This window comes from Tribolium castaneum, chromosome 6, assembly GCF_031307605.1.
Source record: "Tribolium castaneum strain GA2 chromosome 6, icTriCast1.1, whole genome shotgun sequence".
In the NCBI taxonomy this organism is placed as follows: Eukaryota; Metazoa; Arthropoda; class Insecta; order Coleoptera; family Tenebrionidae; genus Tribolium; species Tribolium castaneum.
This window is the reverse complement of record NC_087399.1, coordinates 12669081-12740231: the sequence shown is the minus strand read 5'-3', so window position 1 is coordinate 12740231 and position 71151 is coordinate 12669081. Positions and strand designations below refer to the sequence as shown.

At 34.0% G+C, this 71151-nt stretch overlaps 4 protein-coding genes, 2 long non-coding RNA genes and 2 other non-coding genes across 13 annotated transcripts in view; 1 reads left to right on the top strand and 7 right to left on the bottom strand.

The window, feature by feature from the left end:
- Positions 1-748, bottom strand: part of LOC135266503 (uncharacterized) — a 1799-nt gene extending 1051 nt beyond the window's left edge. The window contains exons 1-3 of the long non-coding RNA XR_010334600.1: positions 709-748; positions 558-657; positions 1-503 (exon numbers count right to left, since the gene is read on the bottom strand). The exon at positions 1-503 is cut by the window's left edge and continues 1051 nt beyond it. This is a non-coding gene — a long non-coding RNA (uncharacterized LOC135266503). The remainder of the gene's footprint in view (positions 504-557; positions 658-708) is intronic.
- Positions 749-11101: 10353 nt separating this feature from the next.
- Positions 11102-19559, bottom strand: LOC655554 (NPC intracellular cholesterol transporter 1 homolog 1b). 2 transcript variants are annotated; one of them, XM_008200975.3, is made up of 18 exons: positions 19402-19559; positions 19126-19344; positions 18632-19077; positions 18290-18584; positions 16837-17054; positions 16662-16787; positions 16427-16605; positions 15745-15921; positions 15334-15535; positions 15091-15284; positions 13757-14101; positions 13409-13711; positions 12444-12696; positions 12207-12388; positions 11925-12156; positions 11755-11868; positions 11535-11706; positions 11102-11271 (listed from the first exon to the last, which is right to left on the bottom strand). In XM_008200975.3, exons 1-18 carry the CDS (start codon positions 19406-19408, stop codon positions 11219-11221), a joined length of 3717 nt encoding a protein of 1238 aa, XP_008199197.1. In that variant the 5' UTR covers positions 19409-19559; the 3' UTR covers positions 11102-11218. The 2 variants fall into 2 exon arrangements, with proteins under 2 accessions (XP_008199197.1, XP_015837942.1); XM_015982456.2 differs by lacking the exons at positions 13409-13711; positions 13757-14101.
- A 415-nt stretch (positions 19560-19974) lies between these two features.
- Positions 19975-25899, bottom strand: LOC655632 (esterase FE4). Of its 2 annotated transcripts, none has more exons than XM_015982464.2 (10): positions 25762-25899; positions 25650-25704; positions 25329-25598; positions 25125-25275; positions 24886-25071; positions 23571-23776; positions 20992-21172; positions 20771-20943; positions 20456-20721; positions 19975-20402 (listed from the first exon to the last, which is right to left on the bottom strand). In XM_015982464.2, exons 1-10 carry the CDS (start codon positions 25770-25772, stop codon positions 20210-20212), a joined length of 1692 nt encoding a protein of 563 aa, XP_015837950.1. In that variant the 5' UTR covers positions 25773-25899; the 3' UTR covers positions 19975-20209. The 2 variants fall into 2 exon arrangements, with proteins under 2 accessions (XP_015837950.1, XP_015837949.1); XM_015982463.2 differs by having other exon boundaries at positions 20450-20721; positions 25762-25893.
- Positions 24742-24799, bottom strand: Mir11644 (microRNA mir-11644). Its single transcript, NR_161900.1, has one exon. It is a non-coding gene; the product is annotated as a microRNA mir-11644 (primary transcript).
- Positions 25900-35289: 9390 nt separating the features above from the next.
- On the top strand, positions 35290-37595 carry LOC103314577 (serine protease 7). Its single transcript, XM_008200980.3, has 6 exons — positions 35290-35428; positions 35481-35780; positions 35833-35926; positions 35984-36144; positions 36607-36722; positions 36776-37595. Exons 1-6 carry the CDS (start codon positions 35377-35379, stop codon positions 37052-37054), a joined length of 1002 nt encoding a protein of 333 aa, XP_008199202.1. The 5' UTR covers positions 35290-35376; the 3' UTR covers positions 37055-37595.
- On the bottom strand, positions 37542-42254 carry LOC103314575 (uncharacterized). 3 transcript variants are annotated; one of them, XR_010334506.1, is made up of 5 exons: positions 41954-42254; positions 41596-41902; positions 39041-39076; positions 38738-38977; positions 37542-38686 (listed from the first exon to the last, which is right to left on the bottom strand). XR_010334506.1 is itself a non-coding variant. In XM_008200978.3 (5 exons), exons 2-5 carry the CDS (start codon positions 41891-41893, stop codon positions 38098-38100), a joined length of 1167 nt encoding a protein of 388 aa, XP_008199200.1. In that variant the 5' UTR covers positions 41894-41902; positions 41954-42250; the 3' UTR covers positions 37542-38097. The 3 variants fall into 3 exon arrangements, 2 of the variants coding, with proteins under 2 accessions (XP_008199200.1, XP_008199201.1); XM_008200978.3 differs by having other exon boundaries at positions 37542-38690; positions 41954-42250; XM_008200979.3 differs by having other exon boundaries at positions 37542-38690; positions 41596-41797; positions 41954-42250.
- Positions 42255-43438: 1184 nt separating this feature from the next.
- Positions 43439-46743, bottom strand: LOC135266569 (uncharacterized). 2 transcript variants are annotated; one of them, XR_010334691.1, is made up of 3 exons: positions 46438-46743; positions 43841-46376; positions 43439-43789 (listed from the first exon to the last, which is right to left on the bottom strand). It is a non-coding gene; the product is annotated as an uncharacterized LOC135266569 (long non-coding RNA). The 2 variants fall into 2 exon arrangements; XR_010334690.1 differs by having other exon boundaries at positions 43439-45280; positions 45340-46376.
- Positions 46744-48868: 2125 nt separating this feature from the next.
- On the bottom strand, positions 48869-48961 carry Mir6018 (microRNA mir-6018). The gene has a single exon (NR_129355.1). It is a non-coding gene; the product is annotated as a microRNA mir-6018 (primary transcript).
- Positions 48962-71151: the final 22190 nt, after the last annotated feature.

The following is a 71151-nucleotide window of genomic DNA, read 5'->3' as shown; positions in this document are numbered from 1 at the left end:
TTGTAAAAGCTATACATTTCCGGTGACAAGGGGGCCCTTCCAGTTTTTAGGTGATAACTCAATTTTTCGGCCTATAAACAGGTATTTTTGATACCAAAAATCAAAAGCTCAATTATTTTTTAATAAAAAAGGAACTCTTGCTTCATATCGCCAAAATGTACCGTTCTCGAGTTATTTGGGATTAAACTAAACTCTACACCGCAGTGCAGAATAAAAAAGTATAAATTTTGAGCATGCCATTACCTTGGAAACTGTCGACTAAGAATGACACAGCTGTCATTGCTGTCACATTTGATGTCAATTTCATTTAATCTAAAGTAAAGTTTGATTATTTCTTGATGATAATAGTTAAAGACACGATTATGTGTTGGAAGAAATAATGCATGAGCTAGCGGTAGCCGTCCCGGCATCACAACTTGATCTGATGCCACACCACCAGAAAACGATTTTCCCTCCAAATCGCTGTTTTTATCAATATTTCAATACTTGCATTATAAAACTATCTATAACCTAAATAAAGGATTAAAACGATCAGACACCAAGAACATAACCTCAACTGTAACAAATCACAAAATAAAATCTTATCAACCATTTATAGTACCATTATTGCAATTTTTCTTTAATAAGAAGGTAATTTAATCCACAGGTTGTTGAAACCTGCAAAGAATAACGCACGGTTTAATGTTTATTTACATTTTTAAAAATTACAAGAACTTCAACAACAATAAGCATGAAAGCAACAAATGCCGCTAGCGCGCTAGCTGGCGCCTGTGCTATTTTTCGTAAGCGCGAAAAACAAATCATAAAGTCATAACAATAAAAAAATTCTTTTAGTATTTGGAAATGATGCCCTGATCACCTGATCATTCTTAGTCGACAGTTTCCAAGGTAATAGTACGCTCAAAATTTATACTTTTCTATTCTGCAGTGCAGTGTAGAGTTTAGTTTAATCCCAAATAACTAGAGAACGGTACAGTTTGACGACATGAAGCAAGAGTACCTTTTTTATTAAAAAATAATTGGGCTTTTGATTTTTGATATCAAAAATACGTGTTTATAGGCCGAAAAATTGAGTTATACCTAAAAACTGGAAGGGCTCCCTTGTCACCGGAAATGTATAGCTTTTACAAGATTTCCATTGACACCATATCAAAGGGCGTCTATGGTCTCTTGGCATGCAAAATTTCATAATAATCGCATGAACGTAACAAAAATATTTTCAAAAAACCATTTTTCCATACCAATTTTTGAAAAATTGTAATTTTCCTATTTTTTGAGGTGGGTCAGTAAATACTATCCCTACTATTTTCATTTTTAGAGGGGTATTCGTGGTTAAAATTATGCCACATATTTTTGAATCACTCGATATTATGTATCAAGTTTAATGAACGCCTTTTTATTGTTTTGAAACAGCTAATGATAGTGAATATAGGGAGGAAAAAATTTTACATCAACAATCCTCTTTACCACAGAACAAACTTTTTGCTACGCCACTGCTCACTCTCTTCTAATCTATCACCGATGATCAAAAAGAATGACACCCCTATCAACTGGGCCGGATAAAATATTTTAGGTCCATAAATTTAAACAGATTATTTTACAAAATACCCAGCTAGTTTATAAACTAGCCAAATCTATACATTACCTATAACCAGTGGCAACTCGTGCTATGGTGCGTGTGCACCACATAAAATTTGGTAAAACTTAATATTTTTTATTTTTATATATTACAACCAAGGACTGTTGTCAGTTTGCTTTGTTTTTTAAATAAATAATTAAATACGTTTTTATTGTTATTCTACTCATTATCATTAGTTAAAAAGTCGGGTCTGTCTTTCTTGCATCCTTCAAAGCATCTTTTGATGCACACTTTCTTATCAACAGAAATTATTTTCGACATTTTAAATTAATAAGTAGTAGAACTGACAACACAGCGAATTTTTGACAAGACAATGTCATAAAGACAGTACCTGACAGGACCTGAGGCCAACCTTAGAAAAATATTTCTACGCTTGCTGAGAATTTAAAACAATCGCTAGTTCTCGTACTAGCTGCACATGATAGTGATGAAATTTATTTTCCCTCAGAATACAACAAACTGAAATCTGGTTGATGTCTGTTGGTTCTGTGTTATGTTAGCTATTAGACAAACTTTATTTTACAAAGTCCAGGCAGTGTATCTTCTTCTTTCGCAAAGAGGACAATTTCTTCTAATTTCCCGCTCAGGACGTTTAAAAAGCATGCCACTAGGATGTTGTCTAATCATTAAACGTTGTGCAAACAAATTCATTGCAGCCACAGCAATGCAGGATGCAATGTGACAATAATGAGCAGTATGAGCAGTACCGATGTTAAAGCTTGTCAAGCACTGTCAGCAACATAAGATAACTTGGATTGCAAATGCAAATCGTAATTAAAATTTGATCAAGACGTAAATGAAATTTGTTTTTTGGGTTGCATCGACAGATCGTCAGGCTCTTTATCTTATCTGAATCATCCTGTATATACAGGATGCTCAAAAAATGGCGCACCAACTCAGTGGTACGTTGTTGAGAAGCATGTGTAGATCACGGGAAAAATCTTGAAAAAATTCCTAAAGTCATATTTAAAAAAATCTGGAGCTACAAACTTATTTTGTTAACTTCTTCAGTTTTCATTATTTTTTAATGTTTCTATGTTTCACACTAAGTAATCGTTCCCTAACACAACGATGAATAACTATTTTTAAATTTCCCATAAGACTTTAGCAGTTTTTTTAATTTAAAAAATTAAAATTCATCAAAAAAATCACAGTTTGTAGATGTGCCAACGCTGGGAGTTATTTCCTAGGAAACCGTTTCAAAAATAATTTATTTTTATTGTTGATCAAATTTTATTGCGATCACGACTGTTAGACAATGTTGCCACATATCATTTATTTAAAATTCGTTGTTTATCAATAACTTTAATGCAAAGAATTTTTTTACTATTTTTACCTTTATATGTAAGCAATTCTTTACCACACTCCATTGAGTTGGTGCGCCATTTTTTGAGCATCCTGTATACAATATTTTGTATTATTATATTATATTAAGAACACCGGCAAAACGTTTTTGTCATGTTAAGAGATTTGGTAAATCTAGATTTAACACTAATTTTCAATGCGTGTCTTGAAGCAAGGCTGTGGCGCACTTCACAAAATTGCACCAGAATTAATAAATAATTTAAAATAGCCGTGGTTAGCCGTCTGCACATTTGTGCGGACGGCTATAACTTTGTGTTAGCCATCCATACATTTGTGCGGGCGAGTTTAATTGCAAATCAGATTTTAATTGTAGATAAACTTGACATTTATTTTCTTAATGCATTTTAAATGGCAACTTTTTAATATCAGAATTAAATTTTAATTCCGCTTTCAGTAAATTCAGTAATCTGGCATTACTGGGAACATCACATCAAATATTGCTACTTTAGTCGATTCTACATACCTAAGTATAGAAACTCTATTATTGACCACTATGAGAAAGTGTCAAAAAAATCCGTATGTTTATAATTTATTAATAAATTGCACGCGCGTCTGCGGAAGGACATTCGGTGAAATTCAGGAGATGGCAAAATAATACCTAATACATTGTTCAACTTCGGTCCTGAGTGCACCACCTAATTATTAGCGCACTAGACGTCACTGTCACTGCCTATAACATTTGAAAGATTTAAGGCAGGAGTGTCATTCATTTTGTTCGTGATTGTACCTACGCATAGGCATCGCTTATTGTGGTCTTTCTTTGAGTTCAAGAGAAAAAACTGTAAATCCTGATTTCTGTGTATTTAGTAATTTTTAAGAGTTTTTGTGCCAGTGTCCCTGTATTACATATTGTAATGTAAAAACACAATGCAGTCGTTACAGTTATGCAACCCACAATAATTGTACGGTTTAGATGCAACACTAAGTACTTTTTTAGGTGAGTTTCTACATGAGACAGTTTAAAAATGAATTAAATATTCGTCCAGTGGATGCAGAGCAAAAGTCGATTACAGTTCTGTGTCACAAATTATTTATTATCCTTTTACTGTTGTCACCTCATACCAAGTTTGCAATTTTATCAGATAACTTCTTTTGACATTAATCTGGATCTAAAAACTTCAGCCGACGTTTCTGTTCAGACAAATAAATTAGTTAATACTTCACCCTTATACCAATTACGAGCGAACTATTCGCTGTAATTTATGTTTCTTGAAATCTTGGAATTTTAATTCAAACTCGTTTAGACCTAATAAGATTTCGCGTCGAAAAGAAACAATAAATTTAGACACTAACTGATAATTTATTGATAAAATATTCTGCAAGAAATGCCACAAACGATAGTAAAATTCCAATACCAAAGATGACAAATGCAATTTGTAAATGTTTTACACTGAGAACTTGTGCTGCCAGATTATGCTTTTTCCTATTTAGTGCTATTTGTGTATAGTAAGCCACTTTATTGTAATGATATTGTATAAAACCGCTAGACTTAATTCTAATCAGCAGCTCATCAATCTGTGGAAAAAGCGGATAACCTTTTACGAAAAACAAATGCATCTGCACAGGAAAAATCGGAGTTTTGCATAAATGCAAAAGGAGATTTCCTTCAGAATCCATGAACAAAGCTGTGTATTGATAACTTCTTGCGAAATCAACTGTCACAGTATCTTGTTCAAAAGCTGTTCTTCTCACACAACCAAAGTGGTCTCCACAATAAACATAATTTTTGACTACAAATTCTTCGTCAGGGTTTGTGTGATGATAATAAAACGTTGCAATGAAGTGGTCAATAGTTATCATTAAATTTGATCTAACAATTTCACTTAAGCTTTCAATTTGGTGTTCGTAGATATTTTCGGTCATCACATTCATTAATTTGCTTTTAAATACTGTTGAAACTACAAGGCAAAATCCAATCCATGTTATAATAAGTGTTTTAAATGTTGGCATTCGATTCAAGCTACATTCTAGTAAAATTTGGTAGAGCATAACTAAGGCAGACGAGAAGGATTGTTTATACAAAACATGGCAAACTATCATTGTCGTTATTATGGAAATTAGTAGCAAGAAATAAACTTCTAAACTGAAAATTAAATTCAGTCGTTTCCACAAAGGCAAAGGTCTTGCTTTCGGTACCAACCAATACGTGGCATCTTCCATGTGTGTAAAAGTCATATCAAAATCAATGTGTTCTTCCGATTTCAAGTGAAAAGCTCCAATCACCATTTCCCCTTTTCGCATCTCTAAATCGCCCAAAATTGAATCATAAGTTCCGTTGATTTTGTCACCCCAAACTACAAATTCACCATTTCTAGTAAAATTCGGGACGAATTGTAATTTTTCGACGATTATATCAAAAATATCAAATTCTATTCCTCGATCTTTCGTACAATTATGGCATATGGTGTATGGTGGTGAAACATTATTCAAAATATTAATTGTTGTGTTTTTCCAAAGACTTGGTGCGTCATGTGACCAGCTAATGGCATGGTTTAGAGTGCCATTTCGACAGGTCGCAACATTATAAAAACTAGTTAAAGGGTTATTAACATTTTGTTGCAAATAAGGTTTATAACCATAGAGTTTAATATCAGTTCCCGTATTCGTCTCAATAACGATTAAATTAGTAATGTAGAAAATTGAAGCTGCAACAAATAAAGCCCGATCCACATCACTAACTATAACAAGAAACACTCCACGAGGATTAATGTTGGGGTTCTTAAACAACTTAATAAGAGTCAAATGCAAATTGCCTTCAGTCAAATTAATGATACAAACATCGCTCTTTTCATACTGAAACCATAATGTGAATTGTTTGGTTGGATTAATATTAATGATGGGATGTTTTATCTGGTTTGTTAAATTAACGGCGTAAATAATTTTCTTTCTGTTCACTGTATTTAAAATATTGTCAACACAAGTGTAGAGAGATTTTACATTTTCAGGGTCTGACCGTGGCATTAAACCAATCACACATAAACTATTAACTAAGGTACACCACAAAATCGAACGCATTTTGTTGCAACAAGAAGAGAAGTGGTATTAAAGTAATTTTATGATTGCTTTTATACCAATTTTAATAACAATAGGTTGTTTTAAAAATCAAAATATAATATTAATCATTTTTTTATTTTTAATCGTAATTATAGTACAAACAGAATTTATGTAATAAATTAATAGTAACTATATAATAATTAATGATAAATAATATGCATGCTATACCAATTTGATTGATTACCAAAGATAGTCCAAGTAACTTACTAATGAGTAATGACCATTTTGGAGCATTATTATTACAAATGGATTTAAATGAGTAAATTAAATTTGTAATTGTAGTTATTTAATAGATTAATTTGTTAATGAAAGCCATTAATAATATATAGTCGATTTTTTTTATAATCAACTGTCTAAGAGCCGTCAGGTTGGCATTATCATGAATTGTAATTTTTTTGAATTATGGTTGGTGTAATTTTTCACCTGGAAAATTCAATTTCCAAATTTTTTAAGTTGTCTCTAGTTTAAAACACGTACAACAACACATCTAGTTAATTTATACCATCTTTAGACTAACGAATTAACGATTAACACTGTAACGTCCAATTTAAAAAATGCCAAATCTGGTGGTCAAAATGTCAAATATAGAATACGGCCAGTTTCAAAAGTAGTTGAACATGAACTTTTAGGACGATACAGTCTGGTCTTTAACAGAATTTTGACACTGACAGTTGATTATTTAAAAAATTGTACTATATATTGTTTAAAGTATTAACGAGCGATAGCAAATGCTCCTTTATTAGTTGAGATTATTAACCAATTATTTACAAACAAATTTTGAAATTACTACATAATTAAAACCAATTTTATTTTTTTCATCGCATTATTTTCAAATTTGTCAAATTTGTCTAATATAGCCCAAAAGACATTTCCATTTTACGATTTTCACTTCCTAATCACTTTATGAGAGATTTATTAGACAAGGTTGTAAAAATGTTGAGCAGCTGGCAAAATGGTAAGGGTTTCGCAGTCTGGACCGTTCTCAAAATTTTGTATTTACAAACAAAGCAGATTGTGAATAAAAGGATATACAAACCTCGATGGGAATAACATTACCCCTTGTTTTCTTTCATGACATTGCACACAAATTACACTAAGAAGTGGACGCAAAGGAAATGAAACTGCTGTAGATTTTGAAGTAATTTTTTTTTCTCAATCATACTTCTCATTTTCCCCATCTGGATATAGTCAGATTGAATTACACCTGAATTACACTTTTATTTTTTCAAATAAATAATTCTCTTTATTTGTGTTTATAAAAACGCATGTGGGCTTGAAGTTTTTTGAACTTTTCTTTAATTAAACCTTTTTTACAAATAATCTAAAATTCGAAAGCTATTTTGTTCACAAAATCTAAAATCTACAAATGTCCTAAATAAATTATTACTCATAGTATCAACTATCAGTGATTCTAAACCTTCTCGACAAAATTTGTTAAGTAAAAAATCCGGACACCTCTAAAATTTCTGTTGTGGTACATATTTTTTTTAAACTGTTATATGTATTATGTTTTACCAAGAAACGACATCTTCGCAGTGAAAAAACAAAATAAAACAACAAAAACTTACCAAAACAAGAAGACATTAACATTTAAAAAAAACGTAAAAATTTACTAATTTAAGATTATTAACAGGTGTTACAACCAAGTGCTCTTACAACGTCATTTAAACGATTTGGCATGCTTTGAATGAGTGTGGCAACGTATTCTTGAAGAATTTGAACATTCTTCCTTCAGTGCCGCTCTTAAGTTATTTAACGTCTCCAGTATGGGTTGGCGACGTTCCACTCTTTTGCCAAGAAATTCCCAAACCTGTTCTATCGGATTCAATTCAAAACTATTAGCTGAGTACGAAAGACGTCCTACATTAACTTGTTCCAATATGCGGCAACAATGTGATGGCGAGCGTTACCATCCACAAAAAGATTATTTACGACAATGAGTGGTAGATTGAAAACCATATGTCATTCTACTGAATCGAGGAAGTACATATGTGCTGTTATTATCCTGTTTTCAACAAACATCAAATCAGTAAAGGCTTCTAAGGATATACCAGCTCAGATCAGTAACTGCAACATTACTGTTTTTTTAAATCTCGCGCTGGGTGATAAGAAGCAGCATTGACTGAATCGCTCGTTTGGTCTTTGTCACACTTTTTCCCGACGGTCTGATGATGGACTAAATCTAGACTAAATCTGTAAAGAGTACAAACGTCTGCTAATCGTCCAGTAAGGATAATTGATGACAATCTACAATCTCACAAAACAGATCATCTCGAGTAGTTGTTAAGCTCCCACGACCAGATCCGGCCTTTTTCGTAAATCCCTATGTTTTATAAAACCGTAAATGTACGTCCTGCAGATTTCTTCGCAGTATTATGGTGTTATACACTATATCCAACACTTCGGCCATCATTGCTTAGAGCAACAATTTTTACAGAAATTTCTGGTAGCATCTTATACAAATAAATCAAATTATTATCTAATAAGCAGTTTTGAATAACAAAACATAATTTAGACCAAAAACAACGTGATAATTGAAATAATTGAAATGTATTTTATCCCAAAGTACAAGAAAACGACTTAAGGCTGTTGTAGCCTCAAAAAATACAATATAATTAGTAGTTTTTTCTTCTAAACCCTGTTAAGACACTAGTTAATTGATTGATTGAGTAAAATTCACACAAAAAATTAATTAAGTACTTCAAATTAAAAAAAAAGTGTACGGTTTTTTTTGAGCGGCAGTGTAGATTTTAATTTTTGTTTATTCAGTAAATTTTCACCCTCCACTATTTAATTATTTGTAGAAACTGTCTTAACCAAACACAAGAAACCCAGAGTTCAAAATTAGTTATTGACTTCCTTACGAAGCAAAGTGTTAATTTGGTAAATGTTTACTTTAGCTACTTCTGGAATTCTTGAAATTTTCTTTGCATTTTGCTTTAAAAAGACTCTAGATTGCAGATATAATATTGAAAGTTTGTGCAAATGCCTATTTTGAAATATATGACCTTGAATAACATTGACTTCATTTTTTATTGTATTTTGCTTTGCAAATATAAACAAAATACGTACACTTGCTGGCCAGTAAAGGAAAACATACCCCACGACCAATTAAACTCGAAAACGTAGAACTCGAAACGTAGCACAAGAAGATACTTTCTCCACCACTATCAAGTAAAATAGTGATGGTGAATTGCATGAAGGGAAATGCGGAAAGGCAACTACGCACCCCCACTTTCGTCAATCAGCGAATCAGAGCATAAATTCAAATTGCTAAATATAAAAAAATACACCTACGTTTTAAGTAAAAAGGTATAATATGTCATTTAAATTAATTCTGGGAATACCCGAAGGTGTTATAGTCATAACAAATACGCAGGTGCGATGCTTAGCTGTTGAAGTTAAACAAAAACATCCAATCAGAATCAAGCATACGCAACGCATGCAAACCTTGGTGGCGAACGTTGTAACCCTCAACGTCAACAAATATGGCGATTCAAGTTAAAAGTGAGTAAAAATAAAATAGTTTTTTTATCGTTATTTTCAATTTGCACATGAAAATTTATTGTGTACGGTCACTGGGGCACTCAGAGGAAAGGTTTTGCGTAAGTTTCAGCTTGAAAATCATTCAAGTTTTTTTTTTTCAAAAAAAAATCATAATCATAACATAAAGAGTATTAAAACGATTTTCATCTAGTTGCCTTCTTCTCAAGTAAAGTTAGAAATGCAGCTTTGTAGAAATTATGACAGACATTCAGACGTCGAAAATTACCCTTCTCCATTTATTAATAATTCTCCAATTCGGAAAGGTTAGAAGTTTCGATAATAAAATTGTTTTCTTCCCCAGTGTAACAATGGACCCATTGAATCAAGGAAAAAATAAGGTAACCGCATGCGCAGCGGGAGAAATAACACCACCCATGAGTTTTAAATTTGCTCCAAAATAAAATGACATGTACTGCCAACCAAAGTCACCAAATTCACTTTTGTACAACCAAAGATGAAACGTCAACCATAGGTTCACAATTGTCCAAAAGTGTCGGGAAAACACACTAATACAAAGAACGGAAAATGAAAAATAAAGTACTAAACTCTACAACCACGTGGAAACGCTAACATGAGCCAGTATGGTCAGGTGGATGTTGACGATTAACATTCAGACAACCAACTTATATACACAGATTATACTAACTTGGGTTTCACTGTTCACTTGTGATTGTATAATTTCTTTTTCGCGGTTACAAATTGGGTGAAGTTCTCGCATACAGATTTTTCGAAAAATTAGATGCAATGGATCCATTTAGTAGAGCGACACAAAGTTTTTTCATGTACAGCTGTTTCAAAACTGTCGAAATGCCAACATTGCGTTTTACCAATTTTTTAATAAGGTCGATAAAAATGTAAAATAGTTATTATTGATTAGATCTCATTAAAACTTTAAACTACATTAGCTATTTATTTTTTGAAGTGCATGAATATCTAATTTATAACAAAAGAGGAAATGCGACATTTCTATAGGTTTGAAACAAGTAATAAACCAATTTTAACTTTAACTAGAAAAAAATCGGTATATGAAAATGGTTCTAAATAAAAAAGAGTATATATTGAGATATTTGTTAGTTACATTATTGTTTGTAGACTTGTTTAATCTGAAGAAAAGGGAAATTATACCCTTGAAACGCCATTAAAGGATATTCCAATATAGACTCTTTTTTATTTAGAACCTGAAACGAGTGGTATAAAAAAAATTAAAAGCTGTTAATTGTTGTTGCTATAGCAATAACTGATAAAATTCCAAGATTTGAGATTTTAAATTGTGTTAAATTTTAACAATCCGTTAAAAAAGTTACAGAATCCACGCTTGTATCAGTTAAAAAATTTGTGGTGAATTTAACATGGAAGTGAGTAGGACCGTAAAATTTGTAAATTTGCTATACAAAACCAATACATTGGTGTCCAAATAAAATAAAAAACAAGTATAAAATACAAAAAATAAATTAACTAATTTAGTAAATAAATGTAAACTTATTAATAAAATGGCAATAATATAAAAATATACTTTATTAAATAAGAGAATAACTCTTTTGTCCTTTCATACAAAAGTACAAGCTTAAGTTTTCATAGATATTTACATATGGCTTCTCAAACTCCATACATTTGTCAGAGTTGACTACTATCTCCGTTTTGGATTTCTTGCTTACGTCCAAACCTCTCTACAAAAAAAACAAAATAAATAAATAACAATAAAAAAAGAAATCGATCAAAAATTCGATATACATACTCGTACTTTTTTGTTACTAAATTTATGATCAAACTTTGTGAATGTGAAATTCAGATAACGAAATCAAAAAAACAGAACAAGTACATCTCATATTTCCTACCTCTACATTACTATTACTATTACTATTGTGACAATAAATAAAATTAAAAGAAATAAGTATATATATATATATATATATATATATATAAGTATTACCAAAAAATCCAAGAAAACTCAGAAGAACAGGCAAAAAGATCAATCCATGCAATGCTCCAATTATGACGATTCCTAGATACATTCTGAAGAAAAATATTTGAAAAATCTGAGAGCGTGCAAAAGCTAACACTATAATCCCGGAAAATTTGGTCAATGTAATTCCTGATAAAACCTGCAACTCATCAATGAGTAATTTATATTTTTTTGAATGAGTACATACAGAGCTTCCCATTTCAGCAAAAGCATCAGAGGCCTTTTCAAGTGGGCTAAGTTTTGAGGAATGGATGTAATGGTGGACTATATGACCACAAAACTCCACAGCGATTCCAACACTCTAAAAAGATTAACCAATTACAAAACGTATCAAAAATCTAGTTATGGATTCAATACCATGACTAAATTAACTAATGAGATTGCGTTAAAGTTAATGTTCCAAAAATACATTAATCCCATCATATCAATGACAATCATCAGAACCACAATAAGGGTTGTACAAGCGGCAAAAAGATTTAGTCCAGATATTGCAAATGCTACTACAAAAACTACAAGAAGTGATAATCCCAAAGATTCTAAAGCATCTTCCCATATTGTTAAATATTGTTCAAAATATGTGTAGAAAATGCTGTAATCAATAAATCTTATCTAGTCGCCACCTGAATTAAACTAACACACCTGTACGGAAAAATTTCGACATCTGGTATATCTAAGGTTTTTGTTAAGTTATCACCGATATATCGAGCGTACTTTAATGCATTAATGTAATCGGTCGAACCTTTTAAAACCGTATGATAAGACATCATATTCGATGACTCAATTGTTGCCTTGCCTTCCTGGTTCAAAACAAAGTTAATTCCCTAAAACAAATCGATTTATAAGCAAAAAAACACATTCTAATATCAATTTATTTACACTGGCATAAGATGCATGACCCCCTTTTGCACACTTTGCGTCAGGATTATCCATCAAAAAGAAGGACACAAACTGCGTAAAATATTCACTTTCGTTTAAGTTCATGATACCATAATTGCATGGTTCACAATATCTTTGAAGTGTGTGGGGACAAAACGTTCCATTTTCTTTGAAATAGAAACAACAATCTGTAGCATTTGCCCAATCTCGAAAATCGTCAATCCACGAACTTGCTTCCGTGGCCATTGTGGTGCTACAAAACAAAAAAAAACAAAAAATAAACAATATAATCTTCGAAAGATAGAAAATTCACAATTTATATTATCCACAGTGGTCCACAACTCGCTCCCCACCGGAAAGCTTCATATAGTTCAGGCATAGTAGTTTAGGTATAGTAGAAAATCTGACCGAAAAACGCACCACTTTAGTCAAAAACATTTGCTTGAAATAGCAAAAAATCGCATAAGAAAGTTCGCAATCGTTCTATTATGAGCAAAAACAACAACTTTTAAGCATCAGTTTAGTTGAAAACATTTTATTTTGATAGCTTACCAGATTAAAAACAAAATAAATTGTTATTGAAAGACTGAAATCCCCTTATTCTTTCCAAAAATGATGACTTAAGTACAAATTTAGCTAAAAAAACTTGATTTTGATTAATTTTTGATTTAAAACGCAAAAAATTGTCTTTAGAAAGGCTAAAGTCGCTTTATTCTGCCCTAAAGTAACGATTTAAGCACCTGAACAAATACTTGCTTAAAAACGAAATCAATCGCTATAGAAAAGCCGAAACCGCATAATTATGCTTGGAAATTCCAGTTTAAGCACCAGTTACGTTGTTACACCCGATTTCAAACAATTCCTTATTTAAAAAGGGCTCAATAATTATCTGTGAATTTTTTTTGTATTCTTCTGTCAAGTCGAAATATAATAATAAAACTACACTATTTAAATTTTCTACTCACAGGTTTGATTGTCTATACGCTTGATATAGTTGTGTCGAAATCGAATTGCTTTCACAAAAAATCCCTCCACACATTTTGGCCTGATTTTCTGGCACCGAATAGTTCACTTTTCCCTTGGCCACCCAATAAACAGGTGGGCCAATCCCCATCAAATCATTCATAAATTTAAAGTAAGTTAAAACGTGGCTATCTTCAGGCATTGAGAGTTGTTGGTCTAATCCCAGCTCAAGGGAGGGCATTACAGCTATACTCACACAAAGCCATATTAAAAATAATAAAAGGACAACGCATCGCACTGGAAAACTACAAAGAAAATACAAACAACCCAAAAACAACTCGATTTTTTACTTCATGATCAATGGTGTTATATTTGTTTTCCAAATTTTGTAAACTATTCCTGGTCCTATGTCTTCTGGTGATGTTTTGGCTTTTTCACAAAAGAAAATTTCCATTCTGTTGGCTCTATATCGTTTAAGATCTAATGTAAACAGCGCAACGAAAGCAGTAATTTGCAACAGGAAATTGAAGAAAATTGCAAATGTTGCATAAATGGCGAAAGTGTTGACTGCTGGCATTGTGGAAAGGGCGCCTATCGCAAAACAGAAAATTTCGGAACAACTGGTCAAAAGCATGCTGGGGCCTACTTTTGCCATGGTTTCGCCAATTTCTTCTTCTAAGCTTAGCTTTTCGTTTCTGCAATAAAAGAATTGCAAAGTTTGTCAAAAACACTGACCAGTAAAATTATCGGATCATTTAAATTACAAGATTTTGTGACTTAAGAGTTGTGCAAATAATATTGAAACTCATGACTTAGGGAAGTAGCATTCTCAAGTAACTTCGACAGTTATAAATTTTCTAAAAACAACTGGTGTAGCTAATTAAATGTCAAATTATTAAAATCTCAGCTGGTCACGAAGAAGAGAGGTATTATCCAAACTCGAGGAGGTAATACCAGGTATTAATAGATGTCTCCGAATGCTAAAGTTGTCTCAGTAGACCTTATCCAAGTCAAAAAAAACTGATTCGAATAAAATTAACTTTTTGGCTTTTTTTGATAATCAAACATGTAGTTTATTATTGACGTTACAGTTATAAGTTTAGTTTAATTTAACGTTAAGTAGTTGATTAACAAATTTTTGACTAGTTTGTATTTTTAGATTTAAGAGCACTAAAAAATAAATTTTCTCATATGATACAATAACTTTGCCGGTCAGCGTAGTTCAGTGGAGGCTCGTGGATTCAAAGCTAGGTGAAAACAAATAAATTTACAAAACAAGATTTATTATTTATTTTTGACCTATCAGTCTGTTTCGTTAAACTCTTTCTTATTTCTACCCAAAATACTCAAGTTATTTTGCAAAACTTCGTCATACGATCGAATCATATCGAGACGTCCATTTGACGTATTTATTGTTTTTTGAAAGAAATTCTGATAATACACTTTGATAAAAAATCATTTACTGAATTCACAAAATTACGTTATTTTGAGCTAAATGTTCCCTTCTTTTGCGAATTTTTTTCCTAATAGGACGCAACATATCTAACGAGATTTTAAGGCAAAGTTAAAATTACAGCTGAAAAAATACAATTTTTTAGGGCACTAAATATGGAGATGTAATTTGTTTGAGGTATTTTTTTGTATTTCACCTAGCGAACCGTCATTCATTGACTCAGAAACTTACAGTTGTTTTCGTTGATGTGTTTGAACGATAATAAATATGTTGTCAACTCCAACAGCTAGCACAAGAAATGGTATTACTTCAATTGTTAACAGTGTTGTAGAAATGCCAGCGTAGCCACACAAACCAATAGAAGCAAGTACTGATCCCAAAACTATCAGTACTCCTCCAATTCCAACACATATTTTAGTTTCAACCTAGAAGATTTCCCTAGTTTTTCTGCTGATAATGCTAGGGAACACTTACCAAAAATCTATCACTTGAGGTGTATCGACCAAGAGCAAAAGCAATGTAAATAAACATTACAACATAACTGATGGTTACAGTTCCGATTTCTGATGAAGATGTTCGTGCTATTTCGTCTTGAATCGACCTTTCGGCACTGTAAGCAATCTCCATAAATTCAGGTTTTACAAATTCATCCCAACGTTTCATTAAATCAATAAATCTGCAAAACCATCGAAAACAATCTATTTATAAAAAATATTTAAAAAAGTTCTAAATATTATTGTAGTTTCACAGAGATCAAATGTGCACCTATGCAAAATTTTAGCTTGTTTGGATAATCCTAATTGTTTCATATTTGATCCACAAATTACGCAAATAACAGACAACAAAACAAAAATTACAAGAAAAATTTTTAAGAAAACAGCTTACTTCTCCTCCCACTCGAGTGCTGCTTGCAAATCATTTTCATCCAAATGATTTTCCACCAAAAATGTTAGACTTACAGCAATTGCATCTGTGTAATTATCAAAAGTATTTCCACCTAAAGCCAAACCTGGCAGAACAGGACCACCATAAGGTGCCAAACAGTCCACAGAGTAGGGGCTCCTACAATGTTAGAAGTTTTAGAAAACAAGCACAAAAGACGAACAAAGTATGAAAAAATGGACTAGGAGGAAACGTAAAAACGGACTATACCACGTGTCTCAGTTAAGACTTTCGAGCTTAATATCTCCGTTATTTGTCAACGGATTGGTATGAAATTTCGAATGCACATATTTTAGGAGGTGGTCTTTCAATTAGGGACAAAAAAGTGACCTCAAGTTAAAAAATGAAATTTTAAATCACATTTCTTTTATTTAAAATAAAGCCAAATTACCGTTGGATCATTAAACCCCGAAAAATTAATGGCTAAGCTGAAACACCCTGTATAATTTTTGTTCTATATAGTTAATTATAGTTAATTAACAAGAATAGGTGTATATGTAAAATTTCAGAATATTCGATAACAGAAACCGTCTAAAATTTGACTTGAATAGTATAAAGTAGACAGACAACAAATTTTGTAAAATAATAGTCTTTAAAGCCAAAAATTATAATATTTATAACCTACGATAAACACTTGATGAAAGTTTCCACATAATCATCTTCATCGAGTTTAGACGCATCGTTCCCAAACAAACCTAAAAGTGACTGCACCGCACAAACGCTTATATCTTTGGGTCCCGAAAATACAGTGACTAAAGGAGCAAGACATATGCTTTCGAGTCCTGACCCATCACCAAGCGTTATCTGAAAATAAATAAATAAATCATACAATAATTGTAAAATTTAACAATCTTTCCCACATTTTCGATTAAAGTTTGCAGTTTGAAAACTTCTTTAAGAAAGGTTGCATTGAATGCTGGACCGAACGTATGTGATAAAATATCGGTTTTATTGTTACCAAGATCAATGGTTTGATTATAAACAAACTACAAAACGAGGAATTAATAATTGAAAAAATTTTTTTGTAATACTTACAGGGTCGATGTTTACCGTTTTAATAAAAATCTGATTTGTTCGATAGAAGGGTTGAAAATTTGTATCAAAGAAGTTTTTTTCTTGTCTACTTCGACTGTGTGGTGCTGCCCACAACTCTACAGGATCCGTAATCACATCCAAGAAAATAATACCAACAGTCAAGGCAATGATTCCGAGGATTGATATTATTAAAACTATTATTCGTTGCTTAGACATAACTACAAAAAAAAAAAAATTTTTATTACAATTTAAATTAAAAAGTATTACTAATTTGTTAATCACGATTAATAAACCATATTGTTTAAAGCACGAACGAGCGCTAACAAGTGAGTGTCTTCATTAATGGAGATTATTAATCGCCCACTAAAAAACCAATTGATTACAATGTTTTTTCGTAGACCGCAAATATTGTATTCTGATGGCAAAATTCAAAAATAATGTCGTTTTGGATCTTGTCTGATGATTTCTTGGGCTGTTTCTTGACGACTTGACGAAATTTCACATTTTATTCTTAGGATACGAATTAAAGACTTGAAAAAAGTAATAATTTTATTTTAACGATATATTTTGCGAAATAATATAGTTAACAATTTATAATTAAGCAAAAATAATGTAATATTCGTCATTTGACTGTTTTTCGGCCTGTTTTAACGAAATCTTTCAAAAAACAAATTTGTTGATATTCAACGTCAATCAAACTGAAACTCAAAATAGTTTATCAAGTATCAAGGACGGTAAGGAAATTTTACCGATCGAAAACAATTATTGTCTAAGACCGGTAATCCTTAACGTTCGTGATGCGTTTTTCGCATGATCCTTACATTTTTTTTTAATATTAAATGTCGAAATAATTGTTAACATTGTCGTTTGTATTACAAGGGAACTGGTGCTAAAAATTTTAAAATTACACTATATATAAAAGATGTCCCCCAGAAAATGAAAATTAACCTGTTTCAGGATTTTTTAATTTTTTGTTTATATTCGGAGATATTCAAGATGGCTCGTTTTTAAACATCCTGTATTGTTGAGAAAATTCCGCCATTGATTCCACTTCTGACTGATAAACTTGCAAAATGTTCGAAAAATGTTAATTTCGATCGTACTTGATGTTTTATCAGTTTTTTAAACGAAAATAGATTCAGATTTTTGTTCAGAAGGTGGTTCCTCAAAATTGTTACAAAAACGGTTACAAATCACTGCAGAAAATTGCTAAAAGTTAACTCTTTAGCCCCCTAAATTGTAGTCTTGAAGATTTTTTTAGGCAACTCATTAGCGATACATTATTTTTATTTGATAAAATTCATCTGGTAATCACATCGGTCCATGATGACCCTAATTCGGATCCCCTACTATATTGAAATCTCGCAAAAAACTTTAAAATATTTGTTCAAAAACTTGCTTAACAGAAGGTTCACGAAAAAATATGAAATTAACTAAAAATAAAATTTCTTACATATTCCCCAATTCCGAAAACCAGTTTCAAGGTAACTGCTGATTTTTGCTTGAATCGTCTTGGTTTTCTTCTTATTTTCTTTCCTAAATATGGGGAAAAGCGACTTTTTAACTATACGAAAGTACACAATAAAATTGATCGAAACAAATCCAATAGTGAGAAGTACACAAGCTGCAATGAATGAATCTCTTTGTACATTTCCAAAAATAAAGTCTTTGTAAGATAAATCTTCAAATTGTACACTATTTGAGCAGCTTGCTTCACAGTCAATACAACTACATGCTTGATATCCCTCCTACAATAGTTTATTAAGTACCTATTAATTGTTTTCATTTAACTTACAAAAGCCTCATTGCATCTGAGGGCTGTGTGATTGAGTGAGTTTGAGGTATTGACCGAATTAAAAACTATATCAATGGGCGCAAATCCGTTACTAGTACTTCCCATATAATTGAAAAATCGTTCCGGAGTACAGTATGCAGCACCATATTTGCCACAAACTAGCTCAATAAGTTTGCTGCTTGTGCTAGGATTTGCAACATTTTTGCAGGAATCGTAAACTGCTTGAATGTAGTTCTCATCAATATTTTCTTGGACTTTTAAAACGTAATCGTTTTTATAATCCAAAGTAAGTGTGAAATCGTATTGGTCTGGAGAACAGGAGAATATGCAGTAAGTATTTATAATGTTGGTAACACAGGCAGGACATCTTTGGAAGGGAACAGTACTTCGGAAACCGTCTATCATATTAAGTGCTTGATCTACGTCACAACATAATTCGGGATCATCTGAAAATGCGGTGATACATTTTTATATTAAGGTTTAGTGAATTGTACCATTATTTTCGAAGAAGAAGGGGCAATATTCAATTAGTTTTTGTCTAGCTTCTTCATATCTATCGTGAGTTTTGTTTAATGTTTCGGGTGGGGTGTTCGGGTCATTGTTGCAATTTTTGTCTTTGCCATCTTCTTCCCCACAAATGTGAAGCATTCGACAATCGGAGTGCACATATCCACAGAATATTAAGACAATAAGAATGTGTCGAAAAACATTGTCTAACAAAATATCATAATTAAAGAAACTTCGGAGAAACAAAGAAAATGTGTACTTACATTTCATGACTGTTTTTTGTTACTTTCCAGAATCACGAATATCACGAATAAAAGGGTTCCCTAACCGCGATCCTACTTAAACAATAATGATAGCTTATCGCTGTGATTATTTCGATTACACCTGCTACACACAGGTGGTTACTTGCAACATTTGTTTTTAAAGTTTTAAGATAAATAGGTCATTAAATAGCTAAGCTAACTTTATTTTTATTATACCAGGTGTCTCAATTATGACACATACTGTATTTGCTGAGTTTTGCTCCAAAGTTTATAGATGAAGGTAGGGTCAGGTCAGGTCATACTTGAGTATTATTAACGATAAAGTTTTGTCAAAAGCTTCCTCTTAGTGTAACAATAGAAATAATTGTAAGTAAAGGTGATAATATTGATAGAGTGGCCAGAACAGTTTCTAACTCAAAAAATTATTTACCTTAACAAAATAAATTTAAGTTTGTGGTTTTAAACTTTTAAAGACAAAAATGTTTTAGAAATTAATAGGATAAAAAGGAGAGACGTTGGTGGTAATTGTTTTTTTACAGCCGAAAACCCTTTCATTTTTTAAAAATTAAAGAATAAACTAATGGAATTACTTTATTGTCATTACATGTATTTTATAATATTTTGTAGATCAATTTTTATCAACAGAATTTATGGTGGTTACATAAAAATTCTATTAAAATAATTAAGTAGATGTCGCCTAAAACATATTACACATACAGGGTGATTTAAAAGCATAACCATCTAACTAAAATTTAACCGAAATACACTTCACTTGTAAGAATGTATTTAGTGTGTCTACGTGTTGTGGTTAGTAGGTGTCAAAATCTTTGTAGTCCAAATCATTATAAAGTTCGATCCATTTTGCAAAAGTTTCTTCTTTTGGAAATTTTTTTATTTCCAATTTTTCATTAATATCCAGATAGGGAAAGTCACCATGATCAGTGGAAATACTTGGCCAGGTAATATTTTGCAATAATTGTGATGGTTCCGGTGTTGGATTTCTAAATTCATAATACAGAATGTACAGAAAGGCAAATAGTATACTTACAAATACTTTGCAAAATCAGTCCATAATTTGATGAGCCGGTTTCTCGTAATTTGATCGTTTTCTGGATTCTCACTAATATCACACTTTGATCCTGAACAAAACAAATACTTTATAATCTCTGTATGGCCAACATTTTCTGCACCATCATAATGAACATTAATGTTTCCCAATATTCCATCATAAGAGAACTGATAAAAGAATATTTGAGTAAAAGACGAAGCAAATTCGGCGTGTTTGCGAATAGGTCGAGTAAAGGAGGTATCACTAGAGTACTACAAAAAAATAGTTTTTTAAACAAATATTGCAACTGTCTGTACCTACTCTAATTCCAGCTCCCAAATTATCAGCAAACGGTTGACCTCCTGTGTATATTTCTCTAATCGCTTGGCCCACTTTTACGCGTTGTTCTTGATCGGTAATTTGCATGTCATTCGGGACTATTATATCCAAGTTTTTGTCCCAAGTTTCCATCGAAGATTTGAATGTGTCTGGATCTGTATGCGAAAAATTAATTGTTGATTAAAATATACCATTACATGAACCTTTATTAAAGTAGAGACTTTCTTCAGAATTGAATCCCATAAGTATTGGTACCTTTGCAATGTTTCCGGCTTTAACCAATCCATACATTTTTTTAGTAAGAAAAGCATCTGGATTTTTGGGTTCAATTACAGGAGCCCAAACACATCCTTGCGATACGTCGTAATCCCATGGAGTACTTACCTGATGGATATAAATACATTATTTTTTGTAATTTTTTGCCGCCATTTTGATGCTTTCATAGGCATCAAATTAAAGTACGCAACGTCATTAAGTGCGATGTCATAATAGTTGATTTGAAGGAACATTTTACGAAAATTTTTAGGTTGGTATGAAGCAAATTCGGGACCGTATTTTTGCTAATTTCAGGGGGCGTTTCAGATTCTTGTTTTTCGACAAAATTTGAATAAAACAAAAATTTTAAATAAATTTTTCACTTTTAATATTGCAACATTACTAACCGTCACAAAATCCCTAAATCGACAAATTAACAGTTTTTTTTAAACGGCAAATTACAAAAAATAGTATAAAAAACTTGTTTCACCTTGAAACACTCATTCTTTCAATTGAATTTTTGCTTCAAGACTAGTCTTATGAAACTTGCTTTTAATATACTATTTTTTGGGTTGTCGGACGGAAAAAGTCATCTCCAAAAATATATCCCGTTTCAGTTTACTGTAGAATTTTGCAACAACGCATTTGCATTTTTTCGAGTTTCTGGTAGGTTTTCTTGGCTCAAAATTTGGCGCTGGGATTTAGCTTAACACAGACTTCTTTGCTTATACAGTAACTCTCAATTCGTGCTTTATTTTACTCCAAAAACTTCAAATGTGCTGTCAAAAAATTCTACTATGAAATAAAATGTGATATTATGTCATCTATTTATAACTAAAGGGTGGGACAAAAGTAATGTCATAATGCAAATTGGCTGACATTTTGTTAAAAATAAAAATAAAAGAGTTCAGTTTTCTCGGAAAGATTATAACAAGGTGTAAAATTGATGACGTTAAGTTGATGAACTGTTTTGAACTGTTTCTCGCTAAATATCTGACTGCAAATTGGTGATTTCTTTTTTAATGTTGCCTTTTATTAGTTGCAAGGTTGTGGTCATTTGGTGACACGGGAAGTCGGTGTCAATTTTCTTATTAGAAAGCTATGTTTTTTACTGCATTTTTGGATTGCTGGAGTTATTTTAAGGGAGTTTTTAATAAATTTTAGATACTTAAATTTACTCGTTTTCGAAATATTAAAGGTTTATTGAAAATTTTTGGATTTACATCTTTGATTTGAAAAATCGATCTTTTCTTTGATGTTCCAAAAGTTCCAAAAAAACGATTGCAAACCCCAAATTTTTAAAATTAAATTTGCAGAACTTTAACTCAAAATTTTCAAATGTAATGTCACAATTTTTATTTCACTAAATGGTAGAGAATTTTTTTCAGCATCGATCTGTCCTAACAATGCCTTTAATAATGTTTAACAGTTTTCAAATTTACGGATTTTTTGGCACTGGGAAATTAATTAACCACAGATTTTTTCTCGATTTTTTTGCATAGCAAACGTGAGTGAAATGTAAGAAATCAATGTTTTTAAAATCTAAACGAATTTATTTTGCCTTAACAGAAAGAAAGCAAAATTTTGGACAGAGCGTTGAAAAATTAAGGTTTCTTCCACCTAGGGCCGGTTTGTACAATGTGTTTTTAAATGCTTAGCATCTAGTCGTCTGTGAATTTCTCATGAAAATCAGAAAATGTCGCTTCATACAACTAATGATAGGCATTTAGACACCAAATATTACCGTTCTCCATTTATTAAGTTTCGAATTCGGAAATATGCTTCGATAATAAAAGTGTTTTCTTGCACAGTGTAACAATTTACTTGCATTTTAACGAAATTTTAAAGAAATTAATTGAATTTCACAACTTATAGACTTGACATTTATAGACAGAGGATTCAATTGAGTTGAGCGGCATATTTTTTTTTACAAATAAACCAATTTCAAAGTTAACTATATGATAATCATTAAAAATACATTGTAGAAAACTTTGTTAAAATTTAATTCGTTGTTAAAAGTTAACAACGCGAATGCACTAATCATTTTTGTTCAATTTGATCATGTGAATCATGGCCAATTGAATTCAATGACGCTTCTATAAAGCGGTCCCTAGTGAAATAAAAATTGAGGCATTTCATTTGAAAAAATTGGCTTATAGCTTGTAAAGAATATCCAAAAATAAGGTAAAGATTTTGGAGTTTGTAAACTTTTTTCAAATTTTAAACACTCTGTAAGAAAGATACGGGCTTTCATTTATGATTGTCAAAATTCAGAAGAATTACCGATTTTTGAAATGAAGTTGCAAATTCAAAAATTTAAAGAAGCCCTAAATATTTACAAACGGCTAAACCTAGGTGTACAGGGTAGGGTGTTCGCGAAGTTGAGACGTTCCTTTTGACATAAGATACCATGCATTATTCTTAAAAGTTTTAGCTTAAATCGTCTTAATAAAATGTTTTTAATAACGGAAATACCAATACATCATATAACATAGTGATTTTCCCCCCGTAGGTAGGAATAACAAACCTTGTTAAGATATTTTTGTGCCGCTGCATCTAACTCCTGAGCATCAACATTTTGCAGAAATTCCAATAAAGCTTGTGAATCGTTGTTTGTTTCAAATGTTGAATTCAAAATGGCAGCAGTTGCAAAAGCAATGTTTCTGGAATTCCTTTGATATGACCAAGGACTCAAACATGAGCCGCTTTCTAAAATAGCCCCTTGAAATAAGTCTGCAATAAAAAAATGTTGAAGTAAAAAATGCAATAATATAAATGCCAAAACTTTTTAGTAGGTACGAGTACATTTTCTAAACAAAAGCTTTTTTATTGGTCATTTATTTTGCTTATTTAAAATACGCTGCAGCATGTATAAATCCAAATTTCAAAAACGCGCTTTTTTTAAAGTGCCCATGGCAACATCAATAACTCAAGAAATATGAAGTATAAATGGAATCATTTTAATGATTTTTTTATTATAATGAACATCAGTTCCATGACAACGAAAAGTATACTGATCTCACATTGTAAAGTATCCGTGGATACCTGGACTTTAAAAAACTAGCTTGCTCTATTTCGAGCACTCAATATTTCGAGACCTCAATATCCACTTACACTTTAATATACCATTTTTGTAGTTTTTATTTTTTACTTTTTAGACTTTGGTGTGTTTATCTGTAATTTCAAATAACAATATGCTCTTTGATGTTAACTTTTCATACTACACTACCTCGTACTCGACATGGACAATATATAAATATGTGTTTATGCAAAATTTCGGTTTATTCGGAAACAGTAGCTGTTTCAAATAGCGATATTGAAACTTTCAAACTCTAATTTTTTTGAGAGAATGGCGTTCGTTTCATTGTCGTATTTCAATTACGAGCCGAAAATAATTAATAATTAAAAACCGTAACTATCTCAAATTTGACTTCCAAAATAAGAAAAGGATTAAAAGGTTACGAAATAGTATATCAAGTATCCAGAACAGTAAGAAGATTTTACCGATTTTGTAGGAGCGTAGCGACGACTCCAACTAGCAATTATTGTCTAAGATCAGTAATCCTTAACGTTCGTGATGCTTATGGAGTTATGACTCTTATGTTTTATTATGACGTTTTTTGCACGATCCTTACATTTTTTTAAAGATTTATCAAATAATGTCAATGTAATTGTCTAGGCAGCAAGTTATGTTTACCGGTTCCTACGTCCAAGGCGTCGACGCCTAATTTACTTACCGACGCCTTGGACGTAACAATTAGTAAACACCATATACTGTCTTCGACACAGCCGTGGTAAACAATCAAATAGAGCTCAATCGTGCAAAAAGTTATTTTTTATACCCTGTGAGTGTGGATTTAAGAGTTGATAAGCCACACTAGCTGAACCAGCACTCTCTCCTGAAATAATTATCCTCCCAGGATCACCTCCAAAATATATGATATTGTCATGTGTCCATCGTATTGCTAGAAGTTGATCTTTTAAACCATTGTTACCTGGAATGACTTCATCTTGCGTTGAAAGGAAACCTGTATGAAAATTAAAGTTTTTAAGACGTAAAATATTGTGATATTATGACTACCAAAAGGTCCTAATCTATAATTAATAGATACAAAAATAATATCGTTATTGAGAAACAGATCGGGGGCGGAATCCATACTTGACTCATGCATAAAGGCACCCCCATGTATGTATAGCATTACCGGAAACGAAACATTGTCATTGTGAGGAAGCTGAAATTATCAAGAATAAACAAATATATTTGATTGAATTAAGAAAAAAACACTTGAGGAGTGTAGACATTGAGATAGAGACAATCTTCAGATTCCTTCGATAAGTTCTTTGTTACTTGCATACAAGTAACATCCATATGAGTTGTATTAAGAATTCCATCCCAATTTTGAGCAGATTGTGGTGCTTTAAATCGCAGTGATCCTAGTGGAGGAGTGGCATAAGGAATCTTTTCAAAAGCATAGTAGCTCTTTTTATCAAATGTTACAGCTTCGCGACCTAAAATTTTGCCATTGGGTAACTGGATTATAGAATTTCCATTATCCTATAAAGAAAAAAAATATCATTAAACATTTTGTTATTTTCATAAACTTACGGAACAAACAAATTTCATTAAAATAAAAATTATGGCAGTTTTGGCAAACATTTCGCTGCAAATACAAGGTTTTAGGTTCTGATATTTCAGAGTACTTATGTGAAGTACTTACTTATCAATCATTTGATTATCTAGATTTAAGTGAGCAAATGATACCTAAACAATTAACTTTGTTTTGTTACACTGCGTGTTGGTTTTGGATTAACTTGGTACCTAAGTGAATAAAAGAGGGGATTCGCCTTCGTTGCGGTGCCATTGCATAAAACAATTATTTACAACAAAACATTGGTTTTCATAAAAAAACGAACATATACAGGAGTATCAGAAATATATACGAGTACATGTGTTAATTTTAAGAGGTAAAAGAGCTCAGCAAATAAAACATTTTTTGTAATTTGTAATTTTTCAATAAAAGTTTCGCCATTAACACATATACACTGTGTATCAGAAATACGTGTGTTAATTTTATCAGGTAATAAAACTCATCAAATGCAACAACTTTTCTATATAAAGTTTTGCAAAATTCTTATTTATTATTTTCACTGTTTTCCTTCTTTCTTTTGTGCAAAAAAGACGGTTAGTGTTTAATAATTAGTTTGTATTAGCAACAATTTTCATTGTTGTTTTAAAGAGTTCAAATTGTCCGTTTCTATGGCAACGAAAACAGTTCGGTATTTTTTATTTATGTACACTATACATGAGAAATAATGGCACAAACTTGAGAGCCGAGTGGGCGAGAGTCGGGTCGACCCGATAGTAGTGAGAGCAGAGTCGATTGTCGGCAGTTGTCGGCTTGTCGGTTTTCCGGCACTGGGTGTGGATGGGTGGAAGCTGGAGAGTTGTGATAATTGATAAATATTTCGTTCAAAATATAAAGAATTTTGACTATCGCACTTGAATTGTTGAGCGAAAGGAATAAAATAGTTAATATTGGAGTTGGAAAATCTTACAGAATACATACTTAAATACAAAAGTTCGCTTGATTTTGGGTTTTTGTCCAAAGTCAACAGTTTACAAAATACAGCGTATATTAATTTATTTATTAATAAATTTATTAATTGACGTAGAAGTTAAGAGTTGATAATTTTTTTCTCAAAAAATGAGTTCAAGCGTGTTTGCATTCTATTTAAGGTAATTAGAAATTGATTGCAATTAATTTCATTGCTTTAATTTCTTGCGCATTGCAAAGCAGAGTGTTTCGAGTAAAAAACTAATAAGGATGGGCCGGTGAGTTAGTAAGAATTCCGGAGAGGCTAAACAGTAGACAGTATATAGATATACTAGAAAATGCGTTCTTGCCTTCGCTGGAGGCAATTTACGGCGAAGGTGTAAACGTTATTTTCATACAAGATAACAGCCCAATACACACAGCTAGAATTGTATCTTATTGGTTTTTGGAGCACCCATCGATCACTGTTCTAAGATGGCCAGCCAAGTCTCCGGACCTCAACCCCATAGAAAATCTATGGGGTATTATGGTTCGTCAGTGGGGAGATGTAGGCGAAGCCATCAATATTAGAACAGCGGATGGTCTCCATAACCACACAATTCGTGTGTGGGCTAGATTAAGAGGTCAAGATACTTGTCAACGTCTTGTGCAATCAATGCCAAGAAGGTTGCAAGAAACTATTGATATAAATGTTCAGATGACAATATATTAATTTTTGTAATTTTTTTTTTGTAATTATATTTGGTATATAGTATTATTTTTTATGTTATTTTACTTTTTTACTTTCTTTATTTTTATATAATTTTAATAACTTTATTATTTTTTTAACATGTATTTAATAATAAATTATTTAATATATGTATAAATTCCTGAAATACTTGTTTCATTTTCAAATTTCCTTAAAGGGATGGATTTTAATTGGAATCAAAAACAGCAAATGGAAAATCGGTAAGTAGACAAGTTTGGGATGAATCATGGGGTCTGTATATAACCAGTGTTAATTGTAAGCACCCTAAGGCGGTGCCATAATATTTGGGAATAATGTAAACGAATCTCTTTTTCAATACATTAAAACCGGGTTTAGTTCCAAATACGGCTTGTATAAACAATTTTAAATTGATAGAAAATTAAAAAAATACCGTTCACCATTCAGGTTACACTTCTCACCATTCTATAAAAATTGCCATATTAGGACGTAATTCTAATTGCATTAATTTTGCCAACAAATTGTTTTCAATAGAAAAAACTGTTAGGTTCAATAAAAAAGTATTAATAATTCACATTAAGGGCCGGTTTATAGAAAATTTTGTTAGAATTTAATTCGTTGTTAAGTTAAGTTAACAACGTAAATGGACCAATGACATTTGTTCAATTTGGTCACGTGATCAGTTAATCACGCATTTAATTACGAATTAAATTAATGACGCTTCTATAAACCGGTCCTTTATCTTTTACTGTCGATAAACAACTCGTAACTTCTACTTATACAGACTGATCCAGAAATACTGAGTCTGCTGGCAACAGATTTGAAAGTATTTGTGCTCGTAATTTGCAACATTGCAACCGAATTTGATTTTTCTTGACAATTATTTGACGTACAACCCCACAAGAATGTTAAATTGTTGTTAACTAGAAGCGTATTCCATTGGTATTCTAAAAAATTTAAGTCCAGTGTTGCCAACAGTCTCAGTATTTCTGGATCAGTCTGTACTTTAATTGATGAATTTGTAATAAATAAATTAACAGATTTATACTTAATTTTGTTAACTGGTTAATTTAGACACACATACTAAATTATAGTTTTTAATTTTAAAGCTACAAACCTGTGTGTCTTAGGGCCGGTTTATAGAAAGCTTTGTTAAACTTTAATTCGTTGTTAAAAGTTAACAACGCGAATGGACCAACCAAATTGCTTCAATTTGGTCACGTGATCAGTTAATTACGCATTTAATTGCGGATTAATTTAATGACGCTTCTATAAACCGGTCCTAAGAGCCGGTTTACAAAACATTTTAATTGCAATTAAATTTTAATCGCGATTAACTTGACATTTGTCAATGCATTTTAAATGACAACTTAATTCGAATTGTCTTGTCTTTACTATTTCCTTCTTATTCGAGAGCTTTGTCTACTAGTAAACAGCCCTCAGGTAAAGGATTTAATGGAAATTGGTAACATTTTTCTTAGAAAACGTTGATAGGTTCAACCATGTCTCCAGGCCATTCGTTTCCATTCAGGAACAAATGTTTCCATTCAATAGTCAGGGGTATGAATTGATTATGTTCGCAAATTACGATGTCTCATACTCTTAAAAAACCTTATGAAAACTATTTAAATAAACATTAATTTCGTTTTCTGTAAACCGTTTTCTGTAAAATATCGAAAAGAAAAATTTCAATATTTTGTAAATTTCTACAATTAATTTTATTATTTATTTTTACATTGTTTTTGTAATGAACGACTTTTTTATATCAAATACACCTTCGACTTGTTAGTTTTTTACTCGAAACACTGCTTTGCAATGCGCAAGAAGTTAAAGCAATGACTCACGCTCAAAATCAGATTTAATTGCAATCAATTTCTAATTACCTTAAATAGAATGCAAACACGCTTGAACTCATTTTTTGAGAAAAAAATCATCAACTCTTAACTTCTACGTCAATTAATAAATTTATTAATTATTAATAATAAACAAAAACCCAAAATCAAGCGAACTTTTGTATTTAAGTATGTATTCTGTAAGATTTTCCAACTCCAATATTAACTATTTTATTCCTTTCGCTCAACAATTCAAGTGCGATAGTCAAAATTCTTTATATTTTGAACGAAATATTTATCAATTATCACAACTCTCCAGCTTCCACCCATCCACACCCAGTGCCGAAAAACCGACAACTGCCGACAATCGACTCTGCTCTCACTACTATCGGGTCGACCCGACTCTCGCCCCCTCGGCTCACAAGTTTGTGCCATTACTTCTGGTGTATAGTGTACACATAAGCGGGTACACGTTTCAATAATCCATCTTGTTTAAGTAAATTTGCAAAACATTTATTAAAAAATTACAAATAGAAAAAATGTTTTATTTGTTGAGCTGTTACCTGTTAAAATTAACAAACGTATTTTTGAGAAAACCTGTATATTATAGCATATTGAAATGTGTACCCGGCTATGACAAATAAAAGTACCGAAATATTTTCGTTGTGATAGAAATGGACAATTTGAACAATTTAATACAGCAATGAAAATTGATTCTAAGAATACAAACTAATTATTAAAGACTGACCGGCTAGTTTACACAAAAGAAAGAACTAAAACAGTTAAAATAATTAACAAAAATTTTGCAAAATGTTATAAATAAAAGTTGTTATATAGTCCTACTACATAACTTGTTGTGTCTGCTATAAACCAATAAAAGCGTCCCCAAACCGCAGTGATTATTCTGGTCATTGTTAGGGATCTCTTAAACAAATAGCGAACCTCTTGCAGGTATAGAAAAGTATTGTTTAATAAGATTCGTTACTGTAAACAATAACAATGACTAAAATAATGACTGCGGATTTGGGGTTTATTGGTTTGTGGTAGTCACCGCAAGTTATGTTGGACTATACATCATGAATTTTATTACATAGTAATATTAACACACGTATTTCAAATACACCCTGTATATTTACTGCAAAGGGTAAATTTCAAGTAGCTCAATAAATTTACAATTAAAATCCTCATAGGGTAAAGGGCAGCGACAGCCCGTATACCTTTAAATAGTGTGGTATTAGAATAGGGACACTGATTCAGGAGAGGCAGAAAGCAAGGAATTCTGGATAAACTCCACAATTCAGTGATTCACTAAAATGCGAATTACATCATAAAATTAAAATAAAGGAAAAAACTAAAAAATCAGCAAAATGAAAACTATGCACAAATTACTGAAAACCCGAGACAGTAGTTTACTTTATAATGAAAGAAAAGAAGTTGAAATGTGTATTTAGTATATTTTTAACTATAACCAAAAATCTAACATTACAAGTAGGTACTCGTACATAGGAAAATATAATCTTCTGAGTTTAGAAGAATTCTAGTTTATTTTTCCTACGTTTTAATTTTTTAAGTTTACTCAGTTTTTAAACTTTTATCCTCATAGGCCTGGTTTCACCAATGTTAGATAAACTTAATAAACAGTTAAAAACAATCGTTACTATGATTATAACAATCGTTTCTGTGGATTTACTCTACTAATAAATTTAACTGAGGTTGTTGAAGCCGACCCTAAGTAAGTTTCAGTTAGACTTTTGATAACTATGAACTTTTTGTTTTTATTTTGCCTATTTATTTATTTTTTCTCTTAAATTTCGAGATCTTGAACGACATTTTTTTAACTAAAAAATTCAAAATTATTTATCGTTTACTTTTTGTGTATTAAAATCTGGTTTTCAGTTTTTGAGTAGTATACAGTGTCCGTTTTTCGAGCTCTACCATAGGGATCTCAGTTATTATAAGAAATTTTATTACATGTTAAAATTAACACACGCATTTCTGATTCACCCTGTATGTTACGGCTAGTGTGTAAACTTGACTAGTTTGTAAACTAGCTGGTTAGTTTGTAAACTAGCCAAAACATTGGCTATTTAATAGAAAACGCAGTCTGAACAGCGAAGGGTAAACCGCAAGCCAAATTTTGTACACCAGATATCCCTTCTTCTTAAGATTTTCACTGATCTCCCTTGATTTCTCCAGATTTCCTCTGATTTTCCCTGATTTCCTCAAGATTCCCCTAATTTTTCAAAATTATTTCCTGTGAATTAAATACCTATCATATGTTTACCGCAGAGTTTTCTTCCATCTTTCACAATTTAATTATCATATGTTTTTTTAATTTGTAATAAATATTAAATCATTGGAGATATTCTTCTTATCGAAATCAAAAGACAAGTCAAATTCAGAAATTTTGATATGATTATTTAATTTAGTGTTTCTTTATCTTTCTCGATGTGTGTAATAAAATGGTCATTTGGTGATTTTCTTTATTCTACTGGTGAAAAATTGATCCCAAAAATTTATGAATGTATCTATAAGAGAAAACCTTGACGTTTATAGACGTATAGACTATTTGCTCGTGATTTTTTTCTAAAACTCGTGTTCCGCACTCTACTGATAAACGTTTCTTTAATTTTATTATAATTATAATTATAATTATAATACAGACTGATCCAGAAATACTGAGTCTGTTGGCAACACTGGACTTAAATTTTTAAGGATATCAATGGAGTACTCTTCCAGTTAACAACAATTTAACATTCTTGTGGGGTTGTACGTCAAATAATTGTCAAGAGAAATCGAATTCGGTTACAGTGTTGCAAATTACGAGCACGAATACTTTTAAATGTGTTGCCAGCAGACTCAGTATTTCTGGATCAGTCTGTATATTAAATATTATTTATTATAATTATATTTTATTATATAATAATGAAATGTCAAATAAATCTAAGGATAAAACATAATCGGAACATAAGCAAAAATATTGGTTTATATTACTTATATAAACAAATTTTACGATTCTGAGAATATTTCACGATCTATTGTGTTTTAGGTTTATTATACAGAGTAATTTTTTAAAACAAGACACCCTGGATATTTCACAAAATAATCAACCCTAACAATCACCAGATTTTCTTAATTAATTGTGAATAAAACATTCTAAAATTGCTAATTAGTGTAAAAGTACTAATTTTTCTGTCTCAGTCCAGTTGTTAAAACAGAAAATGGTAACAACGCATTTGCATTTTTTTGGAGTGAAATAGAGCACAAATTAGGAGCTAATGTGTTAAATTAAAGGCAGTGCCTGCGCTGCCGGCAACGGTGCCTTAAAACTGCTCAGCAGTGGCGCTTAAGATCCGTCAAATGCATAACCGTATAATGCAAAAATGACAATTGGAATTCGCAACTATGTATCAGTTAGATATTTTAATGCGAAATCATATTTTCAAATATTTTTTGAGAAATTTTATTACAAGGAGCGATATGTGAAAGTTTTTTGATAACACTGATAGCCTAGAAGCTGTTAGACTTGTTTAAGCAAAATTGTGCAGGAAATCCATGATTTAAAAAAAACACTAACCCTTATGATAATGCTGCAAAAAGGCTTTTATGAAACAAAGTTATGTTGTTACACCAATACTCAGAATATGATCACAAAATTTATAAATCAAACAAATCGTGTTAAAGAAATTGAAACGACTTTAGTTCAGTATTTTGCGAATTATTTGCTCTAAATTATTTTGACCCAATACCGTCATGCTACATGAAACGTTCTATTTTAAAAACAAAATTATTTTGTAACCGAATACCGGCTCAATTTTATAGCCGAAAATTTAGAGTACAATGTATGTACACTGAGAGTAGTTAGTTAGTAGTAGTTAGCAAAGATAATTTAAGTTTCATCAAAAGTATATTTTAGGTGTACCCAAATGTTTTAGGACTGTTTACTATATAGTTAAACCTGCAATAAGAATAACAACTAATTTCTGAGATATACATATTACATACGTATTTTAGAGAGTTTTAGTCGTTTAAAAAAACATTTTAAGCTAAGAAAAAACAGCTTTATTCAAGAAAGATGTGAAATTAATAATTAATAATAAATCTCGCAGCAAATTCAAAAAATTTACTGCCGGCAGTTATTCCAGACACCGGTGCCCGCAGTTGGCATGAGCGCCGTTGCCGGCAGCGGAGGCACTGTCTAAATTGAATCCCAACAACAAATTTAGAATCAATAAAATCCTCTGATTCAAAGAAAAAAATTCTGAAAATTGACAGTTGTTGCTAAAGGATGGGACAGATCATAAGCATTTTTACATCAAAAAGCGCGTGAACACTATTTTCAACAGCCTTAATTCACAAAAGATGTCTTTCGTCATAAATTTTATTAATTGAAAAAAATTCTTTTCTTTTCTACTCTTTATCATCATCCATCATAAACCATATGCTGAAGCTCATCACCGCAAACATGTTGCCGATGGGGTTCATAAAATCTCAGCTTGCGCATGCGCATTATTTGAAAATTTCCTCGGATTTCCCCTGAATCTTCTATTTTGTACACCGATTTCCCCTGCGGTTTATGCTTCGCTTGACAGATAAAATAGTTGCATAGTTCATAAATTTCTTAAGACTTTCTCTGGTTAATATTAAAACCATATTTCTGGTACCACAAAATATACAATTTCTCTTATAGGTATTAATAATGTTGTTGCTTATTCCATAGATACGAGTAGAGGTAGTACATTTTAGAGTTCCTATAAAGGAACTGTGGTACACTTTTATTCTACAATTGGTTACTATGGTACCATATTTCATTTAGTTATAATCTGGGGTTATAATATGTTTTTTGATAAACAATTGTCCGTGTCAAAATCGGGTATAAAAGTAGCTCATATCGCCTTAAAAGGGAAAATTGAAAAATTTGTACCCGGATTTGGGGTGAACAATACACCTAGTTACATAAATTTCGCAATTAAAGCCATACAACCCAAATTCGATACAATAAAGTAGTCATTATATGAATTTTTTGTTCTATTTGGTGATTTTTTTATCGTGCTCCGCACTCGTTTCAGAAACCCATCACTCACAGATAATGAACAACTTTTCTTTACTTGTTAATAATAAACTAATTTTTAGCTAGTTGACAATCCAGTCATTGAATAACCAACTCGTTGGCTGTAATTTATGTGAATAAATTGATGTTATGAAATCTTTTTAATTTTGGCAAACAACTTACCAACCTTCTGACAACTTGGACTTACAATTATTAAAATGCAAATATAAATTACGTTCTTCCATCTTTCAAGTAAATTAGCCAAGGACCCTAGCTAGTTTACATACTAGCTGCTACTTTAGTTGAAATTGCGTTTTCCAATAAAATAGCCAACGGTTTGGGTAGTTTACAAACTAGCCAAGTGTACACATTAGCCGTAACATATACGAGGACAAGGTGAGAAATTTTCGACCTACCACAGAGTTAACATTCTTATCAATACAAAATTTATGTGAGAGCAAGTCATCATGTGTCATAATAGCATCCTTCAAGTTTCGGCTTAATCTGACAAATAGTTTTTTTTTGAACATTTTTAAAGAAAAAGTGCATGTCTGTTTTGCACAATGGATAACATGGAGAATTTTGCCCGTCCTTAAATTCTTTGTTTTAGAGGGCTTATTGCCAACAGAAATTTATCCAAAGTTGGTGAGAGTTTACAGAGTCAACATCTTCATATTCTACTGTAAAAAATGGCAAGCTGAATTTGAACGTCAGAATGTGGTCACACATGTCTCAATGATGAGTTTAAGTCTTTCATTTAATAATGAAATTATTTTATTAATGGCCGGGAATTTTTCACCTTGCCCTATAGTTAAACTTACTACACTTTTTGAAATTCCAAGCTAAAAAAAATATCTGGGTTTGAGCTTCTTTTGCTCCATAACTGAGACATAAAAGAGAAAAGTAAATAAAATACGATTTTTCCTCATTCTTAATCATCTTCCAACATAATCTATTATTAATTTCAAATCACCCGTTAATTTATAAATATTCTATAAAATAAAATTCCTCGGGTATTTCATTTTTAGCACAGTGGAAGGAAAGTTTGTTAGTTACTGATTTGTAAAATTGTAAATAATATGTAGAGATAAACATGGTCGAGATATTTAATATTTATAGGAATTCAATTCAGATTAGAGGTTATCGGAAACTAGTTGCGATAGTCGCTTGTTAGTATTCAGTCCTCAATAATGGCACTACTCTTAATATTTTTATTTTTTACACCCTTAATAATCACATCTTGTAAGTAAGCTTCAACATTATCACACCAATTCAAACACAAATTATTTTTCAGATGAACATTGTCAAACACCTAACCAGCAACCAGGCAAATGTGTTATAATAAATCAATGCCCACATTTATTTTCTGTAGTTTTGCAAAATGCAACAGGCGAAGAATCAAAGAAACTTATCCAAAAGTCTCACTGCGGTTTCGAGTCTCTCTTATTTCCTAAAGTTTGTTGTCCTTTAGAAGCCATCGAACTTCTAGAAGAAAGTGGAGCAATTTCTCAAAATAAACATTCAACTAAGTGTGGTTTACATGTGCCCGATGGACCATCGGACCCATGGCTTGCCCTATTGGAATATGAACATGGTATGATATCGTATCACTGAACATTGAAGAAAAATTTGTTGTTTTGTTTTAGGTGATGGACGGCGTGAATTTTTATGTGGTGGAGTGTTGATTAACAAAAGATATGTTTTGACAGCAGCTCATTGCATCACACAAAAGCCCAAATTGTAATAATACTAATAGTATCTAAAATATGGATAATATTTTAATTATTTTTTTTTTAGGGGAACCGTCCATTTAGGGGAATATAGAAGTACTAGTGGGTTGCAATTAGTTATTCCAGTGGATGGTACTATCGTACATCCAGAGTATAAACCCAACGACCCACATCAATACCATGACATTGCTTTAGTCCGTTTGAAACAAAAAGTTAATTTTAAAGATGGTACTTTGTTACTTAGTCCAGTCAAATAAGCTTTACTTGAATTTTTAATGTAAATTACTGTGGAGCTAAACATGGAAAGAAACTTATTCAAACCCCGAGGTGTTGAAAACATATAACAAAGTAGGTAAGAGTTGGGAAAAATAAAAGTTGTAAAGCATAAAATATTTCAACATAAAAATACTCTTTTAATATTATTATAATTAACAGAGTTGGGATGATTAGAAATAATAAGGGATAGGCACAACTTAAAAAAATTCTAAATTGGAATAACAATAATTTTGAAAAATTTAAAAAGCCTTTATTTTACTTTTTAGCACTCCTTAGTGCTTGAAAAAATTCTTTGTTTCGAAATTCATAAATACTTCACAGTAGTGTCAAAAATTCAAGTACCTATATTCTCAAAATATGTTATTTGACTGGACTATACTGTTTTTCGATTTTTGTTTAAAAATAATTTTGCAGGAATTGTAAGGCCAATTTGTGTACCAATGGACAGTAGAAAAGTGTTTATAGGGAAAACTCTGCAGTTAGCAGGTTGGGACACAGTTGGTAATTTTACGAAAAAGCGCGATGGTATTGTAAGTAGGATTCGACGTACACAAGCATTTTTTTAATTTCTTTTGATGTTTAGGCAACAGTTTGGAACAATTCTGAGTGTCACTTGATATACAACACTACTCAAGTGAATTTAAAGGATTCTCAGATGTGTGCCGGGGGTAAAAAACTGCCCTATAGGGATCAACATCACATAGATTTTGGAGGGATTTTAATGCATGTTGCTAAAGATACTTCTTATTCCGTTCAAGGGATTCGATCCATTGTACCCCCTTGTTGTGAAAAAGATTATCCAAAAGTTTACACTAAAGTAGCCAGCTATTTCACATGGATTATGGATAATTTAAAACCATAAAAATCAGTTTTTAGTATTTTAGATACAAAGTCTATTAAGAGCCTAAATTTCAGGTAAATACACAAGGAACAAAAGTTATTCAAACCTCCATTACGTAAAATAATCGTAATTTGAACCTATGCGATCCATAATCCAAATTACCACTTACATACCTTTTTGTATGTCTCAATTTATTTTGTATCGATTATTTTGATATAAGTAACGATTTGTTGAGCAGTTGAGTACATTTTTAGATGTAAATATGTAAGTTAGGTGCCTTTTCAGCTTAACGTACTATTCAAATTACCCTTACATTGCCAAACAAAAAATACTCATTATTTAAGAAAAGTAGGTAACAGAATAATTGTTTTTCTTTTTATCTATGTTTCAGTTTGTAAATGTATATTATCCCACATTAAATAAGATATATATTATTTCAAAAGAACTACCCTCTATTCTGTAAGTTGTTCTCAAGTAACTATTAAGGACTGGAAATAAGTAGAAAAAATCGTGTGTTAACTTTTTATTAAAAAAATAATAAAATTAAACTCATTCATCTGCATTGCGATCCTCAGTGTATCCATGTACTATCTTAACTTTATGTCTCTTCAAATCATAGTTTTTCCAATACAGCTTCCCACATACATTACATTCATATTTCCCTTGATTCAAATGCCATATTTCAACATATGTTTTCATAGAACTTTTATATTTGAATCGTTTATTATAAGTCACGTCTGACCGGCTTAATATCAACGTGGGTGCGAACATGTTTTCTTAAACGCGTAGGTAAAAGAAACTTCTTGTTACATACGTGGCACTGATAATGTTTTTTGGGATTATGTATCAACATATGTAATCTTAAACTACTAGCACTTGAAAATTGTTTTCCACAATAATAACACTGACACAAAAACAACCTTAAGTACAGCTCATTTACATGTCTTTTGAGTTTAGCTGTAGTGGCAAAAACTTTTTCGCATATTGTACATTTGTGTTCGTTATGTTTTTCCTTCATATGTGTTCTTAGTGAGTAGTAATTAAAATATAACTAGCCACAAAGCTCACACATGTTCTTGTTTTCGATTTGTTGTATTTTTGCGGTTGTGATTCCATATATGCCGTCTGAAAGCGCGTATCTGGTGGTATAAGGCACCACATATTTCACATATGTAGGGACCGGAACCCCACTGAGATTTCCTAGTTATTTTTTTGGTCTTGGTGTGATATGAAATTTTCCCATTACCATTAGAAACTAATACAACTGGTAAAGTTTGTGCCTGTTTTTCATACGCATGGTCATGCTCTATCTTGATGATAGTCTCTTCTGAACCTTCCTCAACTTCTGATTTAGTAACAATGATTAAATCGGCTTCGGGATTATATTTATTTTTCTTAGAACCAATAATGGTTTGTAATTTCTGTTCCGTTAACAGCCATAGTGTATTTAAGTTAAAACTGTGGTTTACAAGGTCTGAACATTGTAAACAAATTACTTTATTGGAACACACATTCAAATCCAGAGCTGGTAATACTGTCTTTAACATATGTTCAATATTAACCAAGTCCGAATTTGTTCCCTCATTAATTTGGACGGTTTCCTGGTCAGTTAAAAAACGAAAACAAATACGACAAACATCCGTAGTAACGTGACTATCTGAAAAGAAGAAAATCAAAAATACAACATTCAATCTACAAAATTACCCATCGGAAAATTTTTGATGGACCTAAAATACGGTTTTTCAAGTGGTGTACTCATAACATAATCAACAGAACTACTATTGGCATTTTCGACTGTATCTAAAACTTTGTCACAAAATAGTGTATCTTCCGTCTCACTGCTTTCTGATGTGACATGCTCTGTTAAAACAATTGGTTCTGGTTCAAAAGTCTCTAAATTTACCACGAAGTTTTTGTCCGTAAGTGTTTTAGGATCACATTCATCTATAATTAATTGAAAAAGAATCATCAAGTACTATTATTATTATTATTTGACTGTAAACCCACCAACTATTTTTTCAGGGAGACCCGTCGCTGCAGAATCTAAAATCAAGAAAATTTGTAAGTAAAAACAACAAAAATAATAATTAATAAATAAAAAAGTAATACCACATAACAAGAAGCAGACAACGAATAAAGTAAATGCGAAAATAATGTTATTAATTTACTATGGGCCAGTTTCTAAAAACATATTTAATGGATAGATAAAGATGGGTCACTTTATTTTTAATGCTAAATCTATGGTTAAAATATGTGCACTACCTCGCGGAACATCTGTATAATGTTTACGTCACTCATAGATACTACCGCAGAAATTTCATTAATTATGGCCATTTCCTGATGGAGGAAGTATAAAAATAATAAAACTTTTAAAGGTTGTTACCCCTAGTGTTCCGTTCGTTAGTTAGAACGCTGACTTTTACATTTTTTTATCACGAGCTCCCAGACTATAAGTTATGTGAAAGAAAGAGTTTAGAAAAAAAGACAGTATTAACATTGGACGGACAAAACTTTAACGGGTTAAAAATTAAAGAGCTTTTAATTTGAAAAAATCTTAGTCCTAATAAAATCCAAGAAATTAATTCTGTACTTCATTCCTCCAATTCGCGTTTTATACCAACTTGTGTTTATTCATTTTTCAAACAAAATATTACAATGGTACATTATGCCGATCGGCAAGCACCGAATGGCAAAGCCGGTTTGGTGTGGACTGGTGTGGACCGATTAAGCTTGCCAATCGGGCTTGCCGATCGGCATAGTGAGGACGCAGCTTAATTACATTGTCTTTTAGTCATTGCATAATATCCATACCACTCCAACAGATTTGCAAAATATCAGGAAAATTCGGACTTTCGTAACTCAAAACTCGTCTAAATGGACTTATTTCCTTACAAAACTGAACACCCCATAAATTACCCGAGTACTTTTATTAGGAAGGTCCTTTATTTTTAAACAATACTTGTATCTTATAAATTATAAACTTTTTGTATCGGCCTTGATTTTGTAGTAAAAAAAGTAATTTAAGTATAAGTGACAAAATTTCAGAGGTTCGCCAATTATTATTATTATTATTATTGTTACCGTTCCGAAAAAGTAAAAGTAGTCATTGGAGTAACAATAATTAAAATAATTAAATACATTCTTTCTATAATTGCTGTCCAAAATAAATATTTGCGCTTCGAGTTAGCAACCCAAAGTTGGAGTTTTCCCAAAACACGCTTTAAAGCGACAAAATGGAAAAAACGCTCGGTCTCCGATTTTTTATTGAAATCAAATGTCCAGTGATTTATGAAACTAGTAACAACGAGTAAACATAAAATAAATAATTTCTGACTGATTTCTGATTTCTGGACACTAATAAATTTTCTTCGTCGCGCGTCAACATTTTCTCAATCGACAATGTACTACTTTTTGCGCTTTTAATACACAAATAGCTATTTAAAATCATCAATAATAATTCTAATATGTCTACTTGAATACTGAGGGGCCATTAAAGATTATGATACTTATCGTCAGATTGGTGAGAAAATTAAAATTTTAATTTAAATGTCAAAATGTTACTTCCTTATTAGTTATTACGTATTACTATTAATACGACGAAATTAATAAATTGGGGGACCGTTTATACAGGTTGTTCCGTTTTTATTGTTACAAATTTACACAGGTGATAGAACATTCAATTCTAAGATAAAAGTTTTCTATAAACATGCATTGAAAAATACTTCATAAAGAAGCTACACCTCCTAAAAGAGGTGCTTCTTTTAGTTGTTTTTTCTCAATATTTCAGAAACCATTCCAGATAAAATTACAAAATTTCAAAATTTGGTACAGTCAATAATCTTTATCCGACTAATTGAATTCGAGTATGAAATATTTAATCAAAGGCGACCCAAACTGGGGGAATGTAGGGTAAAAACTGCTCAAACTATTTTAGCTTTAGTTTTTTGACACTTTCAGCAACAAAGTCATACATTTAATAGTTTTTTAAACAAAAATGGTCTCTTGTGTTGTTTCGATACAACTCAACGTTTATGAGTAAAATTAATTTTAACGTTCGCTAACAGACCATAAACAGCATAAAAATCAGAGATGAACAGAGGCTTTCGCGGCCAGAACCAGTCAGGGTATATCAGAAATACGTGTGTTAATTTTACCACGTAATAAAACTTATCAAATACAACAACTTTTCTATATAACAGTTTGCAAAATTCTTATTTATAATTTTCACTGTTTTCCTCCTTTCTTTGGTGCAAACGAGCCGATCAGTGTTTAATAATTAGTTTGTATTCATAGCAACAATTTTCATTGTTGTTTTAAATTGTTCTATTTCTAAGTTGTTCAAATTGTCCGTTTATATCGAAAATACGAGTAGTTAAACCCTTTTATTTTTATACACATAGGTACACGTTTCAGTATGTTGTCTTTATTGAAATTTTAAGTCAATATTTCTGATGTACCGTGTATACACAACATGACAATATTATAACCGTCGTTTGCGTAGTAATCAATGCAGACGACGATTATAACAATTATTGTTTTAAAAAAAGAACTTTGAACTTTACCTTTCCTTTCTTCTTCTGATGATTTAGCAACAAGTTGAAGAGGTGGTGGAAGAAATAATTCAGGCAAACACTCTTTGCGGATAAACATATTTGTCGTACGATCTTCCGGTTTAAAATGTGCGTGACATACTCTCAGCGACCGGTAAACTAACTCTGGATCTTTCTCAAAAAGTTTTTTCTTCCCACATAAAAACAACCATTTCTGAAAACGGTCTGGGAATTTATCAGGATTGGGAAATCGATGTCTAATTCGATTTTCTTCTACACAATTTAAAACAGCACAAGGACGGCGACCCATTTTTTGTAGCTGCATAATATCGACATTTAAGCAAAGAAAAGATTTAATTAAATTGCTCACCGTTTATACAAAGACAGTTAACTGGAATTATAATGTGTGCAGACGTAAAACGAAACACACAAGAAACCTTAAATTAAAATTAGAACAACTGCTGTCTCGTAATTAAAGACAAATTATTGTAAAATGTAAATCAAAATAATATCAAAAGCTATACGAGGTTATGTTGGTTTTGCTTATTGGTTATATTAAGCGTGCGTTCACTCGAATTCCGGTTAAGCAGAAGTGAAAGATACCGAAATCCGCAGACTGGCGAGAATGATGTACCATGTGTTTTACACTTTTACACTAGCGTCTATTTCTCGTGCTTCACAAATGATCCTAGCGCGCAACGTGACCTTCAAACAATTTTGCGAGCGTAAATAATTTTTTTCTACTTTTGTTTCACAAATTGTTCAATAAACATAAATGTTGTTTCATAAATTGTTTAAATTGTCCGTTTCCATAACAACGAAAATAGTTCTGCACTCTTACTTTTTTGTACCCATAGGCTGGTACACGTTTCAATATGTTATCTTTTACGAATTTTGACTAAATTTGCGAAACTTTCATTAAAAAATAAAAAATAAAAAAATTTTTTATTTGTTGAGCTTTGTTACCTCTTAAAATTTCCACACGTATTTCTGATACACCTTGTACATTACTGTACTATTAAATTTTCGGTAGTTTGTCGGTAGAAAAATAATTTTGTTTAAAAAAAAAACGTTTCAAGTAGCATGACGGTATTGGGTCAAAATAATTTGGATCATTATTCGTATAATACTGAACTAAAGTAGTTTGAATGTTTTTACCATGATTTATTTTATTTACAAATTTTATGAACAATCAAATTACCTATATTTGTGTAACACCATTACTTTGTTTCATAAAAGCCCTTTTTTGTGCACCCTAATCATAAGTGTTAGTTTTTTTTTCTTAATCATGTTTGCATTACAATTTTGATTGAATTTTCTATTTGATCGAACTCAAACACTTCTAACAGCGTGTAGATTATTATTAGTGCCATCATCATCATCATCATCAAAAAACTTTCGCAAATCGCTCTACAAAAATATTTGAAAATGCAGTTTCTCAATGAAATATTTATCTAAAATGATACGTAATAATTGTAAATTCCAATTATCAATTTTCTATTGTAAAGTTATATGACGGACCTGGAGTGCCAGTGCTGCGCAAGCAACCGACGCCGGCTACCATCCTTCTTTTTTTTTTGGGCACCGTTGCCGACAGCGGAGGCACTGCCTTAAAATTAATATTTATTGCACCATTTCAGTTTTATGTATATTAACACCTCTTTAATAATTTACCACATAATAACGCGTAATTTGTAATAAAACTATTAAAATTTAAAGGCAGTTAATCATAGAAATAACCAATAAAATTCTTAGTACCGGTTTACAGAATGTCTTAATTGCAATTAAAATTTAATTCGCGATTTAATGAGTAAGAACTCGAAGTTAGGTTTAATTATGATTTTATTACGAAAATGATTTGAATATGTATATACAAAATTTACTAACAAGCTAAAACAGTGAATCTAAACCAAATTTAATTACAATAATATTTTCACTACTTAAAATTTAAAAACCATTTTGTTACTGTTTAGTTGTCGCTGGTCAAGTGACCCAGTTAAGACATTTTCCTGATATTTGCTGATGCCGCGGAAATGCTTGCATGGTTTACTCAACCTTTGCGACAACTTTTACAGAAATTTTTAACTTTAAAGAAAAACCCTGTTTAACCCCATATCCTTCGATATAGACTGGGGTGCCAAGAACCTGACATAGTCTTCTTTAATTTTACGGCAATGGTGACCTTCATCGTGGAAGGGCCACGACCCTGTAAAAATTGTTATTGCCTTTATTACATTTACCATGTTGTGGTCCATACAGAATCTGTCCTCGAATTCTTAAAATTCTCCCGTTTCTTTTCATCTTTATCCTTTCTCGACCTAAGCGTCTCGCAAGTGACCTGAAAACTCTTTGACGTAGTCAAATTGGCCATCACCAAACTTGAGAGTGCTTTCGTCGCCCACATTGGTACTTCTTGGCCTTGTTTAACTGTTTTTCTCTTCATCATCTGGTATGAAACTTCTTTTCTTCTTTTCTTGAGGCTCAGCGTCAGTTTTATTCGTTTTTGATAACTCTTCTTTTTGAATGAGAACAATACCCTTAATGTCTTCGGCAACATCATTTTCTATCTTCACTTTCTACATATTATCTTCATTCTTCACAACTGTTTTTTCGACTTCACTTGGTACGTCTTCTTCACTCTTAAGGCAACTGGCCTGTTCGGGTAGACATTGAATGTCCTGACGACTTCCTGTCATCATTAATTTCAGTTCAGTTTCCACGAGATCGATTATTGTAATAACTGCGTGAATGCTTTGTTGCATTTGTTGAGCATTTTCTGATATTTACACAAAAGGGCCAATCTAAAATGACAAATCTTGCTACGTGCTTTGTCGTCACAGTCCCACTTTTCGATTAGTGTATACGCCAGATTTTCAAACGGCAATGCAGGTATAAAGAAAAATTCCAGCTCTGATAATTATTCTTTATTTTCCTTCAACGTCTGCCTAAAATTTTGAAAACTGATCTTGTATTCGTTGTAGAGCTCGGGTCGTTTCTCTATTTCTTGGACTATGAGTGGTAAATTATCCGCTTCCGCAATGTCATTTCGTCCCTTTCGTTGTCTTCCAGAACCAACTGGTACTCGAAGTAGCTTTCTACTTCCCTTGATGACTATTCATCTTGTTTCTTCATTGACCTCTTCTCCCATGTTTTTCTCTTCAGTTACTGACAAAAATTCTTCCTTTTTCCTGACCTTTTATCTTCGTCTTGAATTTGCGCCACACTTGGATGTCGCCTCAGGCCACATTTCTGACTTGGAAAACTTGCCGGAGAAAGATCTTATGGTATTATTAGACGGCAGCCTCACCATCCCAAAATTTTGGCTTGAACATATTACTTGGTTCACACACACGAAGAACCATGAACGAGCAAAACTCATTCTAAGACAACTTAGACTACCATCCATTTAATTTTCCAGAAAATAGTCATTAAATTTATCTATTTTGTCACTAACTGGAGCACTTTCCTTGATCATTAGCTAACCAACCTCTATGTCCTTAATTGGAAGAGACGCCAGAGACATTCGAATGTGCAAAGGAATGCACTCACTGTTTGTGTATTCTTCTACTAGTCCTAATGATTACACTTTTCTCTACGAACACTGATTAAAATGGTAATTACATTCGAAATTTTTGCACTAGGGAGTTCACTTTTCAGCGCCAGTATTGAAAGCCGTTTTCGCACACTTTTCTGTTTTCTTGTCAGAAAGAAAAGAATAAATTTCTGGAATTACGTTAGTTTCCTCGTGTGTCTTACCAGTGTCCACATGGATAGTGTAAAGTTGATAGACTTGTTGGTGCAGCTATTAAATATGCCATCCATGAAAATACCTTGCCATTAACCATTGCCTTTTTTCCCAAAATTTGTTGCAAAACTCAGTATCTTCTCCTTGCCATTCCGTCTTACCACAACAAATGGGTTGATGTATCTTCAAAAGTAGAGATATTTGTGGCCTAGTTTATTTTCGCAAATTTTGGGGTTCTTAATTGTGATTATAATTGTGGCGATGCCTGTTTAAAACTGTTTTCACTGATGTAAATTTTGGAAAGCTCGTAAAATCTAAACCACGATCGTAGTGCCTCACTTCCGTTTCATAAATGGGTGATATTGGAGTTGCCAAGCTATCTTCCTCCCGAGCCTTTTTCTTTGCCTTAGAAATGCATACAAGCACCTTGTTCATGCAAGGTCTGATTTACAACAAGTTCGCTCACCATTGGTTTCTCTATGTCCTCTACATTTACATTAGCTATTAATAAGTCTTTCACGGCACTTTTCCTATTTTTCCTTCGTACATACCCATGTTTTTTTTATCGTATTTCACACTTTAAGACGGTACCGGTTGCCACAGTGTAATGCACATAGCTTACATTTATCTGCTTGTCTCGTTAACTTCTAATTTGTGATCATTCATATTCGGTAATTCTGTTTAATACTGACACCTGCAATTACTTTGCCCTCAAGTATGCATTATTCCTGGATTGTTGAAAGACCCGTTCCTAGGGTATCGGTCGCCTGCGTGAAAAGTAAAACTAGCCCCCTTTCTATACGAAATTTTTTATTTGCAATATACAGGATGTATCCGAAATACGCGTGTTAATTTTAAATGGTAACAGAGCTCAACAAATAATTTTTTAAATTCCTTGGGGAAGTTGAGGGAGTTGACCATCTCAAAGTTAGGTTAAATTTTTTCAAAATGAATAAATGGATAACTTAAAGTCGAAGCCTAACCAAAGTGGAAATAAAAAGAAGGAATTGGACTAGTTTCGGTATTTATTTATACCATCATCAGCAGTCTATACATGAAAAAAAGAGGGTTGTTGTGTAACTAATATTGTGGTTGATAAGAGTACTCACCAAAACATTTCAAAAAACACAGGATAAAACTACGTAAGAATTTACATTTACGTGTTTTTTAAGAACAAAACAATAAAAATGTTACAAATTATTAAAATTTTTTCAAAAAGAAAGAAGGTTAAATCTTGTCGAGTTGAAAAGTGAAATGTAAAAAAGGAACTACAAAATGAATGACTTAAAAATTGTTCAATGAAACTCCGCCCTCTAACGGAGAAAGTAAAAGGTTAATAGAGGGATCTGTAAAATATCAAAATTTGGAAAAAACAATTTTGCAAAACTAGAATAATTATAACGAGATTTGGAACATGTTGAAAAGTAAATTGTCGAGTTATGATATATTGAAAAAATTATTTAATAAGGGTTTGTTAAAATTGGTTTGTTCATTCACGCAAGTGGAGTTGTGAAGGGAAAGATGTTTGTAAATTTCCAATATTTCTAGATTGTTGAGTTTGCGGCTTTTGTTGCATATGTGTAACACTTCAAAGTTGTTAAAATTGCAAAAATGTTGACAAAATAAATATAAACAAAATAAATAATAAACATAGGTAACCACTCAGGAGTCTATAAATTAACTTGTGAAGACTGTAACGCTTTCTATATAGGCCAGACAGGTAGAAAGATCATGACCAGGGTCCTAGAACATAAAGGATACATGGTGAAAGAAATTCGAGAAAAAACGAACCCACCCTTTAAAACAAAATCTGAATTTTCGGACCATCTATTAAATAACCAACATTTTTGCAAACCTCTTCCTCGACGTGAACCCATTCTTGTTCACCATATTACCGAGAGACTTTCTCAGAGAACTCGATTAGATCGCAGGGTTTTCAATTATGTTGTAAATGTACTAACACCGTTTTTGACCAAAAATACAAAAAAAGGACATTATGAACATCTTACCCCTACTCAAATTGTATATTGTTCTTAAGTTTTACGCTTCCGGTTCTTTTCAATTACTTGTGGGAAGAGTTTCGCAAGCACTTGTTTCACGAGTAGTGGATGAGGTTACGGATGCCTTTGCTGAAGTACCGCCCCAATTTCTAAAATTTTATCTGCTGCCGAATATCCTGTAGTTAAACAAGCTTTTTACAGACTAGGTGTAACAGCCCATGGAACAGTTTCCCCCATGTTTTAGGAGTAATTAACATTATTGGTTAAAGGCACCTGTAGATAACCCTAAACAATATTTAAACCGACATCTTTATCATTCTACTAACGTTCAGCTAATTGGTGGTCCTGATTTGAAAACCTTTGCTAATGACCCATGTCCTAATTTAGAATCTGAACTACTTTACAATTCGGTCCATATTTCTACAAGAAACCTCATTGAAAAAGTAGATGGTATATTAAAAAGTCGATGGCATGTTTTAGACAGTGCTTTAGGATATGAGCCAGGTAAAGTATGTAAAATAGTGATAGCTTGTTGTGTGCTCTATAACATGTGTACAGAGTATAACCTCAATGTCGAAGACTATCAAGAATATCCACTTGCTAATGACGTCCCTTGCCGTCAGCTCTGGAAGATCCAAACTTTATGGAAATGCGGAGACTTAACTTAAGATATTTATAACTAGACAACTTACTAATAAATCACTATCAGACAATTATTAGACGGCTTACCAATAATTAGACAATAAACCCATTAAATCGAAATGAACTTTTTTGATGAAGACATATCCTTTTTTTGACAATTTAACTTAAATTTAAATTTCGGAAATCCTCTTATAAACTAATATTCCGTAAACGGATATAAAAAAATCTGTAAGTAAGAAAAAACGTTTTACTATTTTATTGAAACGTAAATACAAACAGAGACATAATTTATTTATTTTTCTTTTATTCCAATTTCTTTTCTTTTCATTATATTATTTATTTTTTAAAGTCTTTAAATTCATCTATTAAGAACCTTGATAAACTATTGGATTCTTTGTACAGCACAGTGGCTTTTTTAATTTCCTCTATTGCCACAGGTTTTTTTTGATGTTTTACGTTATGACGGGACACTTGGGGACTTGAAGAAGCAGGAGTTATAGTTACTGGTACTGCAGGAATTGGTGTAGTGGGAGCGTAGGAACTGTCATTCACTGTTCAGTTCATGAAATTCCCTACCTGATGAATTAGGAATTATTTTCGTGTTCAAGTGATTGCTCAGTTGTGGGTGGATTTTCAGGTAACTCGCCTAATGATTGCTCGTTTGATGTTAACGGAACAGTACCATCTTGTTCAAATATGTAATTTTGTACGAAGTTGTCTATTAAACATTATCACTGCTGGTGTAATTCCTGACGTACTAGGTATGTGCCGCGTTTCGATATTAAAAAAAAAACATCTGCAAAGAACCAAATTGGTAACACTGTAATTCCCGTCAATTATTGCTTTTTAAAGAGAACGTTTGACAGTTTTCACCGAGTTTTCGGCTGCGCCGTTTGACTGGAGATGGTAGGGTCGACTAGTCACAAGTTGAATTCTATTGTTTTTTAAAAAAATTATTAATTCCATTGAAACTAGCTGCCTACCATTGTTTTTGGCAAACCTAGCCTAGCAAAAAGGCTTCGCAATACTCGAATGGTTGCCAATGATGAAATTTTTGTCGTCTAATAAACTTTTATAAACTTATGAACAGTTCATTTACTATGTGCATTTAATACAATAAAATATGTTTTACCCCGAAGAGGGCCTAAAAAATCGACATGAATCAGTTCCTACACCTCGTTCGGACAGTTCCAGGGTGTTTTTTTTTGGAGAACTTTGACTAACTTGTTGACAAATTGTACACGCCTGTACTAACGATTCAATGTCTTGGTCTAGTTTTTGCTACCAAAAAATTCTTGGCATTTTGTTTCATTTGCACCATTCCTAAATGCGTAGAATGCAGCTTTTGTAGATAAAACTATCGTAACTTTTGCGGTATTACATTATTATGCGATTGTTCTACATTAAACAATCGTTATATAAATACAAGTCGAAACTGTTTATTATAGTAAGATCTATAATTGTTAATTCCCGCATTTAGTGAACATTTTGGCCAATTTCCCTCTTTAACTAATTTTCTTCCCAAACGGGAATAAAGTGAAGGTTTATTCCTTCGCTTTTGATCAAAAATAAGGTACTTTATTCCCTAGGGAATTCGAATTTTTTTATTTATTAACATTGAAGTTTCTTTATTTATTAATATTGAGGTTTATATTAACACTAACAATAAATTCATTATTTGATTTGGTGCCGTCGATTACAACATCGCTGGTTGCACTAGTACTAGTTACATCCACGATCGTGTTGCTGCTTGAAGCCACGTTTCTACCACTTCTGTCGCTTGGGAAGGACTAATTTTATAATTTTTCGTAATTCCCGATCTTTTAACGTAGTTTTTTGAATATCATCAAAATTTATTTTTTTACTCGCTATTTCTGAGTAAAACAAATTTATGTAATCAAACTCGACAAAAAATCCGCTCCGTTTCCTGCCGACTTTACATATTTGATATCGTAATTATACGCCGTTAACGTTATTGCCCATCGACAAAACCTATTTACCGCAATTGACCAAACTCCCTTCTTTGACGAAAATATGGCTAAAAGGGGTTTATGATCAGTAGATAAGTTACATTATCTTTGAAAAATTTACATTTATTTAAACCTAACGTTAATCCTGCGTCCCTAAATCTACCTAAACCTTGCGAAGATTCTGTATATAGCGCCTGTGACTAGTACTTCGTCCGGAAATACTATCATCTCATCCCAACCGCTTAAAAGCCCTTGCATCAATTTTTGAAACATACCTGGAGCCGAAAATTCTCCAAATGCCAACCTATTGTATCTAAATAAACCCTTATACAGGGTGCTCAAAAACTGGCGCACCAACTTAGTGGTACGTTGTTGAGAAGCGTGTGTAGATCACTAAAAAAATCTTGAAAAAATTCCTAAAGTCATATTTTAAAAAATGTGGAGCTACAAACTTATTTTGTTAACTTCTTCAGTTTTCATTATTTTTTAATGTTTTTATGTTTCACACTAAGTAATTGTTCCCTAACACAACGATGAATAACTATTTTTAAATTTCCCATCAGACTTTAGCAGTTTTTTTAATTTAAAAAATTAAAATTCATCAAAAAAATCACAGTTTGTAGATGTGCCAACGCTGGGAATTATTTCCTAGGAAACCGTTTCAAAAATAATTTATTTTTATTGTTGATCAAATCCTATTGCGATCACGACTGTTAGACAATGTTGCCACATATCATTTATTTAAAATTTGTTATTTAGCAATAACTTTAATGCAAAGAATTTTTTTACTATTTTTACCTTTATATGTAAGCCATTCTTTACCACACTCCATTGAGTTGGTGCGCCGGTTTTTGAGCACCCGGTATGTGGAAACTGTCAAAAGCTCTTTCGAAACTTCATCTAACTCCATTTGTTGATACGCTTGGGATAGATCCAACTTGGTATATTGCTGACCTCCACGTAATTTTGGTGCGGTGTTTGGATTTTTTAATTTAATGCTAACTTATCCTTGTTAAAGCAACCTAACTCTGTTAAAAAAGATTTTATCCAACTCGGCCTTCAGTGCGTCCACCTTATTGCCATCACCGTCATCAACGTAATTTACCTGTGTAAACCTCATTTTATTCTTTACTAAAAAGTCTTGACCGACAATCGGTGGGCCACCGTTTTCCATAACATAACATAAAAGTCTAAGGGTCGGTTTACAGAAAGCGAAATTAAAATTTAATTTCGAATTAAACGAATTAAACTATGACTGTGACAACTTATGATTGTGACATTCGCGTTGACAGACTACTAGCAGACTGGCAAGCAGGCGACACCCATACACAGCGCTTAGTGCGGTCATTTGATATCACTATCACTCTTATTCTTATTAGTAGGCACACAGAGTCGACATAGGCTAAACCCAGAACATAGATAGAGAACAAAATGACTCTTATTAACTTTGTGCAAAAGCGTGTGTAACGATTGAGGTAGGTGGCCGATGTTCAATTCAATGGTTGTGTCGCCTCTGTCTACTCTATGGTACGCACGACTACGTGCCAGTTTGGACAAACAAACAACATCTATAAATAAACAAGTGTACTTTTTTTATTTAACTCACAAATCTTTGCGCCCCCAACGCTGTTGCCCCGTGGCGGGCGCCACCTTTGTCACGGCCTATGGCCGAGCCTGGTTGCCACTGACACTTTAAAAAAACCGCGATTTTGAAAGTTGGATGTAAACACGCAGCGGCGTGTTTGAAATAAACTAAATTGCATACCAATAAAAACATAATTTTTATTATAGGTATTAATAATGTTGTTTATTCCACAGATTCAAGTAGAAGTAGTACATATTTTACAAGTGGTTACTATGGTAAATTTCTTCAATCAAAGCCATATAACAAAAATTCGATAGAACAAAGGCCATTTGGTGATCTTTTTATTCTGTTTGGTGATTTTTGTATTCTATCGGTGAAAAAATTTTACAAAAATTTCTCGATGTACCTATAAGAGAAAGCGTTGTATTAAACTCATAAAGAAAAGCTGGCAATATCTGCTTGTGATTCCTTTCCGAAACTCGGGCTCCGCGCTCGGGAAGCAATATCACGTCTGTGTAGCTCTAAATTACTTAAATGTGAATCTAACATTCCACCTGTGGGTCAGTGGCGTGTTTTCTAAAGGAGTATCCAATTAGACAAATGAGTCGTTTTCTTGCAAAAACAGGTTATAGGTTAGGCAATTGTTTATTTTCTTTTTACTATTGTCGACCTTTTTTAAAGATCGTCTTTACAATATTTTCCCCTAAAACAGTCTATGAACCCCCGGCTGCTACTTAAGGCTCTAGACCCTCTGGGAGCTGGCGCATACGTTTTACGTGTAAACTGTTTTTACTCTTTTTAGCCGCAAATTTAGACTTGAAGAGTTTCTTGACATTTGCAGTGTTTCTTTATAAGTAAATGTAGTTCCAAGAAACATTCTTGATTAAAATAAATGGCTAGATATTTTTTTATTAAATAAAATGTCTGTTAATGAAGTTGATACGAATTTTTGATAACGGTGCATTGTATTGAGAATTAAAAAAAACCATTTTATAGGAAATTTAAAAATACAGACCTGAGATATTTTAGATTTTTGTTAACTGTTCTTAATTGTTAGATGTAAAGCAAAAATTAAATTGTAAGTAGGCAACTTTTAATGCATACTTCTTCGAATGCGTAGCTAGCTGGAAGAAGATTTATGACGGGTTTAGGACGCACCGCTGGAGGTAACCACCATTGGGGTGACCCACAAGATAATAATTTTATTGCATTTGTTCAAGACAGAGAAATGTATCGGCACAAATAGGAATTTTAGCGATTTCTCTAATAATGGTATAAAATTAAAGCACATGATTTCGGAATTAATTTTTTTAACAAAATAATTAGGTACCTATAGATTTGCATTACGTTTTTTTTTAGACACTGCTATCAACGTATCTTATGAGATTTTGAAATACGAGTAATCACGCTCGCTATTTTTTTGAATACTTTTAACAATAAAATTATTCCTGTTTTAAAAAAAATATAAAAAAAGATGATTAAAACTTTGGTTGTACTTAGCTTCGTTCTGCATAGGTTTTGTGATAGAACTACTGAGCTCCCTCACCACGACAAGGTGTCAACCCACTGAGGAAGTTTTTTTTTACTTTTATTGTTCAAATTAAAAATTATAATTATTATGAAAATGCTTATCATCATATTATGTATTTATGTAAAAATCTCTAAAACTAAACTTGAAATATTATTTACAAATCCTTTTTTATTATGCTGCGTAATGGTAAATTGCGACTATGTCTTGAATCAATTATTTCTGGTAACATTGCATTCATATAAAAATTTTCAAGACAATCTATCATTCCTCCGTTCCAATATTTACTATCGTTTTTCTCAATAATACAATATTTTAAATCTGTAGAGGTGTACACTATAAAATAACAAGTTTGGCGATTAGTAATGTGGAGCTGACCTTGTACTTGATACATGTAATTATCTTTTTCTTTTAAAACTATTTTACTATCATCTTGAGAATCTATTTCTAAGTATTTAATCTTAATAAATTTAATTTAATTTTTTGTTCTATGGCAGTTTTAATATTTGTGTTTCTTGGGCTAAATGGACATTTAATTTCAACAATAGCATTTGAACCCACTAACCCATCTGGTGTTGCACCTAAAAATTTTTTTTCTTTATCAACAAAAAAGCCGCATGAATCTACCTTTATACCTGTGATCTGTTCAAACTTCTCCTTTGCTTTCTCTTCATTATCAATTCCCCACTGTAGTGGTTCGGGTAATTTTTTAAATTTAGATAATCCCACACGATACAAGATATCTTTTACAGCATTTTTTTTTTTATCCCACTGCTCATTATTACGTTGACCAATTGTTAACAAAGGAATTTTTAAAATATCGCAAGCAGCCAAATCATTCAAGAACTCATTTTTTATTTTGTCATATGTTTCTGTTGGCATGTCTATTATGTCATTAGTCGCACCATAATCCGAATCTGCACTTTGAATACGAATTTTTCTTTTATTTAATTTTGTAGCTTGAAGTTCTTTGGTTTTTAATAAGCGATTTGAAAATTTTGTGGTGTAAATGCCACTATTCCCTGATATTTTCTCCATAATTTTAAATACAAATTTGTATTCTGCAAAGACTCAAAGAGTAAAGAAGTTGTAGAACTATATGTTTTGATTATATATAAGTACCAACCACCACCCTAAACCCTCCACTAAATACAAGTCTTATGACTCATGAGCTTATGAAAAACTTTCTAAACTTTCTAATAAACATTTTTGTTTACATGTGATTTCAGTTTCAGGTACCCGATCTTTAGCAATGTTTACTTATATTTTAAAGAAATACACAAAATTTATATAATGTAAGAGTAACGCAGCTATATCTTCGCAAGCTAGTTATAGAAAAATTGTATAAATTTAATAAAAAAACGAGAAATAATTCCTAAATTCTAAAATAATACATAATTATAAAAGTATCATTTATTTTACTAGGCGTAACGTAAACAAATTATATCCCTAAGACTGGATCTTGCAATCTCTCGATACGTTATTTGTACTATAATTATTACTGGGTATAGTTACAATAAATTTTTACGACAATGTATTTTTCAGAATTTATTACCTGGATAAAATTATCAGACGAAAAAGCGGGTTTAAAGAAGTTTTCATCATTTTAATGAGATATTCCTAGTAACTTTTTTAAAGTTAAACTGTTTTCTGAAAGAACAATAATGTTTCACCAATTAATTTTTTTATTTTATATTTTTTCAATGCAAGTGATCCAATTAGAAATGCACATGACACATAATATAGCGAACAGAATTCGGTTAATTAAAACATAAAACCCAATAAATAAATGGTGTAATGGTGTATTATTTTTTACAAAACTATGCTGGTATTTTATTATTCTTTAATATCAAATTTTTTTAACAAAATAAAAAACGTATTTTTCACTGTATGTTGCTTGAATCTCTGAAATAAGAGAAACTATCGTGGGCGATAGTGGAATTCAGTTTGTTTACATTATTTGCATTTTATGAGAAGGGACAAGACACCCCGAGGCGAAGGTCGGATGCCTATCCGATGATTGACAGCTGTCACTGAAAACAGGTCTAAAAAAAGTATGCAACTTGTAGTACACCAATTCTCAACAATCGCTTCGGTACCCTGAAGCCTTAAATATGTACGCCCCCCGCGTACCCCGCGCCTTCGTTAATCCACTTCACAACACGCTGCAGTATATAAGTGCTGCGATGCTGTCACCTCTTCTTTATCTTACCTCCATGAAAAATGTCTTAAAATGAAAAGCATTTAAGGTTGTAATGGTTGTAATTTTGTTGTTAACATCCCACCAGAAGTCGTCGACCACAACTTGCAACATTGGCAATATTGCCGACCTGAATATTGCCTCATGTCATCAATTTAAATTTGGAAAAAAGATGTTCAATCGAGATTAAACACATAACGAGCACAAAAAATCATAGCTTGCCATTAAAAAAAATATATGATTATGACGTCATACATTTTTAGGGACACTGCATAGTCAAAAATATTTTCCTGAAATGTGTGCTAGACTTTAATACCATCTACAAAATATCAAAACTCCAACTGTAGTAATAACGAAGCTATAAAAGACGGGAACTGTATACATACATGAAGTTCAGGCGTTCCTTTTAACAGGAGATAAATCAATTAGGACCGTACTTAAAATTTTGTATTTAAAAAAAAAAAGCAGATTTGAATAGCATTAACAGAAAGCAAAAAATTAGAAAATAACTTCTACTACGAATGATGCTTTTGTTTTAAGACATTCGCGGCTGACCAATGTATCTGCAGCGTTTCTTAAGTGCTGTCTATATTTTGTTTTTTCAAATACGGTCCTGGTTAGAAACATCGTCGCATAATCTCTTGTGACAGATTTATTGAAGTGGTACCAAACCCTGCCATAAACGACAAAAAAAGTGAAATGCCTTTAAAGACCATAAAATCGGTATCTTTCGGAAAACTTTATATGTATTATTCCTAAGAGATTTAGCCTAAATCGTCTTAATAAAATAAACTGCTCAATAGTGAATAGGGATATTGCTAAACAGACGTTGTACCGCATTCTAGGGTTTAATTATTTTTATACATTATACTTTTTCTCAGTTGTAGCTGAATGCATTTATATGTTATGCTTTGATGCAATTTATTATTTAAATAACAAATAAAATCTTAGTTTTAACCAACAGTTAAACTAATCACAATATCCCTATTCGTTTGTGCGTAGTTTATTCTAATAACGGAGATAATTTATACTCTTTTAAGTACTCTCTAAATACCGCAGCTGTATTCTGACTGCATTTCCCGTACAATAAATCTGTAAGATTGTTATCATTGTAACAGTGAGCCCCTTCGACTAATTAGATGACAATTGTAACAGTTTTACTCGATTAACGCCAATGGTCCTATGATTTTTTGGCTGATAAGGGTCGGCTTCCAAAGATTAAAAAAAAGTTATTTTATCTTGTTAAAAGGAACGCCTCAACTTCGCAAACATTCTGTATAACGCAAAACACTAACACTTTATATCTTCACAGTCCAATAAATAGTCTCTAAAGAACGTTATTGTTCAATTTTCGATTGCCCTTTTGTTTGAACCAGTAAGAATACTGTATATAATTTTTTGTTCAAATAGCTGTTCCGTGACAACTGTTCAAAGAGGCAACTGTTTTTCACCGTACCTTTATTCGCGAAAGTTCTTTATTTAGCGTCACGCCCTTGCACTCCCCCACATTTGAGACATTCCTTTAGAGATCACCTTATTTATTTGATTTTACCCGTTCAATTCTCTTCCAAAAGATTCCAAATACAAAAATTTTCCTTTAACCCTTATAAATAGATTTTTTTTCCAAATCACATCATTTACCTTCTCTTATGCTCTCCGAAATTGACTGAGAATCCTACTGACTGCGCCAAATCGTCTGTGGTAGATTTTTGAGTTTTTGATGTTAAATTATAATTTGTTTAGATTTAAGTTCTTTTTGGTCGAGCGGTAGCCCGCTAACAGATCGCTAACAGATCGATTAAATTTGTTTGGGCTTAGAAACCTCAGCCAAAATTTGTGAGATCAATCAATTTCTAGGAAGAGACACATGCAGTTCAAATAATACTCAAAAAACTTTAAAATCAATATATTAAATGAAATAAATGGTTAACATATGATTGTCGGAAAGCTGAGTTGTTATCAACAATATTAACAGTTTACAAACAAAATGAACTCTTTGGAAAATTCTATAAAGGTCTCGATAGACAGGGCGATACATTTCAGCCGCTTTTACGTATCAGTGGTCTCTGTAAAATTTATGACAAGAATCACTTTGAATATAATTCGTTATTTTGCACAATAATCTTAAATACATTTAAACAAGTAAATTTACAAGATTTGATCAAGCTCCGACATGTTTCGGTTATAATAACACACTAGTTAATACGATAAGTAAATTATTTAAATAACAATATTTTGTAAATTAGTAACTTAGTTTGTGGTTGTGGAGCTAGAGACCAAATAATAATCTCGCGTTGCGAGAGATTTTTATAACGCGTGCCATTAGGTTTCAAATTCATCCCCGCCCGGTATCTTTAGTTCCTCGTATTCATTAATGTATTACAGTACATAATCGCACAAAATAGGTCAAGACGCATTTCTTCATATTTTTTTCAAACTGAACAAAATTGTGTACGGCATAGTAAATTAAAAGAGCGGGGCAGGCAAAATATCAAATCAAAACTACTATTGGGCCTTCGTTGACTCTGGGTCTGGCACTTTGAAATATAGAGGGATAGCAAACTTGTTATCTTGCAGCAAAAAAGTACTACTTGGTAGTACCGACTAAAGCAACTGACTACTGAATCTGATTCTAGAATTTCTCTTGTCCAAGTCTGCGGCTCTTTTTATATTGTAAGGTCAGGGCTTTTTAGCCTCCGCATTGGTCGCAACCATTTGCATTTTTATTTAAAAGCAAATTTTAATTTGGTCACACGTGCTAACAGTTATGATATATGTTATCGACTTTATGAGCATTGCATTGTGGGCCGGATTGAAATCGTAGCGCGAATTTATTAAAAAAATCAATTTTTTTATTTTTCTTTAAAAGCCATGTTTTCTGAAACTATGGTAAGTGTGCTTTTACATTACGTCAATTTAAACTGTCAGATTTTCAAAGCAAGTTTTTTCTTGAGTGCTCGACGAAAAAAGTGATAAAATTGCTTTTTGGGATAACCAGTTTTTTGTGTTCTTATTTTGCTGGAAAGAATATGACAAACGTTAATAAAGGTAAGTTGCGTCCCTTTAAAGATATTTGCGTTTAAATTTTAATTGAAAATTAAAAATTGTAAAATTATTTTATAGTTTGTTACGTATTAAAAAAAGGCAGGTAACAAAACTTTTACAATAACTAAACTGGTGTTTTTAATTTAATTGTTTTTTAATTTAAGTGTCCCTGAGTACCCCTTAAAATTTTATCTTATTGTTTTAGAATCCGTAACTACAATTACTCGTCTAGAGCTATTCAACGAGTGGATAAAATTGAAAAGCTTGCCAAGAAGTGAGTGTTGCATTGAACTAGACAAGTACCTGTGAAGTAAAAAATATTTCTCAAAGGAATCTATAAAATGTCTTTAAGTTTTATAAAAAAAATGTTGAGTTACAGTGGAAAAACTGTTCTAGAGACCAAGATCGATTTTCGCATTTGGAGGGACAGTCCCATGGTTAGTAGAGATTTGGTTGCGCCGTAACTTTTAGCCAATTAAATTTCATACGTATTTATATGCATGTTTGTGTGACTTGTAGAAGATTATAGTACAGGACAATGAAAATTAGAATAAACAAAACATTCCAAAGATCTGGTGCTCCACTTAGGGAGGTTCTTGTGTGAGAAAATGTTAGCATATTGTCATGTGTGTGACGGGTGGACAGGGGACAATAATCAAAAACGGAAGCTTTCTTTTGTAAGGGTTTATATTTACCTACCAAACTAACACTAATGTGATTGTAAAGATTTATTTGCATTGTAGTCACTATCAAGCTCTTCATGGCACCGACCATGTCACTTTTCACTTTCGACTGATCATCAACGAATGAAATCTACATTTCTCTACGGCGACCCCGTAGTTCGAACCACCGGAAAGCTGACTTAGCTATTGCTCATCGGTATTCGCAAATTCCGATATCAGCAATAGCTTACAACCTCGCTAGGGTGTTCGACCTAAGAGGAAGCTAAACTTCCCGTTGGTGACAATATCAACCCTTAGTCGAAAATATGCCGTTTCTCCCCTGGAGCCAGTTTGGTCCAAATACGTATTGCTATTTTGTTCATATTAAAAGACTTCGATATTTATTAACTAAAACATATCTAGTAGAGTGTTTCAGTTAGGGGTAATTTTATTTTTGGTCTTAGTACCTAGTAGAGTAGCCTTTGATTTTAAGCCAATTTAATTTAAATAAAATCTAATCTAGATTCGTCTTGGAAGGCGGGAGTCTAAAAAACTAGCATAATCTTCGTTTTAGGTTAAATCCTCCCCTTAATTAGAACTTTAAATTGTACTTCCCACTTTTTAAAACCACCCTTAACTCAAAAACAAATCAACAATTATGTGTTTTCTCTTCAATTAAAATAGTTTTTGCCTTCTTTCAAATATTTTTTTTTCTAATAATGATTCAAAATGTAGGAGGCGCTTTTTAAAATAAAGGAGTCGCTAGCGACTAGGGAATGAAGACTAAACATAAACACATTTAATATGTTGGTTTTGACCTCTAATTTCGCAAGTCAAATTGAAGTATTGTTTGTTTAAATCAAATGGGCTTAAAATCAAAGACTCCCAATGGCTAAAAATTTACAAATCCACCCCCAACACAAAAACAAATTAACAATTTTTTACAACACGTTTGTAATCTTGAAGACGTATCAACGTGGCGGTTCTCCCACTCCTCCACAGAGTTACGGCGCAACCATGTGAACCATGTCTCTACTACCCCTCCGATGGGATGCCACCTTGTCGTGGTGGAGGGGCTTAAGGGTGTGTCGGAGCACCTACTAAGAGCATCCCCTTAGCATACCGTAAACCCTCAAGGGGGAACGGGGGGACTTTTGTCTTGCGAGGAGTAAACCTCTATAAACTATCCATTAAAGAACGCCGGAAAGCCCGGTGACAGGGTGTGGCGACCTTGGATGAAATCTTAGCTGGGGGAGCTGAGCGCCAGCCCCTCCTAATACCGCAAACCCAGAGGTCGATTCAACGACTCTACACAAGGCGTGGTGTAGGGAACGTCTCGGCTGATGGGATCGGGAGTCTTGCCTTAACCGGCCGGCCTACGAGGATGAAAACCTTTATAAAAAATCCTTAACTCGCTGGCGGCTTTTGCAGTTTTCCGACCAAGCGGGTTGTGGCTCTTGGACGCAACAGCCATGGCTGGGAGGTGCCCAGTCAAACCAGGTGAAACGACTATGGGAGATGGTGCGTCCCCATAGTACATAGAAAACGCCTTATCCTAGGAGCGGGCGCTCCCCTGGGATGGACCCCACCTTATCGCCCATACTCGTGGGATTCATTATGGATAGCGAAGGAAACAAAAAAGCTGACTTTGAGCCAGAAGGACGACTCCGAAAGAACAGAGGAAGCTCTCGGAGCAAAGAGAGTGCAGGCTTTAGCCAACATGGAAAAAAGCCTGCAAAATATCAAAGAAATGGCAGCGCAACTACCACAGGAGTTGCGCGAGGCCTGGACAAGAGAAATTGGTACTGCAATTGAAAGCTGGTGTGCTGTTTCAGAGATCATAACCGACGTTCCGCCAAAAAGGGTTCGGAATGCGCTCGTGCAAACGGCTTCTCCAGAAGAGTGGGTGAAGCTGGTCGAGAGCCGAGACTGGGTCGAGACCTACGAAGATGCAAAAAGCCTTATTGCACAAAGGTGGCCGATGGGAAGCTTCAGGGTGGGTATGGAATCATACAATCCCCTGGCAACACCGAGAGGCGGAGATGCAGTCGTGGTACTGGGTCCCCAACCATCAAAGGAGCAGCCGGTGGCAACACTACTGGCAGCAGGACACCCCGAAATGGTAAAGTACCTCGAGGTAAAAGGTGTATCGTACGCTGCGGTTTCTACCAGAACGTACAAAAAAAAAGGCGGATGGTGAGGGGGATTGTGCGCGGTACGTTCTCCTCACCAAGTCAGAGGAAAAGGGCGAGACCTTGGAAACTTGGTACTTCGCCCTTGAAGAGCTGAAAGAAGCGGTCCAAGACCTTAAGCGGATAAGGCTTGAGGTCATGCTTCCGACCAAGGCAGAACCGATGTGCTTTAGGAAGCTATTGGACATCGTGTTCGGCAGAACGCAGGTGACGGTAACATTGTGCTTACCACCTGCACCGAAACCAGCTAGCCAGGTGGCTACGACAAGGACAGCCGTTAAAAGGTCCGCTACAAGGCCAATTGCCTTACCTGGAAAAGGTAAGGTGAGGAAGGCGGATGCCACCAGTACAATACTGGTGAGCAACAAGGACCAAGAGTTTCCGGAGCTGCTTAAAACAGTAAAGGAAGCACTGAAAAATCAGGACGTTGGGGTAGAGCTGAAGGCGGCCACAGCGACCAAAAGGGGAGATGTCCTTCTGTCTGTAAAAGGCGGGAAAGACCTCTCAAAAATCCAGGAGGTGCTAACCAGTAAAACCGGGGCGACAGTCACCACACGGTTAGCCGGAGAGAGACTGGTGCTTGTCAAAGACATTGACGCAAGCATATGCGACAAGGAGGTGATTGCTGCGATTCGATCAGCTTTCCCTGACAAGAACACAGAGTCGGTGAAGGTGGAATCACTCCGCTCCAGTTATAAAGATGGCCCCCAAACCGCAAGGGTGAGGGCAGAAAAAGGTCTGGTGGACGCCATGCTCGAAAGGGGAAAGATCCGAGTGGGAATTCTTACCTGTCGAGTAAGACCAGTGGTGGAAGTTGATCGCTGCGCAAGGTGCGGCGCAATCACACACAGGGCCAGCCAGTGCACTAAAGGCAAAAGAAGTTGCTTTAAGTGTGGTGGCGAAGGACACGAGGCCAGGTCGTGCAAGGAAACAAAGGTGTTCTGCACGAGCTGCAACAAAGAGGGGCACAACGCCGGCTCCATTAGATGCCCACTGTATAGCTGGGTGGTGTCTATGGAGACACAACGGGTACAGACGCGGAGGCCAACTCCGCCAACCAAGAAGCCGCCAGGACCCATCAGGGAGTGAGTTCTGGTAAGCTGGAAAAGGAGAGCCAGGTGAAAACCATGGTTGTGGCTCACCGTAGGGGGCGGGGAGGGGCCTCCTACACCTTTAAACTTTTGGTTGTTTTAATAGGTAATAGGGGCCGAAAAGGAGACCACGTTGCGATGCAGACCAGGTAGAATCGGAACGGAGTCAGAAAGGGAGTAGCCCATCATACTCCTGGCAGGTATGGAGGGAAAACGGATACCGTAAACCCTCAAGAGCGAACGGGGGAACTCTGTTCCACGAGGAATAAACCTCTATAAAAAATCCATCAAAGAACACCGGAAAGCCCGGTGACAGGGTGTGGCGACCTTGGATGAAATCTTAGCTGGGGGAGCTGAGCGCCAGCCCCTCCTAATACCGCAAACCCAGAGGTCGATTCAACGACTCTACACAAGGCGTGGTGTAGGGAACGTCTCGGCTGCTGGGTTCGGGAGGCTTGCCCTAACCGGCCGGCCTACGAGGATGAAAACCTCTATAAAAAATCCTTAACTCGCTGGCGGCTTTTGCAGTTTTCCGACCAAGCGGGTTGTGGCTGTTGGATGCAACAGCCATGGCTGGGAGGTGCCCAGTCAAACCAGGTGAAACGACTATGGGAGGTGGTGCGTCCCCATAGTACACAGAAAACGCCTTATCCTAGGAGCGGGCGCTCCCCTGGGATGGACCCCACCTTATCGCCCGTACTCGTGGAATCCACATGAAAAAGGTATACTTAAAACAGGAGAAAGAAGCTGGGAAACTGGCTGGAGAAGGTACTCTGAGGAAAGACCTGTCGAAAACAGATGCTCTGAAAGTAGCGGCGGGGAAACAAACCGCCAAACTGGACGAGGCAGAGAATCCTAAAACTCCAGGAGAGGACTCGAGTTTGGGGAACATTAACCCGTTTGGTAGATCAAGCATGACGCCTCGATCTCCACAAAGAAAAGTGCAAACTAGCTTGATAGTGGGACAAACACCCAAGCTAGACGAAACGATCAAAGTGTACAAGGAAAAGAGGGAGACGCAAAAACAGTATGTTATGCCATGGCAGACATGCAAGCTATGCAAGATGATGTCTTTGAAGAAATTTTTAAATGGCAGAGACATATACAAATGGAGGATAGCGATGACGATGTTGTACTCGTAGAATCGCCAGAAAACAAAGGGGTGGGCATTCAGGTAGCCACCCAGACAAAGGAAGTAATAACAAAAAACGCAGAGACTCAGACTCCTCTTGAAATGTGGGGGAAGTCGACACAAGTAACAGAGATGTCTCAGCCTGGACAATTGAGAGAGCCGCTGTACATCGGGGATAAAAGATCCTTTGTTGATTTTAAAGACCTTTCGAAACGTGACTGGAAAGAAAGTTACTTCGAAAAAGTAAAGATTAAGGCAGCAAATCCGCTTGCCACGATGCCAGAAGCTGCTCCAACGATTATTAGGAGCAGAGACAAAAAGGAAGAAGGGGCACTGTTGAAAATGTTGCATCAACGATGTCCTGAGTACAGAGAGTCGGTGCTGGAAGGGGAGAACCCTATAGAAAGCAAAGTGACTCCAATTGTAAGAAGTGTAGTGGTTGGACACGTCGCAGGACCAAAAGAGACACTGAAAAACTATATGTTTGTAGTTGCCGGTGACGAGAGAAATAAGGCAAGTGGGTATCTCAAAGAGACCTACGAAGCCTTGGAAGAGTTGAAAGAAGAACTCAAAGAGCTTCAAATTGAAAAAGTCGCAATTGGAAGCGACCTTACAGGCCGAGAAGAACACCTCAGAAAGATGTTGGAATACATCTTTAGAGGGGAAAATGTGGAGGTTACACTGTGTGTACCTATTGCAAAGAAAATGATATGGAGAGACCAAGGGAAAGCCCAGTCTGCCATATCTGTATCGCCAAAAGGGATGAGAAAATCGGATGTTGTAATTGTGCAAGGCAGCAAAACCGAAACATAGGAAGCTGTACTCAAAGAAGTACGCGAAAGCTTGGCGCGAGATACGAGCAGTCCGAAAGACTAGAGAGGGTAAACTTCTTTTGCTAGTTGGCAAAGAAGAAGAGCAGGCAAAGAAAGTCAAGGAGGCACTATGCTCCAAGGTGGCAAATCGTAAGATCGTGCTACGGGATGATAGCACGAAAGAGGACAAAGTCCTACATGTGAAGGGCCTAGATGCGCTGGCAGTGGAGACTGAAATAGTCAGTAGCGTAGTAGCAGCTATGGATGGAACTATCACAAAAACAGATTTGGAGGTGACATCTCTGCGAAAAGCATACGGAGGGAGTAAGGTAGCTACAATTAAAGTACCTGCGAAAAGTGCTGACGCCATTTTGAGTAAGGGCAAGATAAAGATTGGTTTAGTGACATGCAAAATCACTGAACGAGTTAACAGTGTTTTCTGTTATAGGTGTTGGGAGCCAGGACACATGGCGGCCCGATGTCAAGAAGTGGACAGGTCCAAACTGTGCCACAGATGCGGAGAAGAAGGTCATTCAGCGAAGACCTGCGAAAAAGAGATGTTCTGCCCGGTTTGCGGCGTAAGGGGTCACCGAGCAAAGACGCTGGTGTGTGAGAGTCTTCGAAAGAAGGCGGCTCGCGCTGAGAACGAGAAACCACCGTGATCAGGTTCCTCCAAATTAACTTGAACAGAAGCCATGGTGCCCACGACGCAGCAACGAGCTTCTGTAGACGAACAGGTCGGGATGTGATCCTGATGAGCAAACCTAACGAGGGGAGGGTTCACAGCAATGGATGGTGGACGGACGATGCCAATGATGTTGCCATTGCCGTCATGAACAAGAAGATAAAGGTCTATGCCTGGGGTAAGGGGCTTGGCTTTGTATGGATAGACACGGGAGAGTGTATCATATACAGTTGTTACATTTCTCCCAATGTCGAACCTGTGATAGCAGAGCGTGCTCTGCTTAACCTAGTGGGCAGCATAGGGTCCCATGGCGGGAAACCCTGTGTTGTGAATGGGGGGGGGGGAGACACAAGACGAAAGGGGACGTCTGCTGTCTGAATGGCTAGCAACGCTAAACTGCGTTGTTCACAATGATGGGATGAAACCAACTTTTTTGAAAGGACGTTATCAATCCTGGATAGATGTCACCTTCAGCACCGAAAATGCTGCACGGTGGGTGAGAAATTGGACCGTTGAGGAAGAAGAAACTCTCAGCGATCACCAGTTTATTACGTTTCAACTGAAACTAGACGGAGAAAGAACCAGAAACGGTCAGAGCTCTGGGCGATGCTGTGGATGAAACACCAAGGGCTTTAGCCCTTCGGTGATTCGCCATAGCTTTGTAGAAAGGATGAAGGCAAAACAAAATAAAGACTGCGTCAGCATGGTGGAGGCCATCAAGGAAGCATGCGACATGCACCTTCCGAAGAAAGGCCGAACAAGAAACACAGGTAAACAAAGGGTTTACTGGTGGAACGATGACATTGCGAGAGCAAGGAAAGAATGCATTTCTGTCAAACGAAGACAGATGCGACTGAGAGCCAGAAATAGACTGGAAGAAGTCATTGAGGTAACAGAGCTGTATAAACAGAAAAGAAAAATTTATCGGGTTCTCATTAGAAAAGCTAAAGAGGCTAAATGGGAAGAACTGATAAATGAAATTGAAAGAGACCAATGGGGGCTTGGTTACCAAATAGCCACCAGGAAACTAAGACTGGGTTCAGAGCAAATCACTCTAAGCCCACAATTTAGACAGAGAATAGCCGATGTGCTGTTCCCAAAACATCAGATAAAAAGATGGAATCGTGTGAGGTAGAGGGCATCACCTCCAATGAAATGCAACAAGCGGTACGAAAGCTAAAAACTGGCAAAGTACCGGGACTAGATAATATTCCAGTGGAAATTGTAAAAGCAATTGCCCACGAACAAGGAGAGGTACTCATGTTGGAAGCCTATAACGGACTCCTACGTGAAGGGAAATTCCCGAAAGAGTGGAAACGAGCTAAATTGGTTCTACTCAAAAAACCCGGAAAAGAAGGAAGCAGCCCATCGGATTTTAGGCCGATCTGTCTCCTAAATGTGGTAGCGAAGCTGTATGAACAGTTAATACCGATAAAGCTCAAAAAAGAGCTGGAGGAGAAAGGAGGCCTAAGTGAAGAACAGTTTGGCTTCCAAGAAGGCAAATCTACCCTCGACGCGGTAGACAGAGTTATGGCCTTGGCAAGATGGGCTAACTCTGGAGACACGAGAAGGAAGAGGTGGTGCGTGTTGCTCACCTTCGATGTGAAAAAGGCCTTCAACTCGGCAAACTGGCAAAACATCATGGAGGCCTTGAGGAAAAAGGGTATCTCCATGTACCTGAGGAAAGTGATCGGTAGCTACCTATCAGAAAGAAGTCTAGAATTGGGCGAGGGACAAGTCATGGAGGTGACGAGTGGAGTTCCACAAGGTTCGGTATTGGGGCCGACCTTGTGGAACATCCTTTATGATGGAGTTCTTAGATTTGAAATTCCAAAGGAAGCGACGCTAGTGGCATATTCTGATGACCTAGCACTAGTCGTGATAGAGAAGGACATCGAAAACTTGATGTGCACAGTAGAGATGACGTCCAAAATTATTGGACGATGGATGAAAGAAAATGGCTTGCAGCTGACTCCAGAAAAAACTGAAGCTGTGCTTCTTGCAGGCGCACGTAGACCCGACAAGAACGTTGTCTTCAAGGTGGAAAATGTTGAGCTAAGACCTAAACAGAATGTCAGGTACTTGGGAGTAGACATAAACCAGAGAATGACTTTCACGTCACACGTAATGCGTGTGGCAGGTAAAGCAGAAAAGATGGGGGCAATGCTGAGGAGGCTAATGCCAAACGTAAAAGGACCATCACCTTCAAAGAGGAAGGTAATGGCAGAAGTAGTAAATTCGATTGTCATGTATGCGGCACCCATCTGGGGTCCTACTGCACTCGACATTCTGAAGTACCAAGAAAGATTGGCACAGGTCCAGAGAAAGACAGCTCTTCGCGTATGCTCGGCATACCGAACCGTTTCGGCGGATGCTGTCCAAGTAATAGCTGGGATGATTCCCATTGATCTCAGAATCCATGAGATAGTCAAGGTAAGAAATAGAACACACCAAGCGCGAGGCGCGGGAATGATCTATTAAAGAATGGCAGAACAGATGGAATGCAAGTTCCAAAGGCAGATGGACGCAGCGTCTTATTCCAAATATAAGACAGTGGATAGAAAGAAAGAAGAATGCGGGTCAGGTAAATTTTTACTTGACACAATTTCTCTCAGGACACGGGAACTTCCGATGTTATTTGAAGAAAATGCATCGAGCAGAAAATGACAGATGCGTGTACTGCGGTAAGATGGACACTGCCGAGCACGTATTGTTCCAATGTGGAAAATGAGCTGGGATCCGGCATAGGCTGGAACAGCTCGTCAATGAGAAAATCAATCCAGAAAATCTGGTAGAGATTATGCTGAGAAGCAACAAAAATTGGAGAAAAGTGCAACGTTGCACTGAAGACATTTTGAAATTCAAAATGGAGGATGAAAGACAGGGCAAATAAACAGCCCAAGAGACTCGCCAGAAGTGCTGATGAGTATCTAAAACAGGTGGAAACAGTCAACCATTGATTTGACCGACGCCAATTGCAGGAGGCGGGCGACGGCTTGGGTCAATGGCACCGGCAAAATGAAAAGAAGCGTCATAAGACGCAGGAGCTGAAGCTAGTGGAGGCGTAGAAACAGACAAGCCCGGCCCCCTGAAGACATGCCTAACGCGATACCGGGGCTTCGGGTAGGTGAAGAACGGGGGAACCAATTCTACCTTAAGGTCGGGTTCCACGTCAAGGAGCGGGGTGGGGCTATTTGGTAAAAAAAAATGTCTCTACTAAGCATGGGACAGTCCCACATTTGAGATGTTTGTCCCACATCAGCAACTGTCCCTCAAATGTCCCGCATTTTGAGTAGAAAATCTCTCGTAGCCCTCATTTTAATTATTAGTCCTTATTTTAAATGTTTTGAAAAATTTTGTTACTTGAATAATTTAAAAAAAAGCATAGATATTAAAAAGTTGAAAATGGTGGCATTTATCTGTTGGTAGTAAAACTAATGTGGCCATTACGCCATTATTTTTTTAAGAATGGCTTCAACTTTATGAAAGAAGGCACAAGAAGCGATAGCGTCGTTGTCAATGGAGAAGTTTTACCGATCTGTTGGATTTGGAGACAAAGAGAAGCAGTTACATTTTCTATTTCGGAAACAACATTTGCTTTTCATACTGAAAATCATAATCAAAGCTTCAGATCAATAGGTTGCAGGTCAAAATTGATTCAAAATATGTTTGAACACTAATTTTTATGCGCTCGCATTAAAACTAAAGCAATTGTTAATAATATGCTCGCTCCCTATTCTTTAGATCAAATGAAAAATGATTTTCTCGCAATTTATTCAGATGCATCTAATCATAAAGATCAAAAGTTATTTCCAACATTAATAAAATATTTTCATCCACTTACAGGACTGAAAGTAAGGATATTAGATTTTGTTTCTTTACCTGGCGAAACTGCTGAAGTTATATGCGAATCTCTTTTCCAAATACTTCAAAAAAAAATAGATAATAAAGTAGTGGCATAATGTGCAGATAATGCCATTATAATTTTGGTGGTGTGGCTCCTAAACAATGTGGCCTTAAACAATGTATTCGTTAAGATGTGTAACAAACTTAAGCTCAAAATAATCGGAGTTGGTTGTGCGGCCCACATGTTACATAATGCTATGCAAACAGCGGCAGATTTGCTTCCTCTTGACGTTGAATCTGTAGTTGTTAAGGTTGAACTATACTCAGAACGTCCGAAGTGGAGCTGTTCAATCAAGCGCATGAATGCAAAATTTGAGATTGGATTTTTAATAAAAGTTAAAAACAAAATGCTTTCTTTAGATTTGTATGTTGTTCCTAAATTCAGTCACTACCTAACAGGTCAATTTGTATTTCATTTTAAGTATTTGTAACCGAGTTTAAACGGGTTATAAAATCGATTTAATTTGTTCCATTAAAAAAAAATGTAAGTTTAAATTGCTTGAAAAAATATGGTGACTTTCTGAGGACCTTAGCAACAATATATATGTAGTGTGGTGTAGGAATAAGAAACACTTCACTAATGAAGCACAATTTATTCACACACAACAATTCAGAAACTATAAGTTCTATAACTGAACTGTCTACATATGAGTTCTAAAACGAACTGTCTGACAGCTTTACAATACGAGTATTTATTTACAAATAGAAATGCTATCTCAATTTTTAGCCATTTTATTTTTTCATTAATAAATGATACTATGTTTTTTGATAATTTGTTGTGTAGGTCTTGTATATGACTTACTTGTAATACTATATTTTTTCATGGCATTTGAGCTCTAGGTTTTTCCATAAAAACATTAAAATTATTATGCTGTTTACCCCGTCATAACTTGATTACAAATATTTAAATCGAGATAAAAACTGATCTGTGAGGTAATAAGTGAACCTAGTAACTCATCCAATTCTAAAAAAACAGATTTGTGTATTATTTTTCTTAAAAATTGAGTTTTAAATTAGTGCATTCGCACGCCCGCCTGGACGGTGAGCCCAGTATAGTTTAACCTTAAGATTTATTCATATTTTTACATTTATACCGTCCGCGTAGAGTCCTTAAAACAATTCTGTACAATACAGGCAGTTATTAGGGTATAGTAAAACCAGATGGCTAGCTGTAATGTCAGCAATTGAACGAATTGTAAAAATGTTTGTACCGTTGCGCTCTTATTTTTTGTTAATAGAAAAATAGGAAAAAGTCCTAGAAACATTTTTATGGTTAAAATTTATTCACTCACAAGGTAATATTTTTCATAATGGTGTGAAAGAAATTGAGGGGGAGCACATTGCAGTGTTTGGAAATTTGGAGACAGAATTAAAGAGAGTTACTTGCCATTATTTTTGCGAAGCGATTTAATGAAATTTGTTGAAAATGGTAGAAATGGTCTGTCCTTTTAAAGAGATGGATAATTTTTAATGGTTAAATTTAAAGCAACCAGTAAGTTGGAACTTAGTACAAGCCTGTATTTTTATTTTGTATTTAAATAAATGTTATCCAAAGCATGAAATTTCCGAGGATGAACTTTTTGACGAAATTACCAATGTAAAATCATTCACCAATTTTAATAAAATTACTCAGTAGAATAATGCAAAAAGTCCAATCCAAGATAGGTGGGTAAAAAATGTTTCAACATTTTCATGAAAATGACATAGTATTCACCAATATTTTAAAAGTAGTGTATTTCGGACTATGCCTACCCGGAACAAATGCGCCTTCGGAACGGGTTTTTTCAAAAGTTTACAAATTTTGGACTACAGAAAAAACACAATTGTCTGTGTTCACAGTCAAGGCAATGCTTATAGTAAAGTGCAGTTTCTTATGCAGCTGCGCAGAATTTTTAAACTTAATATTTAGTGATACTCAAGTTTTGAAAAAAGTTGATTCTACGCGAAAATACTGATACTATATATTGTATTTGTTTATTTTTCTTTTAAGTTTATTTTTTATTGCTTCCCATTTAAATGTTGGTTAACAAACCAAAGAAGTTACAGTTACCTAGTTTTTGTTATTGTTCAGATAATGTAATTTATTGTTTTAAATCAAGATAACATATTAAATAATGTTCCACTTCTTTGATTCTTGTTCTACATCGTATATCTATGTACAACCTGTCCCTTCTTCGGCAATTTCATATCTGGTCACTTTAAACAAAAGTGCCCCAAAAATCCGTCTCACGATGAATACGAAGACCTCAAATGACCCCATTGGAGCCGAAATTTTGGCTCGCATGGAAAAATTGGAACAGAAATTGAAGAAACGACACAAAGCCAAAAGACCCCGTCACCGCTCACGATCCCCGTCGCCATTTTCATCTTCTC

Excerpts from the sequence above, each read along its gene's own strand:
- LOC103314577 (XM_008200980.3), top strand. The coding sequence starts at position 35,377 with ATGGCACTACTCTTAATATTTTTATTTTTTACACCCTTAATAATCACA. Across the intron at positions 35,781-35,832 it reads CCTATTGGAATATGAACATG|GTGATGGACGGCGTGAATTT; the intron begins GTATGATATCGT and ends GTTTTGTTTTAG. Across the intron at positions 36,145-36,606 it reads AAAAGTTAATTTTAAAGATG|GAATTGTAAGGCCAATTTGT; the intron begins GTACTTTGTTAC and ends ATAATTTTGCAG.
- LOC655632 (XM_015982463.2), bottom strand. Across the intron at positions 25,599-25,649 it reads TAATGAAATTTGTTTGTTCC|GATAATGGAAATTCTATAAT; the intron begins GTAAGTTTATGA and ends TTTTCTTTATAG. Across the intron at positions 20,944-20,991 it reads AAGTCTCTACTTTAATAAAG|ATCCAGACACATTCAAATCT; the intron begins GTTCATGTAATG and ends TTTCGCATACAG.
- LOC103314575 (XM_008200978.3), bottom strand. The coding sequence starts at position 41,893 with ATGGGTCGCCGTCCTTGTGCTGTTTTAAATTGTGTAGAAGAAAATCGA. Across the intron at positions 39,077-41,595 it reads ATCAGAAGAAGAAAGGAAAG|ATTCTGCAGCGACGGGTCTC; the intron begins GTAAAGTTCAAA and ends TCTTGATTTTAG. Across the intron at positions 38,691-38,737 it reads CATCAAAAATTTTCCGATGG|ATAGTCACGTTACTACGGAT; the intron begins GTAATTTTGTAG and ends TCTTCTTTTCAG.
- LOC655554 (XM_008200975.3), bottom strand. Across the intron at positions 15,922-16,426 it reads ACTTTCATCAAGTGTTTATC|GAGCCCCTACTCTGTGGACT; the intron begins GTAGGTTATAAA and ends CTAACATTGTAG. Across the intron at positions 15,285-15,333 it reads CCTCAAGTGATAGATTTTTG|GTTGAAACTAAAATATGTGT; the intron begins GTAAGTGTTCCC and ends GAAATCTTCTAG.